The following is a 64,778-nucleotide window of genomic DNA, read 5'->3' as shown; positions in this document are numbered from 1 at the left end:
TTTTTTGGTTTTTCTCTGGTACCAGGAACCGAACTCACGACCTTGCGCTTGCCAGGCAGGCGCTTTTGCCGCTGAGCTAAATCCCCAGCCCCTTTAGTCCATTTTGAATTAATTTTTGTGAAGGGTGAAAGTTTCAATATTCTACACATGGATATATAGTTTTCCCAGTACCATTTGTCTTTTCTCTGACATGTATTTTTGGCTTCTTTGTCCAGAATCATGGACAAAGTCATAGTTACCTGGGCTTGATTCTGTGTTCTTTATTCTACCTCATTAGTGTGTCTGTTTTCAGGTCACAACTCTGCTGTTATTGTTTTCACAGCTTTGTAGTATAATTTGAAATCATGTACTTTGATGCCTTCTGCTTTGCTCTTTTTGCTCAAGATTGCTTTGGATATTCTGGGTCTTTTTTTGCTGCCATACAAATTTTGAGATTTGTAGAGAGTGGCTAAAGCTGGAAATCCATCACATGTGTGGGGCTAAGACAAGGCTGGCCCAAGAACACAGGAAACTCCTATCCATGTAAACAAGCTGTTTCAACTTGCAAACTGGTTGCTAGGCAGAGAGGCTGAAATTGACATCAACTTCCTGAGTGTATAAATAAATGCTGTACAATTCTTGGCCAGTTCCTTTTCTCCTACTGGAAGAGAGAGCTCCACCTGACCCCAGCTTTTGTCTCTTGTCTTTATTTCTCAATCCTCTCGTGGTTTTCCTCCAGGAACAACAAGAGCTGTGTGGGACACACCAACGATTATTTTTTCTAGATCTATAAAGAATGTCAGGGCTGGAAATATAGCTCAGTGGCATAAGCCCCTGCCTGGCAAGGGTGAGGTCATGAGTTTGATTCCCGGTACCAAAAAAAAAATGTCATTTGAATTCTGTTGAGGCTTGCATTGCATCTGAAAAGTGCTATTGGTAATGAGGTCATTTTTAACAATATTAATTCTGCTGGTCTGTGAGCATGAGATATCTTTCTATTTTCCAGTGTCTTCTTCAATTTTCTATAACTTCAGCATTCTATAATTTTCACTGTAAAGGTCTTTCATCTCTTTGGTTAGGCTAATATTGAAATATATTTTGAAGCTAGTACTGTGTGAATAGAATTATTTTCATGATTTCTTTCTCAGCTAATTAATCATTGTTATATAGAAAAGTTATTGGTTTTTGACATTGACTTTGTATCCTGCCACTTTGCTGATTTGGTTATCAAATCAAACAGTCTTCCAGTTGGGCTTTTAGGGTCTCTAAGTAAAGGATCATATTGTCTGAAAACAGATATGATCTGATTTCTTCTTTCCCTGATTCTAACCTTTTTATTTTTTTCTCTTACCTAGTTAGTCTGGCTGAAACTTCAAATACTATAGTGAACAGAAGTGGTGAGAATAGACACCCTGGTCTTGTTCCTGATTTAGAAGAAATACTTTCAGTTTTTCAATTTAGTGTGATTTTGACTGTGGATTGTCATAATACCATTAATTATATTGACATAAGATTCTTCTATACTTACTTTCTTTATGGCTTTTATTATGAAGAAATGTTGAATTTTTTTCAAAGACTTTTCTAAATTAAGTAATAATATGATTTTTATGCTTGATTTGTTTTTTGTGCTATATTGCATGTGTTGATTTATGTATATTGAACCATCCTTGCATCCTTATGATGAAAGTCACACAATCATGGTGAGTGATTTTCTAAATATGTTCTTGTATTCTGTTTTGAAGAATACAACAACTAAGAAATTTTGCATCTATGTTTATTAAAGATACTGGTCTGTAGTGTTGTTGTTGATGATGTATCTAGTCTTGATGATGTATGTAGTATTGGCTTCATAAAATGAATTCAGAAGTGTTCATTCCCTTTGTAATTCGTAGAATAGACTGAGAAGCATTGGTGTTACTTCTTTAATGGTCTGGATATAATACATCAGTACTCCTTCTAGTCCTGCTTAGCTAAGTTTAGAGTAGAAGGTTTGAGTGAACAGTCCTAATAGAAGAAACTGTACATTAAGTAGATCTGTAAAATCTAGTGATAATTTGGCATCATTAATTTGAATATATTTGTGGTGGTTAGATCTAACACGTCCCACAAAAGCCTCATGTGTTTGGAAGGTGATTGGATTGTGAGTGTACAATACTCCTCAGTGATTCACCCATTGATGAGTTGTGTAGCTGAGTGTACCATAAGCAGGGAGAGCCTGGTTGGAGGTGGGTCCTGGGAATGTGACCTGTAAGAGTGTTTTCTGTCCCTGGTTCCTCCCTCCTCTGTCTCTGTCTCTGCCACTGTCTCTCTTTCTCTCTCTCAATCTCTCTCTCTCTCTCTCTCTCTCTCTCTCTCTCTCTCTCTCTCTCTCTGTCTCACACCTTACTGATTGCCATGTGTTGAACACCTTCTCCTCCACCATCCTATTTCTGCCTTGGAGCCAGCTGACTATGGAATGAAACTATGAGCCAAAATAAATCTCTTTTCCTTTGAATGTGTCAGGTATTTTGTTCCAGCGATGAGAAAATGACTAAAACAATAGTCAACATAGATTTTAAGATAAATAAAATCCATACTGACATTAACATTTTGAGAATCAAGTGGAATGAACATGTGTCTCAAATCACTGAGGGAGGCAGTCCCAGTATCTAGAACTTTTAGGATAATTGGATCATGTCAAAGAACACAAGAGCCAAATAGAAAACTTTAATTATCAAAAATATAATGATTGTTCTGTAATAAATTACAAATCTTGCCCAAAGAAAGATTTGGTTCTTTTCTTTAGGTCCTTGAAGACAACCTGTAAATCCATGGAATGTCCTGCCTTATAAAAGTGACTGTTTGCCTGGATGCCTTGGGCCATGTCAGATAGTCCATGCTAATAAGGGGATTTGTGATGCCTTTGATTATATGATATAAGCTTGACTTATGGAAGGATTAAAGAAAAAGATCCACAAAGTAGGTTGTTATGTATATCTGCATGATAGGCCTAAAATAAAATTTCTGCATATCAAGTCTCTGGTGGTCTTCCCTGGTCAGTACCACTCCATGCATATCATCATACTTTGCTTCTGGGACACATGAGCACTACAACAAAAATTCTGGGAGAGGGTGATTGAAAGCTTTGTGCCTGCTCCCTTCTGAACCCTGCCCTACATGTCTTTTCCTGTGGCTAATTTTAATCTGTGTCCTGTTGCAGAAAACCATACGCAGGGGGATAACATCTCTGAATTCTGCAAGACCTTACAGCTAATTATTGAACCTGAAGGTATTTTAGAGACCCCTGAACTGCATATATATAAAGCCTAAATGTTTCTCAGTGTATGAAAGAAGATGGAAAGCCCCTCTACCCAAATAAAAAGAAGCTATCTGCCACGATAGTGAATAATTAAATATTAATTCTTACTCTGAAAATAGGAAATTAAAAAAGAATTAATATTCTGCTTTCCCTGAGTGAATTATACTTCACTGTAATAATATAATATTATTTGATTAAGATATTTTCTACTCACATGTGTAAACATCATATTGCCTCCCTAGTATAAGAACCTGAAAGAGTAAATAAAATCTGAAAGGTACAATAGAATTTGTGAATGGGAAAGAAACTGCTCAAATAGGAAAGAACAACTGGGATGAGGGAAAAGAGAAAAAAAGAAAGAAGGGAAAAAAATATATATATACACAAGATAGCTAAGATAATTTCTCTTAGTTTATTGAAAGGAACAGTTAATGTGTAATTGTTTGATCAATCTTACATGCCTGGTTATCTGAGGTTATCTGAGTAACCATTTTGAAGATAACAATATGCAATATAAAAACCATTGTTAATTTTGTATCACCTTGTTTTGAAATTTGGTATCATTTTTATTGTTTTTATGTTGTATTGTTTATGTCTTTGTTTTTGTTATTTTACTTTTGTTCTTTTCTCTTTAAAATAAAAAAGAAAGAAATATATATGTATATACAAGGATAGCTGGGATAAATGTATTGCTGATGTCTATTGGTTTACTGAAAGGAACAGTTAATGCTTAAATTTTCTTCTTGACCAATTTTGCATGCTTATATCTGGTAATCAGAACAACTGATTTGAAGACAATAATATGCAATATAACAACCATTGTTGAATTCCTATCATCTTGCTTAATGAAGCTCTGCATCGTTTCTAATGTTTTTTTATTATTTGTTATCATCTTTAATTGTTTGATCAATCTTGCATTCTTACATCTGGTAAACTGAGCAACTTCTTTGAAGATAACAATATGTAATATAACAACCATTGTTAATTCTTATTATCTTGTTTTGAAATCCTGTATTGTTTTATGTATTGTTTTTGTGTTGTTTTGTTTTTGTCTTTATTGTTATTGTTTTGTTATTGGTTTTTTCTCTTTAAAATAGAAAAAGAAATTTTCTATAAAATTCCATATAATAAATATAAGTGGGATAATAGATTATGAAAGTAACCATTTTGTTATATATAATGAAGTAAATGATTAAGGCAAAACATGACAATAGGTGAAAAGTTAAGGTAAAACTTTCACAATGACTTTTATAAAACAGTTTTCAGCTCCTGAATCCACTCTATTGTTTAAGAGTAGAACACTTAGACATTCAACACCTACTAATTTGATGCAACAGAAACATACAACACAACTATGAAGCATACTTTCAAAAGAAGTTCAACCTGAACCTCTTTCTAACTCATTTCCAGTTTACAGGAAGACAGCAGGAATAGAGAATACATCATGAGGAAGAAGACAAATCCAAAATGTGGTGTATTTCTGTGCTATTTAGCCTGTTTTTTCATAAATCATAGAAACTGAATCAGAGGGGCTAAACCCGTACATCTTCAGGAAGCCCGGTGAGTCTGGGCTCTGCCTCCCTGACCAGCGTGCAAGGCAGGCGAAAACACAGGCACCCTCTGGGGCCTCGGTGGCTACCTGCCACACCCATAGTGTGTGGGTTTGGGCTGGGCCGAACCCCAGACATGTTCAGGAAGCCTAGTGAGTCGCAGGCAAAACCGCGGGCACCCTCTGAGGCCTAGGAGGCTCCCTGCCACAGCCATAGTGTGTCTTCCGGGACTGGGCTGAATGTCAGACACCTTTAGGAACCTGGTGAGCTACTCAGGGGCCTCTCCCACTAGGGTGTGAGGCACATGGATCTCTGGACAACTTCTGGGGCCCTGGTGGTCACTGCCAAAACAACACACATCCCCATGGTAGCTCAGCTGAAACCTGAACATAGTCAGCGGCCTCGGGGAGCTCACCCTCAGCTCTCCCCTTCCAGTGTGGGAAGCAGGTTCTGTCCTGGGCAATATCTGAAGCCTCAGTGAACTCGCCCTGCATCCTCCGCCCCTCTTGTGGAAGCTGGGCCAAACCCCAGACAGTCTCAGGAACACCGGTGAGCCTCCCCCACCCTTTGCACACACTCCTGGGAGCCAACTGAATGCAAGAAAGGTCAGGAGCATCTAGGACCTCACCTTGCCACCACCACTCACCAGCACAGGAGCTACACTGAGTACTGGGGATCTTCAGACTCTCGCCCTACCAGTCACACAAGACCAGAACAGTGAGACTGCACTACAGGAAGTCTCTGGTTCTTCAAAAATGACAAAATGAAGGAGAAAAATGCAATACCAGAACTCCACACCACCCAAAACAAGTCCAGGAGGCATCAACACAGAAGAGCCTGCAAATCACACACCTGAAATTTCTGAAATGACAGCAACTGAAGTAAAGAAACAACTCCATCAAGCCATAGAAGACATCAGATCAGAAATAATGTCTCAGGTGAGAAAAGAGATGACAACAATAATGAAAGACATGTTCAGCATATTCAAAGAAGACATAGACAAGAAAATAGAAAAGCATAGACAACTCAATGAAACCTTCAGTAAACAATATAGAAAAGAACTAGAAGGTATGAAACAGATGCAAACAGATATCCAGGAACTTAAAAATTTCATTGAAAGCTTGTAAAACTGCCTGAATGAAGCTGAAGATAGACTTTCAGACCTTGAGGACAGCATTGCCACTAATGAACGTGAAAGCAGGGATCTCTTAAAAACAACAAGGAACCAGGAAATAACAATTCAACAGTTGCAGGACAAAGCAGAGAAACAATGTCAGATTAATAGGTATTAATGAAACAGCAGGTGCCAATCAATGCAAATGACATAAAAAGACTATTTGCAGAAATAATAGCAGAAAATTTCCCAGGCATGGTAAGAGAATTGGACATCCAGATAAGTGAAGCATATAGAACTCCAGTTAATCATAACCAAAATAAATCTACCCCCAGACATATAGTGATCAAGATCCTGGAAACTCAACAAAAGCTCAGAATATAAAAAGCTGTTAGAGAAAAGAAACAGATCACCTGTAAAGGAAACCTTATCAGAATCACGGCAGACTTCTCAACACAAACCATCAAGGCAAGAAGAGCTTGGAGTGAAGTATTTCAGGTACTGAAAGAAAACAACTTCCAACCCAGATTGATGTACCCTACAAAGCTATCTTTTAAATTTAATGGAGAAATAAAATATTTTCATGATAAAGAACAACTGAAGAAATTCATGAGCACCAAACAAATCCTACAAAGAGTACTGAAAGACATACTAGGCAGAGGTAAAACAGACTGCATCTTCAAGAACAACAACAGAAAGGAACCACCAAGCAGAGCAAGCAATTAAACAGAGGGAAAAAGGAGGATCCAACAGCAGGAGAATATCATGACAAAGATAAGCCAGTATGTATCAGTTATAACCGTCAATGTAAATGGTCCCAATGCACCAACCAACACAAGTAGACTTGCAGAGTGGATTAGGAAACAAAACCCAACTATATGCTGTATACAAGAAACACATTTAACTCAAAAGGAAATTCAAAGACTGAAAATTAAAGGATGGAAAACAATACTCCATGTGACTGGAACCCAGAAAAAAGCGGGTGTAGCAGGTGTAGTCTGTTTGCAGGCAATGTGAACTTCAAACCAAGAACAATCCAAAGAGATAAAGGTCACTACATACTTGTGAGGGGAAAGCTTCAAGAGGAAGAGATAACAATCACAAACATCTATGCACCAAATAAAGGAGCACCCACCTTTATAAGACAAATTCTAACAGACATAAAAAATGAGATAAGTAGAAACACAACCATAACAGGGGACTTTAACACATCATTGTCACAAAGAGATAGATCAACTAGACAAAAAATTGGGAAAGAAATAACAGAACTTAACCAAACATGTGAACATATGGACTTAGTAGACCTTTACAGAGTCTTCCACCCAACAGCATCAGAATACACATTCTTCTCAGCTGCACATGGGATGGTCTCTAAAATAGACCATACACTAGTACATAGAACAAGTTTAAGTAAATGCAAAGGAATTGAAATTATCCCATGTATACTATAAGACCATAGTGCAATGAAATTGGAAATTAATGACAAAAGAAAACAGAAAAACTCCATAAACAGTTGGAAATTAAAACATCCTCCTGAACAAGCAATGGGTCAGAGATGAAATCAAAGTAGAGATTAAACTCTATTTACAATCAAATGAAAATGGAGATACAACCTACAGGAACCTGTGGGATATAATGAAAGCAGTCCTCTGAGGGAAATTTACAGCAGTGAACACGCACCTTAGGAAAACAGAACAAGCACAAATAAACGATCTTATGCTGTACCACAAGTTCCTAGAAAAAGTAGAGCAAGTCAAACCCAGAGCCCAAAGAAGGCAGGAAATTACAAAGCTCAGAGCAGAAATTAAAGCAATGGAGACTAAAAAAAAAAATACAAAGAATTAATGAATCCAAGAGTTGGTTCATTGAAAGAATAAATAAAATAGATAAACCTCTAGCCAACCTTATAAAAAAAAAAAAGGAAAGAAAAAACTGAAATGAACTCAATAAGGAATGAAAGGGGTGAAATCACTACAGATTTAGAAGAAATTCAGAAGATCGTCAATACCTGCTTTGAAAATCTTTCCTCTCATAGGATGGAAAACACAGAGGAAATGGACAGATTTCTAGATACATATGAATTGCCAAAGCTGAATAAAGAAGATATAAAAATCCTGAATAACTCAATGTCAGCCAGTGAAATTGAGAATGTAATTAAAAACTTGCTAATGAAGAAAAGCCCAGGTCCTGGTGGATTCGCAGCTGAATTCCACAAGCTATTTAGGGAAGATTTAACATGAATTCTTCTCAAACTCTTTAATGAAATTGAAAGGGAAGGAATTCCCCCCAACTTATTCCTGGAGGCAAGTATTATTCTGATACCAAAACCAGAGAAAGACCCAACCAAGAAAGAGAACTACAGGCCAATCTCCCTATTGAATATAGATGCAAAAATTCTCAATAAAATACTAGTAAACAGAATACAACAAGTCATCGAGAAGATTATACACAACGACCAAGTGGGATTCATACCAGGAATGCAGGAATGGTTCAATATATGCACATCAGTCAATGTAATTCACCATGTCAATAGAGCCAAGGACAAAAATCACATGATCATCTCCACTGATGCAGAAGAAGCCTTCAATAGAGTCCAACACTCATTCATATTGAAAACCCTACAGAAAATAGGAATAGATGGACTTTATCTCAAGCTGATCAAAGCCATCTATGATAAACCAACAGCTAACATCATACTAAATGGTCAAAAATTGAAAGCTTTTACTTTAAAATCAAGAACAAGACAAGGGTGTCCACTGTCACCACTTCTATTCAATACAGTTCTGGAAATATTGACTAGAACAATTAGACAAGAGAGAGAAATAAAAGGAATAGGGATAGGAAAGGAAGAAGAGAAATTGTCATTATTTGCAGATGACATGATACTCTACAGAGAAGACCCCAAAAACTCCACCGAAAGGCTCATGGATTTAATAACCAAATTCAGTAGCATAGCTGGATACAAAGTTAATACTCAAAAGTCAATAGCATTTCTGTACACAAATAACAAACAGATTGAGAGGGAAATTAGGGAAACCACACCTTTCACAATAGCATCTAAGAAGAGTAAATACTTAGGAATCAATCAAACAAAAAAGCAAAAGATCTATACAGTGAAAATTATAGTACTCTGAAAAAAGAGATCAAAGAGGATATCAGAAAATGGAAAGATATTCCTTGCTCATGGATAGAAAGAACCAGCATTGTGAAAATGGCCATATTCCCAAAATTGTTGTATAGATTCAATGCAATCCCAATTAAAATACCATTAGTATACTTCACAAATGTAGAGAAAACACTCCTAAAGTTCATCTACAACCAGAAGAGGCCTAGAATAGCAAAAGCAATCTTGCAAAACAAAGCAAAGGCAGGAGGCATCACAATTCCTGACTTGAAATTATATTACAAAGCTACTGTCATAAAATCAGCATGGTACTAGTACAAAAACAGATCTGGAGATCAATGGAACAGATTAGAAGATACAGATACAACTACAAACACACTCAGTCACCTTATCTTCGACAAAAAGGCCAAACATGTTCAATGGAAGGAAGATAGCCTCTTTAATAAATGGTGCTGGAAAAACTGGCATTCCACATGCCAAAGACTAAAACTAGACCCATGTCTTTCACCATGCACTAAATTAAAGTCAAAGATCTAAATATTAAAACAGAAACACTAAATTTATTGGAAGAGATAGTAGGTAAAAATCTTGATGACATTGGGGTAGGCAGAGAGTTCATGAACAAAAACCAAACTGCATGGAAATACTTCAAAGAATCAACAACTGGGATCTCATCTTATTGAAAAGTTTTTGCACATCTAAAGAAATCACCAATAAAGTAAAAAGAAAACCCATGAATTGGGAAAAGATTTTAGCCAACTTCCCCTCAGACAAAGGACTTCTATCTAGGACATATAAAGAATTTTAAAAAAATCAGGCCTCTCAAATTCAAAGACCCAATCCAAAAATGGGCATCTGAGATGAATACACACTTCGCTAATGAAGAATTACTAAAGGTGAATAAATACATGACAAAATGTTCAACATAATTGGTCATTTGAGAAATGCAAATTAAAACAACACTGAGATTCCATCTCACCCCAGAAAGAATGGCTATCATGAAGAAATTAACCAATAACAAATGCTGGAGAGGCTGTGGGGAGAAAGGAACCCTACTTCACTGCCGGTGGGAGTGTAGATTGGTGAAATCACTGTGGAAATCAATTTGGAGATTCCTCACAAAACTAGGATTAGAAGTCTCATTTAACCCAGCTATTCCCCTTCTGGGTATTTTCCCAGAAGAATTAAAGACATCATACCACAGTGATATATGTGCACCCATGTTTATAGCAGCACAATTTGTTATAGCTAAATCTTGGAAACAACCCAGATGTCCATCCACTGAGGAATGGATAAAAAAGTTGTATTTTTATCCAATGGAGTATTACTCAGCTATTAAAAAAGATAAACTCGAGGCTTTTGTAGGTAAATGGATGCAACTAGAGACCATACTCATAAGTGAAATAAATAGGACCTACATGTGTAAACATCATATTGTCTCCTTGGTGTAGGGACCTGAAAGAACAGGTAAAACTCAGAACGTACAATAGATGATAGGAAAGGGGAAGAAATTGCTCAAAGGAAGGAATGACTGGGGTGAGGGAAAGAGGAAAAAAGAAAGAAGGAAGGCAAAACATAAATATATATACGAATAGCTGCGATGACTGTATTGCTGTTATCTGATGGTGTATTGAAATGAACAGCTAATGCTCACAACTTTTTACGTTCTGATTGACTTTGCATGCTTGTGTTTGGTGGTCTGAGCAACTGATCTGAAGGTAACAATATGTAATGGAATTACAACCGTGAACTGCTACCATCTTGTCTAGTGAAACTCTGTACTTTTTCTAATATTTTATTGAAGAATTATTTTCTTATTCTCTTTAATGGTTTGAGAAATCTTTCATTCTTACGTCTGATAATCTGAGCAATGTAGTTGAGGATAGCGATATGCAATGTAACAACCACTGTTGCTTTGTATTAATTTGTCTTGAGACCCTGTATCACTTTGAATGTTCTTGCTTTGATTTATTTATGTTTGAGATACTGGTATGTTGATACTGTTCTATTTTTTGTTTGTTTGTGTCTCATGTTCTACTTTCTTTAAAATAAAAAACAATTTAAAAAAAGAAATTGAATCAGAGAGTGGGGTGAGGACTGTTCTCAGTTAGGAAAGATCTATGAAACATGAAACAAATACAACATGCATTTCCTTTGATAAAATTAAGTGCAAGAATTCCCAGCCATTGGGGAGATTTAAATATTGATTGAATATTAGGTAATACTGAGGTGTGATTAAAAATAGAGATAAGAAGGAGAATAGAAGAATGTAGTTCCAAGGAAACTATGGCATAATCAAAGCAACCCAAGATTTTACTTACCTCTGCTCCCTAGAGTTGTTTTACTGCCAGCTTCAACATTCCTAAATTCCTAAAGTTGTTAAAAGTACAATAAGTTCATAAATTCCAAAGTTACAGCTCAGACTTCCATTTTCAGATAAAAACAGTATATAAATAAAACTAATAAGTGGGTACAGGCACATATAATTGGTTTGCATTTTAGCCTAACCAGTAGAGTCAGTTTTTGTTTTAATGCACTAATAGGCAACCTGACTTAAGGCAACAAGACACCAGGTGAATGATAAAAGGTTCAAAGAAAAGCAGAATTTAGAGAAAAAACAGTTTCTGTCTCTCAGCCTTGAGCAGTTTCCCCTCGGACTCTCCTCTTTGTAACCAATGACCACTGCTGCAGATAGGGATAATGGCCACAATCCTATAAATGGAGTCCTGTGATGTCCCAGTTTCTCAGGAATCTCCCCACCTTCCCAGAAGAATTAAAGACATCATACCACAGGATGATGATAAAGATGACAATTGTGTTTCTGTAATCAGAGCCCTGTGCCATCTCAGAGTTTTCTTTCTTCAAGAGATACAGATAAAGTTAACAACGATGTTTCTGTAGACTGAGTCCTATGACATCCTAGAATTCCTAAAATCTGCCTAAGTTCAAGGCTAAGTTATAAATCTGTCACTGAGTAAATGATTGCCTTTGTCTTGCCTCTGTAACATTGCTTGTATCCCTTTCCAGTTTCACTCCAACCCACACTGTCCAAATGTATACAACAGGAGCTTCTTCCTTTGTTTGGCACTCAGTTTTCTGGACAGGAGTCTGCTGAACCAGATGTATGCCTAATAAATCCTCCTGATTCACCTGCAAGCTCTTCTGTCTTGTAAATTCTAAAACAGAAGAATAAACACCCCAAATTATCCATTTTAAGGATACCCTGAGACCACATATATACCATTATGGTTGATATCTGAATATCTCTCAAAAGTCTCATGGGCTCAGGGCTGGAGCTTCTTGATGGTGATTGGGTTATGGGGGCACCTATAGATAGCTTGGTGTTAAGAAGAGGGGTCTGGTCAACCTGGAAGGGTTTATCTACCACTCTGGCTTTGCCCTTTTCCTTCTGCTTTTTAGCTGCTGTGAAGTGAAAAGCTTTCCCTTCACCATCCCTCTGTACCATGTTGTTTCTACCTTGTGAGCCAGCTGACTATGGACTGATATGTGGGCCAAAATAAACCTCTACTCCTTTAGGATGTGAGTTTCAGGTACTGTGTATCATCAATGAGAAAATGACTAAGATACACCCCAGACTATCAGGAGCTGGTGAGTCTCCCAATTTTATGGACAAGTGTACAGTGAAGGATAAAAGACAATAGACAAAGTAGTATGTTATATGGGTCTCTGGGAAGGTCAGAGCTCTTATGGCTCAGACAAAGATGTCTCTGAATTTCCCATTATTTATTTGGGTACACAACCTCAGGGGATGTGCAGAAAAGTACGTGGAATGGCTGAGGTAAAAGGGAGCAAAACTGAGCAAGGCCTTGTGAAGATGGAATAAAGACATTCCAAACAGTGAATCTTTTCTTGATGAGAGAGCTGCTTGATCTCTAAAGTTGGCAGTTTTCACCCTTGAGCATCTGAGGGGAAGTCGGCACTTCAGCTGCATTGTTATCTTGCTTTCAGAGATGTCACAGTGTCACAGGCCACTCCAGGCCTCTACCATGACCTTTGGAATGTAGAGTTCTGTTTCTGCATGCCAGCCATTAGCTCATCTGGCAAGGTGCTTAGGCTTGGGACAGACTCATGAGTTAATACAAAAAGCCAGCTGATTAATTCTAAAGCCTGCTCAGCATTGCCTTCAGTGTGGTCTCCAGCAGTTCTCCCTTTCTATTTATTTGATTGCAGAAGTTGAATCACAGGATTAGAAGGCTGGAGAGCCTTTAAATGTCAGTATGTTTGAGTTCCTCTACAGCAGACTAATAATAAAATCAGAAGACATAAACAAAGTATTGCAAACACACTTACAGAAAACTAAAACTGGGATATTTTGTTATCTCTTGAGAAATTTCCATGGGTTAAATTGATGAAGCATATCAGAAAACTTGTCTCTCTGGAAGGGTTTATTTAGCTAAAGCATTAACTTGATTTGATGGTACATCATGTCATTTTGAATTATTATCTCTTCTTTCTTCTATTTTTTTCTCAGGGACTCCAGTCAATTAATTCAAATAGATCCACAGACATCTTTTGGCCTCATTAACCTTTACAAATGGCCCACAGGGGGATTTAATATAATCGGTCCAATGAGTAGGTGTTATACAAGGAGACAGATATATATGGAGGGGGGCTGAAGAATTTGTATATGCTCCAGATATATTAACTGAGCCCAATCCCCCCAAAAATGAATTATTTCTTATCATGTGCCATCCAAAATTGTACATGGGCTGGAAGACAATAATTGGATTATAAGGTTCCATATTCAACACACAGGTGTGGATATATAAACTGAGAGGTATAATTTATTTATTTATTTATTTATTTTGGTTTTTCTCCGGTACCGGGAACCGAACTCACGACCTTGCACTTGCCAGGCAGGCACTTTGCCGCTGAGCTAAATCCCCAGCCCCGAGAGGTATAATTTAAAGTGGCTTTAGAACTCAGATTTTCAGAGGCCCTAAAAGGATGAGTGCCCAATCCAACTGATCGTGATTAATCTCTGCTGGGAAATCTGCCCATTTGATTGGTCTGGGTAAAGGAACATTGGATACATAAGCCCAGTATTCATTTCCTGCAACTGGTATTATGCATATGATACAGGATTTGATGGTAACCATAGCAACAAACGGAGGTTTGTGGGTGGCCCTGTCATTTCACCTGCCTGAAGTGAGCCTCTTGTATTGTCTTCTTAAGTTGTCCCCATGTCATGGGTTTATGTGGTTCTCGATGGCTGTGTTGTTCCATTGTCTGTTAAAACAGAAGTATATCCTTGTCCCCATGTTGTTAGCTGCACTGGACCATCCTATTTTCCTGTTTGGATTTTTTGTTACAGGACTTGGAACCTAGGCATGCTTGTCAACTTGTCTTTTTGCCAACAAAGTTCTGGCAGAGTATATTTATTTTTTGTAAGCAGGTTTAAAAATTTAATAGTGAAAGTAGCAAGGTCTAGTTGTGTTTGTGGGGGCAACTGTACTCCCCCTTTCTGTTTATTTAATCAAATCTTAAGAGATGTGCTTTCTCTTTTTCTCAAAGCATGACCTTTAGTGAATGTGCCTCTGGCCACAATTTTCTTTTGTGGCAAAAGCCCAACCCTGTCTAACTGCCTATAATATTTACAACTAACTTAGATGTCTACAATATCCCACGGCTTCGAAAAGCTACCCCTAACTGCAGTTAAGAAAGAAAGGGCATCATTTCTGTCTAGCTGCTTTGAGCTGAGAAGGGTCAATACAGGGGAGACTGCAGTAAGGGGTCTTCTCCAGAAAGCTAATCTAATGGGCTCCAGATAGAAGTCATCTTGTGGTTTAGCAGTTTTGAATTCTCTGTATGAGATCAGTCTGGTGGATCCTGGTAGCAGGACTCTAACACATTTATCATTGGTTTCATATGCATGATCACTTGGAGTTCGGCGGTCTCTAGGCAAGAATAATCAAATTTTTTTGAAAAATTAGGACATGTATAATTAAGGCATGAGCACTAGAACAAAAGGCATGTTGAAGAAAGAGCAAAGTATAGAAGCTGTTCTTCTGGGACTAGACTAGCGATTATAACCCACTGGCTTCCTAAACACCTCTACTGATAGAGTCTGATATTTTATTATAAGTTTTAGCTGTAAGAAGATGGAAAGTTTGGTGGTCTTGAAAGACAATTTTAGCTAAAGAATTTAAGCTTTTATAGATTGTACTGTAGTTTTTTCTTAATGTCCCATAATAGTGGTCAGCTACTGATGTAGCTGAAAACTGTCAGAAGTGGTCAGCAATTGGGGCACCTTTTCATATCTAGCTTATTACTATGGCATTGTTTTTATGCATCTTTTGGTTATAATTTTCTGTTTGGTTATAATTTTCTGTCTGCTCAAGACCAAGTTAAAGTGAGACCTGTGTTAATTAAAATTAACCTCTCATCTATCAAGGTCAGATAAATTTCCTCAGACATTACTTTGGAACCATGTATGGAGCCTCTCAGCTTCTTCATCAGTGTCATCTGTCAGGATGGGTATTAGTTTTTCTTGGCCATGTGGCTTTCTGTGAAAGCTTGGGGGATTAGTCCCTCTTGGTAACCTTTCTTTAGCACACCACACATTTGTTGATTCTTGTCCTCTGGGATCCAGCAACCTCTTTGCTCAGGAGGTTAGATGATTTACTAAAGTTGTAGGATCTTTAGAAAAGGTTCCCTCATGTCCTGGGTTCTCATTGACCTTGGAGGGCAAGAACTATATATTGGCTGTAATCTTAGACCAGTTGTGTTTTAATTCTGGTCTCTGAACTTTAGTTGTTGAACACCCAAAAGAGAAGATTAGTGATGTGAGTATTGCAATGGGAGCAGTGAGTTTAACTATTATACTTTTATCTGAATATCGAGCATCTTGAAATATAAAGTACAGCCAGAGGACTGTTATTCCTTATCACCCACTATTGTTTTAGTAGTTGAATCCCTGCAACATGTTAACAGAAAATAGTTATACAGTTTTACAAAGAAGTCTTGAGATCAAAAGCCACACATAGTATTTTAGCATGATAATCATTATGACATTATTTTTGTAACACACTTAAATGTCCAGCTTAGTGTAGATTAGCCTTTTTAGTCAAGAGTCTCTTTCTGATCACTAAACATTAAATCACACGAAGAAACTACACCTCATTTCTTATCCTTTAAAGAGATTGAAGAAGAAATTGGTGTATTTGAGAGGGGATCCTCTGTCTCCACAGAGTGCAATAATTTCTGTCCCCAACGAACACATTCCCGCTCCCTCCTCCAACCTGGGCCACATTTTGATATGCTAATAGGTGGGTTTCATAGTTCTCTAAACTTGCAAGTGCTGTTCTTTCCTTTCCTATACCACCCCCCAATTTGTGGGGCCTGTCCCCACTCCCTTGTTTTAGGTTAGATTCCCTACCTGAGTGAGGCAGGTCAGATGGTTAAACTTATAAACCTGTCATTTTTAAAATAATTGCCTTTGTTTAAGCTCATTTTTCCTACCACAATTTTAATAAAAACCTTTGTGATACTATCTTTGGGGCTCAGAAGTTATGAAGTGTGAGCTTCTCTGAGCCAGACTAGCCAAGTAAAAATCTTTTTTTCCCTTTCCAGACTGCATTCTTGGTTCTTTAACCATCTGAAAAAGTCTGCTGTCTTGTTTTCCACAACAGCATGTCATCAAAGAAGTTTATGACATTGAACTGCTCAGTGTCTAAGCATTTCCAGGTATAGTGACATATATAACATATACATCACAGAAGCCTTAAAAATTTTATTTAACAGGTGGTCTCATGCTGGTTTGACATACTTCTTATTACAAGTACCTGGAGTACAAGAGAAAGTCAGATATCTGAGTCTGGAAAAAGTTACTACCATAAACAATCCAAGTTTTACATCTTAGAAGACCTGTATATTTTGAAGACATAACTATATTTTAGTATACCATGAGATTAGCAGTAATGAATGTTATAGCTATATGGAAATCTTTGTCTCTTAATTTAGTTCTGTACCAAGAATATCTTTCAATGAAACCTGATTGTTTTACCTACAGAAATCTTCACCTTTTGATAACGACCAATATAGACATATTACAATAATATGTTTAGCAACATTTATTGGGGTGAGTCTCCCATAAGGCTATGGAAATTATTGGTGCCCTATTAATGAGCGAAGCCTGGAATAAGATATTTCCAGAAAGCTTCCCTTTTATTTACCAAGGGGAGTCCTGTCCAACAGTTTTCCTAAACCTAAGGGACCCCCATTTAATCTTTTTAACAAATTTTTGATGACCTAAGGGAAAGAGATCCCAACAACTGACACATTATTTCTGACCAATGAAAGACTCTCAAATTAAATACACAGACAACAATATATATTATATTTGCAAAAACAATCTCAACATCATTTTGATCAGCTGGCAACCTGGGTGGAAGCGTGACTTTAGTTTTAATGACATTTACTTTCAGTCAACTTAAATTATAGACAAATATTTTAAAAATCTAAAAGGAAAAAAGGAAGAAAAATTGTTAAGCTCAAACAAAACTGTTGTAAGTATGCTAACTAGTTACAAATTGACAAAGAAACACACATAAGACAGTTTGTTTATAAAACCAATGTGCACTCAGATGTATTTGGCCAAGTTAAATTATCATAACTCTTTTATATAAGACTAGTCAACACTTTTATAGGTCATTTAACAGAGATCTCATAATAAATAGAAGGAATAAAAACCTTTTACTTTTAATCAATATGTTTTCTGTATTTTATTTTGTCTTAAGAATTTTGGGTCTTCCGAACCACCTCTGACCCTCGTTATCTCTGGGCATCGCCCGGCCAGCAGGGATCCGCAGGTGAAGGATGCACCAAAGACCAGGTCCATGGACTTGGGAGGGGCGGGTGGGCTGCTGCATGTCCCCGGGAGCTTCACACAAGGACTGCATGTCGCTGCTGCTCAGGCTGTTCCTCCAGCCACCTGCCAGGAGCCCTGGAGGTCTTTGCTTTTGCACTGAGCAAGTGGCTGAGAGCACAGACAAAACAACAACGCTTAGAATATAATTCGATGATTGATGCAAATGAAGAAAAAACTCCAGAACAAATCATACAAGAAAAACAAATGGAAGCTAAAGTTGAAGACTTGGAAAATGAAATTGAAGAGGTGAAAGTTGCATTTGAAATGAAGAGTCTTGCACTGAGCAGGATGCAACTTTCAGCTGCACTTAAAAATGACCTGGAAAAAGTTAACACCCAGAGCAGTGTGCTCATGGATACGATGAAAGAAGTGTTGAAGCTAAATAAAACAATAATGACACTACAGCAGGAATCTTGAGAATTAGAAGAAAAACTACTTGATGTTAGAAAGAGATTGCAATTAAAACACGCTTCAGAAAGTAAGCTTTTAGAAATACAAACTGAGAAGAAACAGAAAGAGGAGTTGGACAGTATGAAAATTCAGACAAGATAAAGACCATGCAACAAAGGCTACAGATGGAGATGCAGATTACTACAGTTATTCAACGTGTGTTCCAGAACCTCATTTTGGGGAGTAAAGTCAACTGGGCAGCAGATCCAGCCCTCAAGGAAACTGTTCTGCAGCTTGAAAAAGATCTCATCACAATCTAATAAGAGTGCTGCTTTGGGCCAGGTGTGGTGGCATGTACCTGCGATCCCAGTATTCCCAGAGGCTGATGCAGGAGGATCACTACAAGTTCAAAACTATCAAAGAACTGTATTTCAGCAAAAAAAAAAAAAAAAAAAAAAAAAGAGAGAGAGAATTTTGGCAGCTCCATGCTCTCTTCCTTCATTTAGTCTCTGGCTCTGTCCCCTCTATACTTTCTGTCACTACTCAGACCTTCTTTTCTTCTAACACCATTTGTGGGATCCTTCTCTGTAAGACTTAAAATAGTATGGGGTAACATTGAACTTGTATAAGATTTGGGTTTTATATTTTCACAAACTTTTAGATGATTTTTGTTAAAGATTTTTTTGTGGCCCTGGCTGTTCTGAAGACCTATTTATAATTTTTTATTTATATTTTTAAAAGCCAATTGAAGCACAATAATCTTGGCCACTTGTGAATGGGGAATCTGTCTGTGGATTGTATCCTGTGTAGCTAGGACTTCAGACACATGCCAGCAGCCTGGCTTGGTCAAGAGAAGCAGATAGGAGAAAGCTGTTTTCTGCTACATGGCTCTGCGGCTGGCCTGCTGGTGTTGCCATTATTAATGATAGGGTTGTGGAAAATAGGATACCAGACTTTCAGATGGCTGTGGAATGAAGCGTGCACTCTGGACAGGTGGAGAAAGATTTTTATTTGGCTAGCCTGGCTCAGAGAAGCTCATGCTTTATAACTTCTGAGCCCTGAAGACGGCACTACAAAGGTTTTTACTGAGTTTGTGGTGGGAAAAATGAGCCCAGGAAAAGACAGCTATTCAAAAATGACAGGTTTATAACTCTAGCCATCAGGCCTATCTCACTCAGGTAGAGAATCTAACCTAAGACAAGGGGGGTAGGGATGGTGCCATAAATTAGAGTGGAGTCCTGGTAGGTCCTGATAGGAGAGGGAAGTCCCGGTAGAAGGGGGAAGGAGAAGGAGCAGCACTTGCAGATTTAGAGAATTGTGAACCCTCCCTATTAGCATTTCAAAGTGTAGCTGAAGTGGGAGGAGGGAGCAGGGAATGTGCTCACCTGCACACAGGAACTACTGAGATCCATGGAGGTAGAGGATCACCCTTTAAAGTAGACCAATTTCTTTCTCATTCCCCCCTTTGATGCCCTGTAAGAGTAGCTCTATAAGACATCACTAGTAGACCCTGGACTGTAATGCACATGGGTTTTTACCAATAGCTGACTAACTGATGTTGGGTCAGCTCTCAAATTCTATCTTGGAGAAAGTCTGTTAAGCACTGGAGTAGGCAAGGACCAAAAAGCAGTAAGAGAAAAATAAAGATTAACAGACAAGGAAGGGCATAAGCCATGGGGTCCTGTTTCTCCAGGAGAAGATCCTCCACCAACCTTTAGATTGGTATGATTCCTAAAGCCTGTCAGCATGGTCTCAGAGGCTTTGTATTGTTTGATAGAGAACTCTCAATCCGTTAACATAGAAACAGCACTCTTCTTGTAGGAATGCAAAGGTACCCCCTTTTCTGTATTAAACAGATCTAATGCTCAGTGGTTTTGAAGGGCTATGCCACTAAAGAATCTACTTCTTTTTGTGAGTGAGTGAGTTAGAGTTGGATTCTAGGCTGCCAGATATTTCTTTAGATAGCTTTTCAAATGTCAGGACATGTGTAATTAAGTTTACTGTTCCTCCTATAAGTCCCCCAGTGGGGCCCAAACCATTCCAGAGAGGAACTAAGTTGGCACCTCATTTGCTTCTAGTGCAGAGTGGTAGGTTAATGAGAAAGTCTACATCCCTAGGAGTATGTCTATCTTTGGGATGAGATAGACAAAAGTGCAAGTTCCAGTCCAATTTGCCAGGAAAGAGGTAAGCATTTTTACCTCAGAGCCAGAATAACCCAGGGGACAGGCAGAAACAGTTATCTACCCAATAGATGTAACTGAATTTTCCTTTCTGTTGTTCTTTCCACGCAGTGATGGTGAAGGCTAGGGCTTCTCCAGTTGAGGGTGTGGGGCTAGCCCAGTGCACTTTGTCTGGGTGGCCCCTCTAGTCTTGCTTCCCCAGTGTAGGAGAAACATGTTAGTATCAATTACTATTAACTCATTTGAACCGCATTAGTTAGGAAAGAGGAGGCAGGTAGAAGAGGTGGGGGCCATCATGGTCCCCCAGAAGGAATCTCCTATTTAAGGGTGTTCTCAACCAAACAGTAAGGGGACTGTACATTGAACAGCCTGGAGGTAGCTACTCTGGGGAGGCTGGTGATAAGCTTTACTCATTTATCTTCATCTACTTTCTTAAAGTGTTCTCTGGGAAGGAGCAAAGTCGGGGTGTAGTTGCAGTCAGAAGTGGGGAGGTGTCCCATAGTGGGATTGGAAATGAGTTAAGCATTGGGAGAGTCTGGCCAGTGAATACAGAGGGAAGCTTGGAGATTAGGTTTAACATCAGTGGCGATAAGCTCAAGTATGGGTTTTCAGGTGGTAGCTCTAGTTTCCTTATAAAACATGTTTATGATGTTGGTAGCCACCTTAGTTGAGACAGGATCCTTAAGGTCCACAGAGGGGTGACAGCTGGAGTTGGAGAGTGCCCAGGTCTGGAGTGGTACTGGGGTAGCCTCAGTGGAGGTCAGGAAGGTTGACATACAGAGGACAATAGTCTTTAGTCAGGTGGGGGTATACCTGACTCAGCAGCGGGTGTATTTGTCCCAAGGTAATAGCACATAAGAGGGAAGGGGATCTGGGTTTGTCAGTTTTAAGATCATTATTAAAGGGACCAGTAACAGCATCAGGTTATTAGAGGCAGCCATCTGTATGGCCTGTGTGGCAATTTATCAGGTTATCTTACAAGAAACAGTTTAGATAAATAAAATACATTACAATGGCAACAAAAGTGAAGACTAATAGAACCCTATGGGGGAGGGTCCATTCTTTACAGGCTGCTGTGGCCAGACCAATAGCAAAGACTAGAGCAAGCAGTCCAAAGAGGCTTAAAAATCAAGGGTAGCAATGCATTTGGCTGTGGAGCTGTTCCATGAATGGCATCCTCAAGCTTCAGCCTTCTGTAGACTGGTCAGTGTCTGAGTGACCAGAACAGAGTGGTTGTCCTGGGAATTGAGCTTCTGATGAGCCTGTTGGAGATGAGTCTTGAGCAGGTTTTGGAGCTCTGGACAGGTTGGTGGGTCCTCAGGGTAAGCCTCCTGGACTCTAGTGTGATGGCTCCATGTACAACTCCTGTAACTTTAATAGTGATGAGGGTGGCAAACACAACAACAAAAGGCCCCAGCCAAACAGGCTGGAGGGGTGTCTTTTTCTGATTCTTAATCCAGACTGAATCACCCGGCTGGAAGCAATGGGCAAGATTACCCATGGGAGTAGGAGTCCTGTCTAATACAGTTTTATTTGTGACACGACCTTTCTTAAGATCTGTAATTCCAGAGTTACATAATTATCTCCTAACTAGCTGATATCTCCCTTGAAATGTCTGGTAATTGGGGTGGGTAGCATACATTATCTTGTAAGATGAATAGTCTGAGGGTCCTGAGGTGTACCTGAGCAGGGCCAGGGGCAACATATCTAATCAAATTGCCCCTGTTTCTTGGCAGAATTTAGCTAGAATTGAATTCAGAGCTCTATTCATGCATCCTACTTTCCTTGAGCTCTGTGGTTAGTAAGACATGCTAAGATTCTATTTAATGTTTAACATGTTAGAAAGTCCGTGGTCAGCTCTGGCCACAAAACAGGCCCACTCTCACTTCTCATGGTCACTGGGAGCCCATATCAGGGGGCTATTTCTCTGAGGAGAAGTTGAACAACTTCTTGGGCCTTTTCAGTCGTGGTCAGTTTGGCTTCCATCCACCCAGAGTAAGTACAGACTATGACCAACAAGTACTTTTGTGTAAAATCAGGTTTCATTTTAGTAAAGTCTATCTGTAAGTCTTCAAATGGTGATATCCCTTAGTGCTAGATTCCCCTAGTGGCTGTGGGTTTTGGAGAAGATTGTTTGAACACAAGTTTGGCATCTTTGGCAGACTGAGGCACAGAGAAGGGGAGCCTTGCAATCTAGTAATAGCTCTGCAGGAGGTCTGTTAGTTTTGTTTTCTCTAAGTGGGTCTTTTTATGGATTTCCAGCATGAAGGGGTAAGTGCTGTGGGAGGGGATGAATACACTGGTATCAGGCAGAGTGTAAAAGCTTGACCTATCCCTGAAAGCTTTTTGTTCTTAGGTCCAGAGGTTTTCTTTAGAGGAGTGGCACTCAGGGTTGCTTTTTGCATCAGGGTGCTTTGCTAGTGGTCATTGGCAGTCTTTAAGTAGTACCCAGTAGGATTTCATGAAAGCTTCATCTGTTCTATATAGTTGTTAGTCTGTTGGCATGGCTTCAGGGGATCCAATCCAACCATCTCTGAGAACTTGTAGAGGCATCAGGATGTTAGATCTAATCTGTCTGGCTGCCTTTATGGCTGTTTGATCTGCCAATGAGTTTCCTTTTGTGATGAGGGTCCTGTCCCTTTTGGTTTCCCCAACAGTGCATGATGGCCACTTTCTTGGGTTCCCAGATTGCCTTCTAGGAGCTATAGTATTTCCTTTTTATTTTTAATTTCTTTCCCCCCTGCTGTCATGAGTCCTCTCTCCTTATATATTGCTCCATGCACATGAATGGTAGCAAAGGCAAACTTCAAATCAGTGTAAATGTTGACAGTCTTTCCACAGGCCCACTGGAGGACTCAAATGAGGGCCCAGAGTTCTGCCCTTTGGGTTGATCAGCCTTTAGGGGAGGGTCCTGGACAGTGGTAGTGACAGCATGTCCTGCTAATTGCTCTCCAACCTGTATGAAGCTGCTGTTGTCAGTGAACAAGGCAGCATCCGGTTGAGGCAAAGGCTTCTCAATGAGATCAGTTCTATGGGAAAACAACTCATCAGTAACTTCCTCACAGTAGCCCTTCTCCACAGGTAGAAAGGTATCTGGATTTAAAGTTCTGACAGTATCTAAGGTGGCTCTGTGTTTCTCATACAGTAGCCCCTGGTATTGAGCTATTCTGGTGTTTGATAGAAATTTATGGTGTCATTATTTATCATAGTGACAACAGAATGGAGTGCTCTTACTTGCAGGTTTTGTCCTACTGTTAACTTGTCTGCCTCCTTGATGAGGGTGACAGTTACTGCCACAGCATGGAGGCAGGGTGGCCACCCTGATGCCACAGTATCTAATTGTTTTAGAGAGGTAGGCCACCAATCTGTGCCAGGTCCCCAACTCCCTGAGCCATGTGATCTTTCTCATGAACAAAGAGGTTAAATTTTCCACTCACATCAGGCAGCCCTAGGGTGGGGGTGCTGTCAAGTAGTTGTTTGATTTCCTTAAATGCAAGTTGCTGTTTATCCCCTGCATTCCAAGGGTGTATTTTCTGGTCTGGAGAAGACAGCAGACCTGGTTTGACCTTTCCTGCAAAACCTGGGATCCAAATTCTACAGAACCCAGATGCTCCCAGGAATTCACGGAGTTGTCTTCTGGAGTTTTGTCTGGGAGATTGAACAAATGACTTGTTTTCTTTCCAGTCTGAGAGATCAATGCCCCTCAGCGATGGCAAATCCTAATACAGAAGAGGTCTGGCATATCTGGGCTTTCTTCCAGAATAGTTGTAGTCTGTGTCCATGAGCAGCTGTAGGAGGGCCTGTGTTTCCCTCCAACAGTCTTGTTTAGTCTTGTTTGCCAGTAAGGGGTCATTAACATTGGAGCAGTGTGCAGTTTAGTTTGTCTGCTGAAAAGGCAGTCAGATTGGCAGCTCAGGCCTCCCTGAACAGAGTAGGGGAGTTCTTAAACCCTTGTGGTAGCCATGTCCAGGTAAGTTGTGTTTTTTTGTCCAGTATTGGTTTCTTCTCATTAGAACAGTGGCTGTGGGGAGCCAACCTCAGGCAAAAGAAGGCCTCTTTGAGATCTAGGCAGGTGAGCCAGGTTGCTCTCAGTGGGAGCAGGCTCAGCAGAGTGTAGGGATAGGGTACAGCAGGATGCAGAGTGACTATAGCATTGTTGACAGCTTGCAGGTCCTGAACTGGTCAGTATGTTTCCTCCTGGCTTCTTAACAGGTAACAGGAGTGTGTTCCAGGGGGACTGACACTCTCTGAGAATCCCTGACTCCTGTAGCAGATTGATGTTTTCTTGGATCCCAACTCATGCCTCCCTGTGGATGGCATACTGTTTTATTCTAACAGGGGTTGCCCCTGGCTTGAGATCTACTATCATTGGGGCCTGGTTTTTGCCAATCTTGGTGGGATTCTTCAATCCAGACTTTAGGAAGTAGCTTAAATAGGTTGGGAGAGGGGTTGGTCTCTTTCAGATGTGGGACATGCAGTCTCCATTCTTCCTCACGAGGAATGGTTATGGACAGGACTAGGTGTTCAGGACTGTTGAGAGTGAGACTGGCACACCCATGACCCCAGCCATGTGAAGGTGATCTGGCTCCAAGTTTGATTGGCAGGTCTCTCCTCAGGAGGAATATGGGCCAGTCAGGCAGGTAGAGGAACTCATGGATCACTTCATGTCCTCCCAGGTGACACAAGCATGCCTGAAAGGAATGATGGGCTGTCTGAGATCCAGCAGCCCCCACAATGTTGACCTTTTTGTTTGTGAAGGTGACTAGCAGGGGAGATCACTACTGAATGGTCGGCACCCATGTCAAACATGAAAGCCATTGGTTGGCCCCCTACTGTCCCACACAGCATAGACTCCCAGAGGCCAAGATTGAGGAAGCCCAGTCTGTCTAGTCTGAGTCCATTTTGCAAGCCAGATCAGCTTAGGTGTGCCAGGTTTGGGATGGTACTATCTTGGAAATCCAGTTGAGATCTCTGAGCCAGGGGACATTCATTTTTCCAGTGTCCAATCTTTTTGTAGCAGGTGCACTGGTCCAGATGTATGTCCTTCTGACATGGGCTTCCCCCTTGGCATTGGCCTGGGAGGGAGTTAGTTCTTGCCCCACATGAATTTCTCTCCCATATCAGTAGTTTGGGTTTCTGTGTAATTGGGTCTGGCTAAGTGCTGCCATGAGGAAGGAGATTTTTTGTTTCATTTTCTTTTCTGCCTCTCATTGAGCCTCGCCATTGCAATTGTTGAAGACTTTAGTGACTGTCTCGAGCCATTCAGTCCCATTTTGCCCAAAGAACCCTTCCAGCTTCTGGAGTTTGTGTCAGATGTCAGGAGCAGATGGGGCCACAAGGGGTGTATTGATCATGCACTGGTTCTTGGCAGCCTCAGGATCAATGGGTGTGTAGATTCAGAATGCCTCACATAGTCTCTCATAGAAATCACCAGGGGATTCATCAGGTTTCTGGAGTACTGATGCAGGCTTTGGCATATTGGTGGGTTTCTTGGAATCCACCCTGATCCCTTGGAGGAATGCTGCCTGATAGTGAGGGACTGTTGTCCATTGGGGGTTTGGAAGTCCCAATCTGGTTTGGGAATGCTCTATATGCCCAAGCCTCTGGATCTGCATGGTCTTGGGGAGCTAGAATCTGGATGGATTTCCTGGCCTCTGTAATGATTCTCCATCTCTCTTCAATGCTGAACAGAGTATATAGGTGTTTCAGACAGTCCTTCCAGGTAGGCTGATGGGTCTGGATAACAAAGCCTATGAGATCAATGAAGGCTTGTGGGTTTTTGAGTAGGAAGGTGTGTGGTTTTACCAGTTAAGGAGGTCAGCTGTAGTGAAGGGCTAGTAGTAGTAGGTGGCTGGTCTAGGCTGGATATATAGTCTGTCAAGGTGGTAGGTGGAGGTCAGACCTTGCAGATGGGGAGTTGGATGGCTGCAGGTCGGGTAGACCAGAGACATCTGGCCAGGGGCACCTTGGAGGTGGCTGGCAGTGGGGTTGCAGAAAGGTAGAAGCAGGTAGATTACTGCAGCCAAGGGAGAGCCAGTTGGGGGCAAGGAGATCTGGAGCAGGCTGAGTGGAGGTGTCAGTGGCTCTGAGGATAAAGGAAGTGAGGATCCTGACACAGGAGAACTTAGCAAGGGTGCCTGGGCTGGTGGTGGCTGAATTGATGATGGTAGAGTGTCAGAGAGCATAGCAGTAGGGGTCTGGGGAGCTTATGGCCGAGGCAGAGGGTCTTCCTCAGGTGAGGCTTGGCAAATAGGCTTCTTTAAGGTCTAGAGGCTTTGGTCAGTTTTCTGGGCCACAAAGGCTTGACTTTGTCCCTGCCTATCAACACAGAATTGAACCCAGGGTAGAAGGATCTGGGTTATCTCTAACCAAGAATCAATATAGGGGAATTGATCAAGGTGTCCAGGTTTGCTGGCCACCACATACCAGATAGTTCACACTGTGGGGACATCTGGGGTTCCCTCTGGTGGCCAGCCAGTGTTAAAGCTAGGCTAGTCAACCTCACAGAAGCACCTGAGTTTTGCAAGCTTCATTTTGATACTGTAATCTCCATAATAGTTTTTCTTGAAGTTTCTCAACATACAATCAAGGACAGTGGGCTTACTCTGTATATTTCTCATAATTTGCATTGTATATGTGGTGCCCTTGAATGATGCTGCAACAGGCAAAGGGTATGGGCCGCCTGAAGGAGACCGCTCAGATGCTCCCTTGCAGGCACCCCTTTCAGGAACTTAGGAGTGTCTTAGCTAAGGTGCCATGGGCTGAGCCCAGATTCTTACCATTATGCCTTATGATGTCTCCACAGAACCACAGGTGAGACCCCAATCAGACTCTGCAGTCCAGGATTATCTCGCCTTGGAGTCCTACAGACTGGCTACTGAGGACAATCGTCAGTTCTATTCATTCACGCATTCCAACAGCCATTCAGAGGTTACAGCGTTCCTCCCCACTTTGCGAAGTTCCCTCTCTGGAGTCTGATCCTGAGACTGAGAGGTGATTAGGCTCTCCTCCTGTCCAATGGGACAGGCCTAGCTGGGTTACATATGGGCTCCTGGGCCTTACCTTGTCCTGAAGTCCCAGTGAAATTTTGTTGGCCTCCTTGCCCCACAAGTCCAGTCGGGATGTGCAGTAGGGTGGTTGGTTACCCCTACCTGGAGAAGAAGGAACTACCAATCCAAACTGGAGTGGTAGCTCTCTTGGAAGGCACCTGGCAGTCTCCCTGATTCTCATCTGAGCTGGAGGCTAAAAAAGCCAGCATGGCTGGTTCCCAGCTGATGCACCAGTTGTTGTGGAAAACAGGATACCAGACTTTTTCAGATGGCTAAGGAATGAAGTGTGCACTCCGGAGAGGCAGAGAAAGATTGTTATTTGCCTACCCTGGCTCAGAAAACCTCATGCTTCATAAATTCTGAGCCACAAAGATAGTGTCATAGAGTTTTTTTTTTTTTTATTGAGTTTGTGGTGGGAAAAATGAGCTCAAACAAAGACAGTTATTAACAACAGGTCTGTATCAGCCATCTGACCTGCCTCACTCAGGGAATCTAACCTAAGATGAGGGAGGTGGGGACAGGTGCTACAAGTCAGGGAGTGGAGCCACAGTCAGAGAGGGAAGGAGAAGGAGCAGCCTCTGCAGATTAGAGAACTGTGAAGCCCCCATTAGTACATCAAAGTGTAGCTGGGGCAGGAGGAGGGAGTAGGGAATGTGCTGGCAGAGGACAGAAACCATAGAGACACAGGGTCGCACTTTAATATACACCAATAGGAGCAGCAAGGTCACCATATACACGTGTGAGAGGGCAGGCATTGGGGTGCTGGGTGTATGCAGGGGCATACAAAGCAGCGAGACTGGTGGAGAGAGTGGGATGCGGTGGCCCGGGAGCTGCTGATAACTGCTGGAAAAAAGGCATGGCTAGCTGGTGCCCCATCAGCCTGAGTCAGGTTGTGCAGCTGGGCCACAGCCCTCACCCTCCACTGATGTTTTCACAAAGCAGGCATCTAGGCTCCTCATGTGTCCTCCAGCAGTTTAAACTCACAACCTTGGCATTGCTAGCACACGTACCATCCTCTCAAAATTCTGGAGGTTGCAGGACAGGAGTTCTTCGAGCTTCATCCAACTCTGGGTCTGTGCCAGCGGCGCAGTGGGCAGGTTTTTCTGCCTTGAGGGTGGAAGCCCCCACGGTGTTTGATTTTATTTTCTCTGTCTGAGGCAGAAGCCTTCAGCAGCAAGCTCTGTAATGGACTCAAGACTGATCAAACTAAGTTCCAAGTTAAAAAGATCTCAGGGGAAACTTCTTCTTCTGTCATGTGTGCATTTAAGATTTTCTCCAACTAGTTCCCAATTGTTTTTATGTGAAGCACCTGCCTGAGGAAACAATATATTATACTTGGTTACCTTTTGTAGCATTTTTGATACATTTTTGTTGGCACAGGACCCCTGAGTGTTTTAATAAGCTTTGGAGTAGCTGAATATATTTTTACTTCTCACATGGCCTGTTCCACCCCATGTTTTATTCTCAGGTAAAAACAACTAGTCACAGAAGTGAGTGTATCAGGATCTTGGCCTAGACCCAGTCTCCTAAATAAGTGGACAGCGAAGGGCTTAAATAAAAGGGACAAGTACTGTGATTTTAGGGCTTCAGGAGGGTCAAAACCCTGTAATGGAATTCGTGATTTCCTGGGCGTTGAAAGAAAGAACTTTTCCAGGTGGTCCAGTCCATATTTTTTTGGTTTTCAAACAAAGGAAGGGGATCCTGAGGCAAGCATGGGAACTGAGAAGATCTTGGGAGTCAGTTCAAAGACTTCTCCATGTAGTAAATTTTGCCTATTAAGAATACTGTCTTATCTCTAAGCTTGGCAGGTTTATTGCTCTGGAATAGGGGGTTCAGCAGCCCATGTTCTTGGCTGCCTTAGCTGTGGTTATCTTGACTTCAGAGCACCATTCATATGCTCTTTGCTGACACAGTCAGAAGTCCTTGTGTTCAGCAACTTAATCCTATACAGTTCAGTCTCCAACATGAGCGCTTACCTTTTCCTGTCCCTCTCAGATGTCTCTGTAACTCATTCTTCAAAGTCCTTCTCTGTCTCTCAGTCTCTCAGCTTCATGCCACTCTGGGTAGTCCTTACTTGTCTAGGTTTTAGTGCCCTGTTCAGAGTGCTAGTTTTCAGGAGCTGGCCAGTTTCCCAGTCTTTTGGACAAGTGTACAGCAAAGGGTAAAAGACAATAGACAAAGTAGTCTGTTATAAGGGGGAGGGGTCCCGGAAATTCAGAGCTCTTGTGGCTAAGACAAAGACTTGACTGAATTGTCCACTATTTTTCTGGGTACACAACATTAGGGGGTATGCAGTAAAGTGCACAGAATAGCTTTAGTAAAAGGGCGGAGAGTGAGCAAGGCCTTGTGAAGATGGAACAAAGACACTCCAAGCAATGAATCTTTGCTTGATGAGAGAGCTGTTTGATGTTTACAGTTGGCAGTTTTTGCCTTTGAAAATCTGAGGGACAGTTGGCACTTTCAGCTGCATTGTTACCTTGACTTCAGAGATGTCACAATGTCACAGGCCACTACAGGCCTCTACCATGACTGCTGGCATGGAGAGTTCTGTTTCTGCATGCCAGCCACTGGCTCATCTGGCAAGTCACTTAGGCCTGGGACAGACTCATGAGTTAATATAGAAAGCCAAGTGACTAATTCTAAAAACTGCTCAGACCATGGTGTGACTCACCCATGAGCACCCACACGCTATTTTCCTTTGACTGTGCACTGTCTTAACTGGTAATAAATCTGTCCATGCCTCTCATTGATGCATCCTAAAATTATTTTTCATGAGGAATGTCAAGAGCCTGTTTAGACCAAGTTGAGGTCCCCATCTCTTCTTTTGAAGGACCTCCTTGGACTCTACCTGGTGATGATACCAAAGAATTATTATTGGTTCATGTGTGTGTATAATGATACAATTATGCTTATGTGAGTTAATCCTTAATTTTTGGAGATGGACACATATTGAAGTATTATGTCTGAGTCTGAGTACTAGGTTTGGGGTCATTATATCAATGTCTCTATTTTTGTGTGTGTTGAAGTACTTTCATAACAAAATATCCTTCCATTCTGATATTATTCTGATTCAATATCACTTTTGAGAATAGCTGTACAGCACACCACAGCATCCTTCAATTTCTCACCTGGGGTCCTTTTCTCCCATCTGTGGAAATAAAAGTCTAATGCCATGTTTTTAGAATTTCATCATGCCCCTCTCTGTCCACATTTGATTGGACCAGAGCTATTCTCTGACCCAAGATAGGTTAATGAGAAACTTTTTACTCAGGATATTGGAAGACAGAAGAAAAATGAGAGAGAGAAAGAAGAGGAGGGAGACAAAGGGAAGCAAGGGAAATGAGAATGGAAATGAGTTCGCTAGGAATGGTTATATAACAGGTGTACTGGTAGCCATGGCCCAATATGCGGCCAGGAGAAAAGCAGTGGTCCATAAAATGAAAAATGAAATAAACACATAGAGATAAGCCAAGTTGAGGAAGCCCTACTTTTGTTTCTCATGAAACCCATTTCCTGGATCCAGTGATTTCTAGCTATACTTTTGTCCTTGGCTTTCTTGTCATATTAATACGTTTTCTGTTTGTTATACTCTGTTTGACATTTATTTTTGCTATTATCTACTAAACATGTAAAACAAATATAGTTTTACAGAAAAAAATCTGTTACTAAGACGAAAGAAGTATGAAGCCAAGTATGAGTCACATATTTCCAAGAGCATGAGGTCATGTAGAAACCAGACAGGGTAGATACCAATACCAGAAGGTCCAAGATGGTCGCTGATCATGGCACTATAGTAAATGCTTGTGTTGTATCTGTTAACAGATGTTTCATGGGGAAAAAAGCGTACATTACTTTATTTATTTCCTACTGTCTTATTTTCAGAGATAGCACTTTGTCTCCTTGAAGAGCTAACCCATCACAACACCATCATTCACTGAACATACTCTAAGAGGGGCGTAGGGAGGGAATAGGGTGATACCTCTGGACTCTACAAGTCTCTAGTGGCAGACCTGACTACATGAGAGCCAGTGTGACACAGTGGCTTAGCATCAGGCCTTGCAGTCAGATTACCTGGGGTTGAATTCTGATTCTACCACTTAGTAAATAAAGCAAATTGCTTAACTTTTAGTTCCTCTGTTTTCTAGGAAATAGAAACGATGATGATTATTATAATGGTCACACAACATTGTTAAGAAGATTAAATGAGGTTTTATATATATATAATGCAGCTGGCTCACAGTTTGGGCCAAGTTTACCATTATTGTTTGTATATGAGAGATTCCATGCAGAATGGTCTCTTCCCATATGTGATATGTATGTCTGACTGGAATAGCTGGACCTTGGGCAATCATACTGTGATGACAACAATGTTGGCCTGAGGGTAGATAACCTGCTAAAACATAGTACAGAAAGACATAAAGGGAACAGAGATTAAAAGACATGATGGATATAGTGGTCAGGATACAGATGCTTTGGAGGAGTTTCAGCTGGCAGGAAAGTAAAACTGAGACAAAGGTAATATTAAAAGGAATAATGATGAAGAATGTTCATGATTGAGAAAGGCATCAACCCATAGAACAAGAATGCAATGAATTCCAAGAAAAACAAGAAAATCCACATTAAAGTACACTTCAGTAGAACTGTAAAATTTCAAAGACAATGAGAAAATGTAAAAGATAAAGAAAAAGAGAAAGTTTTCTTTACTAGGAACAATAGATTTCTGACATTTTATCTATAACAGTGGAAGTTATAAGACAGTGTTATAGTATTTGATAGTTTGAATTTTAGGTTTTTGAGAAACCTATGCACTGATTTCCTTAGTGGCTATACTAATTTACCTTCCAATACCATAAAAATAATTCTTGGTCCCATCTCTGCATCTTTGCATTCATTATATTTAAAATTTCTTTTATAATTTTAACAAATTTTATTGGTACATTTTAGATATACATAATGATAACATTCATTATTGAGAATTTCTACCTGTGCATCATGTACCTTGCTTCTTCTTTTTTCCCATTCTCCTCCCCTCCCTTCAACACTTCTTCCCTCCTATTTACAAAAGCTTTATTTCCATTTTCCTTCTATTCTTTTTTCTCATCCCTTCTTTCCTTCCCCTCTCCCTCCCTTTTTTCCCTTCTAATTTGAACAATTTCTTCCCATTTCCCAATATCTATTATACTTTTTGGCCCTTATTTACACTTTCAGCTTCTCACTCTAGAGAAACAATGCAGTATTTAAATATGCGTGTCCAATTTATTTCAGTTAAGAGTATGGTCTCAATGTATGGTATTATGGTTTGGATTATGGTATTCATTACCTAGAACTGTCTCAGGCTTACCATCTATTGTATTAAAAAATCCACATATTACTTATCCATTCATCAATTGATGGGGATTTGGGCTGCTTCCAAGATTTAGGTATTATAAACTGTGACAGTATGAATATGGGTGTACATACATTGTTGTGGTATGATGCTTTTAATTCTATTGGGAAGAGACCAAGAAGAAGGATAATTGGGTCAAATGGAACCTCTCATCCTAACTTTTTGGGGAATCTCCACACTTATTTCCACGATGATTGCTCCAGTCTAAACTCCCACCAAAAGTGGAGAAGGGTTCCTTTCCTCACACATCTCCACCAGCATTTGTTATTGGCTGATTTCTTGATAATAACCATTCTTTTGGGAGTGAGAGGGAATCTCAGTATTGTTCTAATTTGCATTTCTCAAATGACCAGTACAGGATAGATAACATGGTTGTTCTTCTATCTGCTGTTTCTATGCTGAAAGAAACTGTCAATGAGTCTTTGGTTGACCAGTATTGCATGTCTATATCTGTTTTCATGAGAAGCCACTTTGAAGATATCAATATGTAATACAACCACCATTGTTAATTCCCTACCACTTTGTTTGGAACTCTGTATTGTCTGTATTGTGCTTGTGATATGTTGTAAAATGTTGTATGTCTGTTAATGTTTCCCTCCTTTTATCCTTAAAATAAAAAAAAAAAAAACTAGAGTCACATTAAAAAAAAAAAATTTATTTGTCATTTGTTCTTCTTCGTCTCAGAAGTGTCTGTTCATTTCAGATAATCATTTTTGTTCTTTAAATGTGAGGGGTATCATTTTTTTTAGTTTTTTGTATATTCCAGTAGTAGTACTTTGTCTAAGGAACAGATAGCAAAAGTTTTTCCCCACACTTTGGCTTGTCTCTTCACTCTGTTGGTAGTTTCTTTTGCTGTGCAAAAGCTTTATAATAAGATAAGATACCAGTTGTTAACTCTTTATGAAATTTCCTGTGTGATCCATGTTTTGTTAATAAAGTCTGGCTGTACTATTGTCTTCAAGAGTTCTACCTATTCTGTCTTCCAGAAGATTTAGTCATTCTCTTTTTAATAGTTAGATCTTTGATCCATTTTGATTTTAGTTTAGTGCATGGTGAAAGATGTGGCCTAGTTTTAATATTTGACATGAAAAGCCAGTTTTCCCAGGACCATTTATTAAAGAGTCTATCTTTCTTCCAGTGATGGTGTTTGGCCCCTTTGTCAAAGATAAGGTTACTGGGTATGTTTGAAATTGTTTCTGCATCTTCTAGTCTGTTCCTTTGATCCTTGGATCTGCTTTTTTTTTTCCCTTACCATGCTGTTTCATTCACAGTAGCTTTGTAATACAGTTTCAGATCAGGGTTTGTGATACCCTCTACCTTGTCTTTGTTGTCTAGAATTGCTTTTGCTATTCTAGGTCTCTTCTGGTTCCAAATGAATTTTAGGATTGTTTTCTCTAATTCTGTGAGATATGCTGTAGGTACTTTGATTGAGATTGCATTAAATCTACATAACAATTTTAGAAAAATGGACATTTTCACATTTTCAATATATTGGTTCTTCCTAGCCAAGAACAAGGGATATCTTTCCATTTTCTTATATTCACTTCTACCTTTTCAGAGTAGTGTAGTTTTCAACATAAAGGTGTTTTACTTCCTTTATTAGATTGATTCCTAGGTATTTCTTTCTTTTCTTTTCTTTTTTTTTTTTTGGATGCTATTGTGAAAAGTGTTGTTTCCCTAATTTCTATCTCAGTGAGTTTTTTATTTGTGTATAGGTTTGCTATTGATTTTTGAGTACTATTTGACTTTGTATCCAGATACACTATCTTTTGGCAGAGTTTTTGGGGTCTTCTATGTAGAGTATCATGTCACCTGCAAAGAATGATAATTTAACTTCTTCCTTCCCTATCCTTATTCCTTTTCTTTCTTTCTCTTGTCTAATTGCCCTGGCAAATATTTCCAGAACTATATTGAATAAGAATGGTGATGGTGGACATCTTTGTCTTGTTCTTGATTTTAGAGTGAAAACTTTCACTCTAAAATGTGGGCTGTTGGTTTGTCATAGGTGGCTTTCATATGTCATGTGTCATTATAATATTTTAAATAATACATTTATATATCCTGTATTTAATATTAAAACTATGTGGACAGAACTCTTTTTGTTTCTTGCTATAATATAAATCAAATAAACTGAGTTTATATATTGCATCTTTTCTTTGTGAGTCTTTTTAGTCCTTAAGCCTTCAGTAGGTATTGGTCAGACCTCAGTTGAGGACAACTCTGGATGTGACAATCTCCAGAGATCTGTACCTTCATTCAAGAATGAATTTCCTACAGAGTTCACCACCCATCTGTCAATTATTGTACTGAAATTTTCAGTTGCACCTGAAAGGCCAGCCTCTAGCCCTGATTTTCACTCTTTATTAGACTGCTAAACTCTGGCAAATTTTGGACTTGTAAGTACATAGTAAGAGTCTAACACTATTATTCTTGCTGTATAACTGCTGACAACTTAAGCCTCTCTCTTCACTCTTTCCTTTCTTCCCAATTGGTGAAGCTGATTGAGCTGAAAAGAAAGTTTAGGTATCCCCTCTTTGTTACTGGCAAAAAATTCAAAACACACAAGCCTCTGCCTGAACACAGGAACACTCACATCAACCCTTCTCTGATTTACTATCAGATCCCCGGGCCAGTCTCCTTTTGCTGTTCTCTAAAGCCCTTATTAGTCCAGTTTAGATCTGTCCTACTTTACTTGGAGAATCTCATGTAGTGAACAATAACCCCTTTCATATGCTCTTGGTTTGTGTGTGTGGCATCATTAAACGACATGTGAATCAAATTTGGAGTGAAGTTCCATCCTCTTCCTCTAAAATGACCACAACAAAACCAGCAAATTTAGGTGCTGTACATGTTTTTCTGAGCTTATAAATGTAGATGATCAACATCTTAGGGAAAACCTTCTGCTTTGATGTTCATAATGGAGTTTTTATTTTCACTTAAACAAACTTTAAAAGACTATTTGGAGGAAATATGATTGAATGTGTGTATGTATAATATTATTTATGAAGTCTATGTTTATCCATAACATAATACAACACAGATTGGCATCCCCAAACATTAAAAATTACGTAGCCAGTAAACTGGTACAATATTTGGAAAACACTATAATTTTGTAAATACATGTAAAACTGGAATGTGCAGACATCTGACAAAAAATGTGTTTTTAATATAAAGAAAGCATGGGTAAATTTTCACATAAGTATAAAAATTATTATTGTTACATCATTGAGAAAAAGATACAATACAGTTTTACATAAATTGCTATATTGAATCAATAGTCTGTGAAATCATGTAAAGATTATGAATATATACTATCATGAATGCAGAAAGATGCCCATGATGTATTTTGAGCCTAAAAAGATTAGATATCAGCAATTCAGATGGTTCTATTTATACATGTGTATTTATGAGTATGTATGCACAGGGAAAAATCCAGAAAGAATTTTGTCAAAATAACAATTTTTGAGTTGTGAGATTTTAGAGAGTTTCTATTTTATTCTACATGCCATTGTATTATTTGATTTTCACACAATGAACTGGCATAAATGAGAGACTTCAGTTCTAGTATCTAGAGATTTTACAACAGAATCTGAAAGCTGGAAGTCACTCTCATCACCTCTCCCACTGGTTCCCTCATTTGCCCTTATCTTCCCAGTGAGAAAAAGCATGAGGTTCGGACTCTAGCTCCTCTCACCTGCAGACTTCTAGAAGTTGCAAAAAGTCCCTCCTTTCCTTTGATAGCCATATATGGATCCTTTCCATCTACTCCATTTTGAATCTACTGTCGACAAAGGCAGATTTAGTTTCTATTTCCCAACCCTAACAAAGTCACACTACCCAGGTGCATTTCACACATTGGGGTTTTTTAGATGCGCCATCCTGTGAGATCAGACACCATTTCCTGTCCTCACTTACAATATAGTTGCTTGGTTAGTGAAATGAGCCACTAAACTAAACCTGTGACTCCCTTCCTTTATTTCTAAATATCTTCCATTGTTTATGGCCATACCACCCTAAACATGCCCAATCTTGTCTAAATATCCTCTATTGTATCCTCATTTAAATCTGTGAAAAGTATAGAAGTTACTGTATTGACATTCATTCTAACAGCTCATCTCTAGCAAGTAGAATGACAGATTCTGTATATCAGGGTCCACTGCTAAGACCCCAGGTTCCTTGGCTGGGCACTTTACAACATGGTTCCAAAGTGGCCATTTTGAATTTGGGAGGGAGGGGAGAAAGAAAAGGAGAGGGAGGAAGAGGAGGAGGAAGAAGAAAAAGAGAAGGAGAAGACAGAGTGCAAATGGACTGACTTCTATCAGAAAATGATTATGAGGTTTAATAATCAAATCAGCATAAGGATATTGATGCTTATTAAAACAAAACTATGAAGTATTTTCTACCCACTGAGCATGGTAGTGCAGGCCTGTAATTCCAGCACTCTGGGAAGCTGAGGAGGATGGATTGAAAGTTCAAACCCAGATTGAGCAATTTAGTAAATTACTGAGATACTATCTAAAAAAAAAGCAGCTAAGGGACTGGGACTGGGGTTGAAGGTCAGTGTAAAGGCCATGGGTTCAACCTTCAGTACCAAAAAAGAGGTTTTAACTATGGAGAAATTTTGAATGTAAACCAGTGAATATCAGTGAATTAATTTTATACTTTTAGTATGTGATACTGGTTTTGAGGTTATGTAAGAAAAATATGCACATATGCTCACACACATATTGCAGTACAAGCATATACTGACAAGTGGAGTCATGGTGACATGATATTTAGGATTTGCTTTAAATACTTGAACAAAAATAAAGAAAGAAAAATGCAGGTGAAATTAGAGTAGCAAAAGCAGTGATTATTATTGAATCTGGGTGGTAGACATTTTGGGAATTCATGTATTATTATATCAACTTCAGTTGAAAAAATCTTTTAAAAAAGGCTTATGGTAGACTGCTTCTCTTGAAGTTAATTGTTAAGAGGGACTGTTCACTTTGCAAGAATACCCTTGATTTCTCACAATTTGGGAAGTAGAAACGAAGTAGCCAAATATACACAACATAACTTTGTTGCCCTAACTAGTCTCTTGGCATGAATTTGCACAGCAAAACGGGAGGGATGAGGGAGAGAACAAAGAGCAGGAGGAGGTGGAGGAGGAGAAGGGGAAGGGCTGAGGGAGCGGGAGAAGGAGAAGGAGGAGAGAAGGAGGGGATGAGTGGAAGGGAAGGAAAAGGAGAGAGGCGAAGGGAAGGGAAGGGAAGGGAAGGGAAGGGAAGGGAAGGGAAGGGAAAGGAAGGGAAGGGAAAGGGAGAAGGGGAATGGAGAGAAAAGAGGACAGAAGGGGAGACGGGGAGGGGGAGGGAGAAGGGCAGTGGGGAGGGAGGGGAAGGGAAGGGAAGGGAGAGGGAGAGGAGCTGAGCTGAGCTGAGCGAAAGGAGATGAGTTGAAACAAGGGAAATGAGCCTTTGGACAGTGTTGGCCCTGTAAATGGTTGTGTACTACAGCCCATACTGTACTGGTTAGGAGATAGAGCTGATCCAGAAAGAGAAGAATGCATGACCTGGAGAACAGAGTCAAAAGCCAGAGTCCTACTTATTTTCTCCTTAGTGTTCATTTTCTAGATGCAGTGCTTTCTGAGTCCCGGTTGCACTCCTGCCCTTGGCTGTTTATTCTTCCAGCACATCTCCACATTCCCATCCCAAGTTAGGTTTCATTGGTTTTTGTTAAATAGTATCTGGGATAATTCATGAAGCAAAGTCTGCTGACAGGTGCAAAGAAGCACTGGGCCAAACATAGATTGCATATTCAGACAGTCGGAAGTCACGTAGATATTAGACGGTGTGGAGTCAAAGTCAGATAACACAAGGTCATCATTGTCAACTCTGCTGACAGAATTTTCTTGCTGAGGTCATGTACTGCACTTCTTCAAAAAGTGCATTGTTGGGAAAACTCTAAGAGAGCAGTCTACTTAATTCCTAGCACTTACTGGAGATAGCAGTACTGTGGTAGTTTTGTTCTTTATTCTTTGTAAACCATTCAGGTGTGCTTTGTGTTATAAATAGGAGGATCTAAATTGTTTTTTTAAAAAACAGCTAACCAATTGTATCAGAACCATTTGTTAAGCACATAATGTTTTAAACTATTTATGTCTTTAAGGACGGAAACTGAAGTAAGTGTCTGAGTCAATGGGAAAAAACTAATAAGAAGTGATTAACAAACGTGTACTAACAGAGATTCAGCTGTTAGCTGTCTGCACTGTAGAACAGGGCTCACGCTCTCTTCCACCTCACTCTGAACTCCTCGAAATCTTAACAGCAAACCCAGTAGGCTGTGACATCTGTGGTCTTTTGCCTCAGTTTCTTCTCGTCTTCCTGTTTCTCCAGTCATAGAAAGTGAGTGAGCCAAGTTCTCTCTTATGGCTTGAACTGGGTGGTGATACCATGTGGGCATTGCCCAATAAGACCTTTCCCAGAAGTGTGACCACCGTGCTAGAGAGATTGGGGGACAAACAGAAAGAAGAAACTGACAAATTCTAGGACATGAGAGAAAAGGATTAGAGGGTGAAGAAGGAAGAAGAGAAAAAGAAAAATCTAAGATATATTTTATGTTTCTCCAAAAATAAGATCTAGCTAGAAAAAAAAAATGCCAGCCCTAATCAGCCTTCCCTGCCATTACAGAGGAGCCACTGAGCAAGAGAATAGTGAGGCATAATCTTCTACATAACACTGGCCATCACATGGCAATGAGCAGCTAAGGCTGATTCCAGTTAGGTCAGTCTGATTAGGTCTTATTTTCAGGAAAACATGGTAGAACAATGACATTGTGAATGCTAATGTTGAAAGAAATAGGAAAGTTTTTGCATTTTTGCTCCTTAAAAAAGAAAAAGAAGAACCTGGAGAAATCAACAAGCTTCTCCAAGGTGCACATCTCAGTAGAATAGGATCAGGAGTAAGAAGCAAGTATCCTGTCACCTTATACCAGTGATGGTAAAACTCTTAGAGACCGAGTGCCCAAAATACAACCTCAAACCCACTTATTTATTGCAAAGTGCCAACAGTGCAATTAAATCTGAATACTGACCAACTGTGCCAAAGCTCTGACAAGTCTTGGCTAATGAGTTGTGGATCATGATGTCATCACTTGGTGCCTTTCTGAGCATTCACGTGGCCCCTGTATGTGCTCTTATCTCATACTCAGGTGCTGGGGTGATGATAGGGCAACTTGGCCTACAGGGAGAGTTCTGTGTGCTCACCTCAGCATTCAGGCCATGGGTTCACCACCACTGCCCTATACCATTGAGACACCTGAACTGTAAAACACCAGTTATAGAGAGAAGCAATAAGGAAATAAGAACTCATGAGTTTTCTTTTGTTTTATCTTTGTGGTGCTGGAGATCGAACCTGGGGCCTTGTGCATGCAAGGCAAGAACTCTACCACTAAGCCACATCCCCATCCCCAAATGAGTTTTAAAATCTAGGGCTATGGATAAAGAGGGGTCAGGTAGGCCAGGGCTGAGATCTGTCTTACCTAGGGTTTCCATACAAGGCACTCAAATCCTGGGAAGGGGCAGAGTTTCACAAAGCAGCTCGACCTCATTGGTAGTGAGTAGGATTCTGCAGGAATCAGTAATTCTAAAGTTGCCTGCAGGAGAAAAGTTCAAAGTTGTGATCTGGCATTACAGTGACATACTTAGCACCTTCATGCCACTAACTGAACTTGGAAGCCCATGATTCCTGAGACCAAATCCCAAATGGAGAGAGCAAGTGAGCTTCACCTGGTCCTACTCCGTGGATCTCAGCAATCTGATGATGGCAGAGTCGGGCTCTTGCATATCCATGACAAATACAGAGTCCTCTCGGGTGCTTTCCAGTTACACCCTGAAGATCTTCGGTGAGTAATGGTGTAGGAAACCAGGTGCCTACCTCTAAGGGAAGGGTGGGAAGGGTGAGAAAGGTGGGAAGAGTGACCAATGAGCCTCAAGGGCCAGATGACCTTTGGTGAACGTAGTCCCTTAGTTTCACTCTTTTGGCCAGTGCAGAACCCTTCTGAGGTGAATACTTCTTTTTGGCCTTTTGTCCTTCTCCAGTCTCTGGCCAATCTTGGCTGATGGGTGTGGTTGTAGCTGTTTGAAAAACACACATATACACAAGAAATGCAAATGAATGAACAGAGATCATTTTTCTAAAGTGGTTGGATGTTTTGCTGTGTTGTTTTCTGTGGACTTAAATCTAAGTCCTCTACTCCCAGTGTGGCCTAGAAAGACCCTTTACTCTTGTTTGTGTTTTTTAAAACAATTTTTTCAAGCAAAGCAGCCTCAAGTGCAGGTGGATTCCATCATCTCTGAAAATAGAATCTGTAGTGACACCCTGAGGTGTCTTGTGTAGGGAGTAGGAAGGACCATCACATGCAGGTGGACACTGATGGAACCGTCCTCAGTAACTCTTGGAGCCTTCCTGATCTGGATCAGGCCTACACCTGCACAGCAGGGAACACTATTAGCAGTGCAGCTCCATTCCCATCCTTGCTGGGTCCTTATGGTTTCTCCAGCACCCCTAGGAAATGCTTTCAGAAGCTTTAGAAAGAGCTGAGAGGAGTGAACAGCTGCTCACTACACCTGCCCCAAGCTCCTTCCACTGACATACACATGTTCTGTCCTGTAGTTCTACTTCCCCTCTTTTGGGTGCAGAGACAGCTGAAGGCACCTATTGTCTGGTGAGGTGGATTTCTTGGGAAGGGCCTTTTTTCCTTCTGTTTGTGGAGGTTTTAGGAACTTGGCATATCCAAACACAGGAGCTCAACAAACCACTTAGGGCTAACTCAGGGCAGTAAGAGGCCACCAGAGTCCCCTGGAAAGCCAGGCTCTGTCCACATGAGGTCACTACTTTTCAGTGGCTCAGGGGAGTTATATTTATTGAATTATACTTTTTTTTCAAGGTGTGGTGCTATGGATTGTCAAAGGGCACTGGAACAAAATATTGTATCTTTTCATTTATGAGCTCATGTGCATATACTTATATAAGAATGAGGCGGTTTGGGCAAAAAGAGCTAAAATAACCTTATAACACCATATGTTATCTAGTCTAAAAATATCTTTCTCTACGTAATTGATGGTTTCTGAGATCAAAATAAGATATATTAGTGCTCACAGCTAACAGGAATACATAGTGTACTTTTCCTACAATATTATTATAAAAAGATATGGCTTTTAAAATTAAGTGGTGTCTTCTGTTGGCAGGAAAGTAAATTAGTACATCCATTTTGGAAACCAGTATGGTGATTCTTCAAAAAAGTAAAAATAAAATTACCATATGCTTCAGAAATCCCACTTCTGGGTATATATCTAAAGAAAATGAAATAAGCATGTTGAAGAGACATCTACACTCTTATGTTTATTGTAGCACTATTCATAATAGCCAAGATATGGAGTCAACCTAAGTGTCCACCAGTTAGGATGAATGGATAAAGAAAATATAGTATATATACCCAATATAATCCCATCCACAATAGCATCAAGAAAAATTCCACCAAAAGACTCCTAGAATTAATAATCAAATTTAGTAGTGTAGCAGGATACAAAATCAATACACAAAACTCAATAGCATTTCTGCAGGCCAATAATGAACTCACTGAGAAAGAAGTTAGGAAAATAATACCATTAGCAATAGCGTCAAGTAAAAATTGAATGCTTAGGAATTAACCTAACCAAGGAAGTGAAAGACCTCTACAAAAAAATTACATCATTCTGGTGTGGAAATCAAACGAATAAGCAAATAATCCAATATAAGCAAAGATTCAAGCTAAAGAAAGAATGCTAAAACAGTATAAATTTAATCATGCATCGAGTATAGTGCAGTGGCATACAATGAAAATTTGAATTATTAAAAGTAAAAAGGGTGATATACAATATAGGAACATCTATTGGTATACAAAATTTAAAATGCAACTCAACATCTGAAAATATTTACAAAAACTGAAAAATTAAAAAATGGTAGATAAGGGGACAGAAGAGATGGAGGGAGGGAGAGGGAGGAATAGAAGCAAAGAGGAATGAGAAAAAGAATTAAGATGTGCATCAACTTCCCATGAGGAGTATAATCATTATATACTGCAAACATGTACCAATAAAAATTAGAAAATAAATAAAAAATGGTAGAGGGTAGAATTGTAAACCATATTCATGCTGTCACTATATGGTAAAACTCATAAATAAAAGTGTCTGTCATTCTTTCTCAATAGGACTTGTTACCATGTGGAAACCATATTGTCTATGGAATTTTTTGTCATTGTGGAATATGCTATTTTTAGTTGCCTCTTCACCAGGTATTAATTTCTTTATCTCTTGATTTTATTCTGGTAAGCAATGTACCACTTAGGGTGGCAACCCAGTTAAGAACACAGACAGTCTGAATTTGGGGTTTGCAGACAGGACCTCTTGGAGTTTCCAGAAGGGACCTTCTGGAGTAACTGCAGTGGAGTCTGAGTCCAGTCTCTTGAGTTGGGTTTTTTATGGATAGTGTAGCGGGGATGGGCTTAGGTGGGTTGAGATGAAGTGAGGGCATGAGACTGGGAGAGAAAGAACGGCTGAGTATGTGACTAAAGGGCCCTGTGACCTAGCAGGTAGGGTGGGTGTGTCTGTCCTAGCAGAATAGGCAGGCAGACTGTCTTCACTTCCTGGAATTGCTGGCCCTTTTGACTAAGAAACGTTCTTCAAAATCAACCTGAAATATCTTCTCCCACATGAAGCCTTCCTTGGTTTCTGTCCACTGGCCTCTCTGGGCATTTCTGAACATACCAGGCATGCCTCTCAACTGAAGCGTCACCCTTGCTCTTCTGCTTGAAGGCTCCCTTCTTAGGTTCATGGAATTCTTGCACCATTTCAAATGTTTGTTCAAATGTCAGCTCAAGAAAGCCCACCCCAACTTCTCTTTTTATAATCATAGCCTCCCTTTATCCCACTTTCAGATACTCTTTCTTGATTCCCCTTATTCTAATTATGTATTTAATTTTTCTTTACTTTTGCATTTATAACCTTGACACATACTGTATAGTTTACTAATCTATTATTTATTTTTCTTATTTGACTTCTCTGGGTAGAATATAGTTGATCAAACTCAGAGAGGCTTATTGTGTTTATATATGCTGAGTGCCTAGAGCAGGATTTGTTCTATGAGGACACCATCACCATCTGTGGAATTAATGAATAAATGAATGAATAAAGTATTTAGGCAGCTTTACAGATGCAGGTTGTTCTCCTGAGGACAAAAGACTATGGATGGTCAGGCGTGGTGGCACACTAGAGGCTGAAGCAAGAGGATCACTTTGAGTATGAGGCCTGTCTGTGCTACATAGTGAGTTCAATGCCAGCCTGAGCTACATAGCAAGACCCTGTCTCCACAAAAAAAAGATATGGATTTGCATAATGCAAAGACAAGGTACAATTCGATACTGACGATGGAGAAATATGTTTGCAGAAAATGCTAAAAAAAACCTATATTCTTACCCAATCTTACCACAAACTTAAGAAATGTAACTTCTGAGTAGTGCTGAAAAGTATACATATGTTGTAATGACAGCTGCTAATTATAAAGTTTCTGAAATTGAGAAGGAACATTCTGCCAAACTGCTTAGACATATTCTGTACTCAATATATCCTTTTTCTTTAATACTTTACAATTCAGCTTCTATTTTTAAACTGCCTTTTAATTACTATACTTATTCTTTAGTTAGAGTTGATCTGGTTCTATACATTCATTTATTTATTCATTTACCTTCCATAGGCATGTGATAAGAACTTCCAGTTTAAGGATCACTTTTTCAGCCAGATGTTGGTGGCTCAAGCCCATAATTCCAGGGTGAAGGATCACAAGCTTATCTGTGTCTAGCCTGATCAACATAGTAAGACTATAAACTCAAAAAAAAAAATATTAAAGGGCTAAAGATGTAGCTAAGTGCTTGAGTACCCCTCATTCAATTCCTGCTACTGCAATCAATCCATCACTTTTTGAAGGGAAAAGCTCTATCTTACCACATTTTTTGTTCCTAGCACCTAACACTGAATATTGCACAGAATCTGTCTAGTAAAAACATCATTGAAGGCATATGTAGAATCTCATTCTCCTTGAGCACATTTTCCATATTATACCTTGTGTATTCTTGCTTCAGCACTCTTCGGTGATCAAGTCCAAAGACATATTACTGTGAAACCTGAATCCCTATAGTACATTTCCATCCTCCCTAAAATGAACTTGTGTCCAATTGTAATCAGTTCCTACCCCGACACCCACCAGAGTCAAGCACTGTTCTGGTTTTCACTGTAGATTAGTTCTGAACAAAATTTTCCGATAAGTGGGATCATAAGGTAAGTAATCTTTTGTGTAAGTCTTCTTCCACTCATTATAAATTTGCCAGTGTCTTGGTTAGGATACTTGAAATTATGCTTCTGAGCGAGACAGGCTTATAAATTTCCTGTCTTGAACTGTCCTTCTAAATTGGTATGAAGATTATTGATTTTCCAGGCTAGGGGTATAGCTCAGTGGTAGAGCATCTGATTACCATAGAGGAGAGCCTGGGTTCAATACTCAGTATCACCACTACCACCAAAAAAAAAAAAAAAAAGAAAAGAAAAAAGAAAGAAAGAAAGCAAAAAGAAAAGATTACTATTTTTCTGCACACTTGGGGCTCTTTTCATCCAATAGCTAGTACAATGACATTCATACAGTAATTATGAAAGGAATATGAATAAGTGAATAAATAGAGCTATAATAATTTCATAGTATTTTGGCCTGTGAGCTCATAGTCTTTGTCAAACTCGATGACTGTCCAAATAAGGACAGCAATGCCATCAAAACTAACACTGGAAAGTTAATCTTGTCCAAATGCTAATGGTGAATTTGTTAATTATAATAATGTTATAAAATTGTCATAATAATAAAGAGATACTTTTTAAAGAAACTTATTGTGACTTCACTGTGAGTTACCACCCAATACCCATCTGTTATGGTTTCTATCTAGCTGTCTTCCCAAAGCCTCATGCACTCATAGATGGGTCTTTAAGGTGAGTGGATCATGGGGGTGTGATACTCATCAGTGGGTAACTCCACTGATGAGTTTATAGATACATACTATATTGGGAGGGGAAGCCTGGTCAGACAGCTGAAGCACTGAGTGCATAGCCTGGAAGGGTTTAACTCCCTCCTCCTCCCTTGATCTCCTCCTGTTTCCATGTCATGAACAAGCCTCCTCTGCCCTCCTCCTCTCTGCCATGCCACTCTGACTTGGAACCAGCTAACTAAGGACTGTGACTGTAAATTGTAGGTGTCAGGTATTATGTCTCAGTGAAAAGTAACTAAGACACCATCAATACTTTCCTTTTTAATAAAAATTTTGATTTTACTTAGGACAATGATGTGTATAGGAGAAAAAAAATTATAGACCTAGACTCCCTTATAGCTAAGAATGGCCAGAAAATACAGGCCTAGTCAACTTTATGCATAACCTACAAGGGTATGTGGAAAGCTCTTGACTCACATAGGCATTGTGTCTTCTCCCTGTCACTTCTTTTTCTATGTGGACAACAAACACAAAACTGTAGGCAAATCATACATCCTGTGCCTCTAAAGCGACTGGCAGTGTGAAAGCCAAGTGCTAATATATTAATTTGGTCTAGGCTGATTGACTGTGACAAAGAGACCCAAAGTATTGTGTCTTTCTTGAGACAACAGTTCAGCTCTCATATTCTCAACATGGCTTTAGTCTTTGGGACCAAAGGATTTGTTCCACTTTTCACTATTTATTGGCTTTTGGGAAGGGGAAAAAGGTAGGGAAGCACATAGCATAAAACCCAGCATGGTGCACATTGCTTCCATTCTTATCCCACCAGCCAGTACTTAGTCATTTGACCTCACCTTTGAGACAGAGGCGAAATCCAGTAAAATCTTGTTACTAATGCAAGAAGAAGAAAATGAATATTGAGGGACAAAGCCAGTTATATCTTGCTCATGTTAGCACAGCACAAAGACAGAAGGCTTCTGAGTCCATGCTAGCATTGGAGAAGTCCATTCTGCTTTCTGTCAGAATTCCCTTTTTTCTTGAGGCCGGATAGTATTCCATTGTATGTAAAGACCACAACTTGTGTATCAGGGGACACTTGGGTTGATTTTATCTCTCGGATATTGTGAATAATGGTACCATGAATATCAGTGTACGAACAATGCTTGGAACCCTGCTTTAAATCCTTTGGAGTTCATAACCAGAAGTGGACTGTTGAGTCATGTTTTCCACAGCAGTTACACATTTTACATCCTTACCAACAATGAACTGAATCTGTCATCAGATTCTGGGGTGCTGGAGTTTCCCTTTAGGGGTGATTTTGAGGTCCTTTCTGTCCTGAACAAAGAGTCAAGCAAAACAAGCATACAGTGTAGCAAAGTTTCACCTTAATTAGAGGTAGGAAAAATAAAAAGGGTAGGGGAAAAATGGGCTCTGATGAGTGAGTTTGGGCCAGGAGGTGGAGAGGAATATACCCTACAGTGGTATGGGGGGATTACCATGTGGAGACACGATAGCAAGCTCTTAATGGCAAATCTCTCCTTTCCAGGTGTCGCACTTACATCACATTCAGGCCATTCTATCAAAAACTTGCTCGAGTTCATGATAAGAAGGCCAGATGCAGAGTTCTGAGAGCTGTTGTGCACATGTGTAACTGGATCTTGTCAGCCTCTTTCCCAGCCAGCCCTAGATAGGACCTAACTTCCTATCACAGTTCCGATTGCTCACAGTGCTTGTGATTCTTCTCCTCCCTATGGTTATCTTAATGGATTTGAGGTGCTTAAGTCTCTGTTAAGTGGATAATACTTTATGGCATGCAGCCAGATTCAGTTTCTGAGTCACATGCTATGTACAATGCTGTACAGACATTATCAGATTTAATCTTCAAAAGCCCAGGACAGTATCTCTACCTGTTACTTCCATTTTACAAAGAAATGGGATTCTGTGACTTGCCTAGGGTCTCACAGATAATGCAAGAACTAGGAACTGAAAATACATTTGAGTAATTTTTAGAGGCTCAGTTTTTTTATTTTATGGAAAAAATAAAACAAAATTTCATAACAAAATAATAGGAAAATAAAATAGTTAATACCACATGTATCATTATCTTCAAAGTAATTACTCGGAGTACACGTTATGGGTATAAAAATTTCCCCAAGCGATATTAGTACAAATCTTTCTTTTCCATGAACTAAGAGACAATAATAGTGTAGCTATCCCAAATGTCCATCCACCGAGGATTGGATAAGAAAATTATGGTACTTTTATATAATGGAATATTACTCAGCTGTAAAGAAAGATAAACTCGAGGCCTTTATATTTAAATGGTCACAACTAGAGACCATACTCATAAGTGAAATAAATCAAACATACATGTGCAAGCACCGCATTGTGTCACTAGTGTAAAACTTGAAAGAGTTAAGTTAAACTCGGAGGTATGATAGACACTGTGAAATGATAGGAAACCAGCGAAGAGTAAAGGGCTTCTGGGATGTGGGAAAAGAGAAGGGAAAGAAGGAGAAATTTTGTATGTATGTATATACAGGATAGATAACATGGTTGTTCTTCTATCTGCTGTTTCTATGCTGAAAGAAACTGTCAATGAGTCTTTGGTTGACCAGTATTGCATGTCTATATCTGTTTTCATGAGAAGCCACTTTGAAGATATCAATATGTAATACAACCACCATTGTTAATTCCCTACCACTTTGTTTGGAACTCTGTATTGTCTGTATTGTGCTTGTGATATGTTGTAAAATGTTGTATGTCTGTTAATGTTTCCCTCCTTTTATCCTTAAAATAAAAAAAAAAAAAAAAAAAAAAATAGTGTAGCTATCTTGTATTTTGTTTCTTTGTTTTTTTTTTTTTTTCCTTTTCCCATCCTTCTTTCCCTCTTTCCCCATCCTTCTTTCCCTCTTTCCCCATCCTAGTTCCTCTTTCCTTTTGAAAAATCTCTTCCCATTTCAAAACATCTGTTGTACATTTTGGTACTTATGTATTCTTTCAGGATCTCACACCAGGGACACAATTTGATGTTTACAGATATGAGTCAGATTTATTTCACTTAAGAGTATGGTCTCAAGTTGTATCCATTTCCCCATAAGTGTCTCAAGTTTATCCTTCTTTATGGCTGAGTAGTACTCCATTGTATAAGAAGATCACATCTTTTAAATCCATTCCTAGGTTAATGGGCATTGGCTTGTTTCCAAGATTTGGCTATTACAAATTGTGCTGCTATAAACATAGGTGCACATATATCACTGTGGTATGATCTTTTCAATTCTTGTGGAAAGATACCTAGAAGGGGAATAGCTGAGTCGAATGGGACCTCTAATCCTAGTTTTTTGAGGAATCACCACACTGATTTCCACAGTGGTTGCACCAGCCTACACTTCCACCAACAGTGGAAAAAGATCTTATCTCCACACAGTACCATGAGCATTTGTTATCGGTTGATTTCTTGATGACAGGTATTCTTTCTGGAGTGAGATGGGATCTCATTGTTGTTTTAATTTGCATCTCTGGAATAATCAATGATGTTGAATGTTTTCTCATATATTTATTTGTGGAGGCTCAATTTTAATCAGTTCTAATGACTGGCCTATTTTTTGTCTGGATTACTTACTGATTATTTAATACCCAAAGTTATGATAGTCAGCCCCTCCATATCCCTAGGTTTTGTGTCCAAGAATCCAAACCACCATCCAAGAAAAAGATTTGGAGGAAAACTGCTTCCATTTTGACTATGTACAGAGTTTTTCTTAGCATTATATAATAAAACAGCAATTTACATGGCACTTACTTTGTATTAGCTATTATACATAATCTAGTGGTGGCATAAGGCATATGAAAGGATGTGGCTAGATTGTATGCAAAAATTTTGCCATTTTATGTAAGAGACTCGAACTTCTGTGGATTTTGATGTACTTGGGATATTGGCCCCTACAGATACTGAAGACAACTATGTTTAGTTTACTATTCTGTTTCTTGCTGCAATGAAAAGACTTATCATTTAGATCTAAAACATGCCCCCAAAGTCTTGTGTGCCTGACGTGGGGCATGGTCAGTGGAGGCAGATCACTGAGGTGTGACCTGGAAGGATATATTTTTCTCTGGAGCCTTCTTTCTCCCTCTCTGCTTTGTAGGTTGAACAGCTTACCGCCTCCACGCCTCTCTGCTATGCTGTTGCTGCCTTGGAGCCAACAAACTACAGACTGAATCCTCTGAAATATGAGTCAAAATTCTATCTTATTCTTAAATTATATCTGTCAGATATCTTGTCCCAGCAATGGGAAAGTGACTAATTCAGAGCTGGTGACTAGAGCCATGGAGGATGGGACAGAAATGGTTTGTAGTCTTGGTTCTGCCTCTAACTGGGCTGCACTTGTTCTTCTTCTCCTTGCCTGCAAATGAGGGGGGTGGATTAAAAGATTTCTGTGGTTCTCTCCAGGTTAATGTCACTGTTGGTTTGAAGCTAAAGAGACTGGGAGTGCTAATGCTACCAAAGCTAAAATATAAGCATCTGACTGGGGTTAATCTCTGGGGTTGTGGGAGGGGGAGGAAGCAAAAGTAGAAGTCACAGAACTCACTGGATAAAGCAATGCCTGGTAAAAGGGATAAAGCCAAGCTTGGGGAAATGATCTACACATGTGAAAGTAATGGGGATCCCTTACTCCATAATAAGAGTGCTTGAAATTTAAAAAAAAACCAAAACTCTCAATATCACACATTGATTGGCTCCAAATAGTCTAGAATAAAGTCTGATTTTTCAAATTAGGGTCCTCTATATGCTTAGTTTGGCACTCTTAGTTCTATTAAATTTAGTTTTCATTTCATTAGTTCTGTTAGCTTGACATTTTAACTGTTTGCCTACTATTTAAAGTAAGGTATCTTAATTATTCTTCTACATTACTGGGTTTTAATTGAACAAATGCATCAAGATAGGCATGCATTTGTGCTATCCTATGACACTAAATGTCCACATCTCTTGTACTAAGAAAAACCTGTTGTTCATCCTCCTTGAGCTATTATTCTCTGTAGTGCTATGGTGAGCAACTTCTCCTATCATAAGACAGAAGAGGTTTTACTGCCCAGCTTATCGACAGAGACATGATCTGGAACATTTGGGATAAAGAGTGTAGGATTTGGGTACTCATCAGTGGTATGACTGTATGTTAGTGAACTACTCTTAGCCTGTTTCTACTGTCTAACAGGAGTAATTAACAGGAGTAATACTACATACTTTTCAAGAAGGAAGGAGTAAATGAAATAGCATTCACAGAGTACTTGGTACAAATGGGACTTCCATTAACCTGGCATTACTGTTATTTTCTTGCTAGCATAAATTACTTTCTTGACTGTGCATATCACCTCAAAGGAGATGACGATTACACAATCTTCAAAATAGTATCTTCTATGAAATGTTTCTTAATCAGGACAAAACCTACAGATACAGACACTGGTTAAAGAAATGTCCTGATTTATTGATTTGCCTCAAGACAAGTTCTGGATTTTGGTAAATTGAGATAATAGTGCCCTTCTTAGAAAAACAAAAACATTTTGCTGTAGTTTTCAACTATTTATTTGGGTGAGAATGGTTTTCATGTATAGCAAACATCCATAGTAATGTTTGTCCTATTTCATTTGAAAATGAAATCCATGCATGTGTAAGTTCAGCCCAATTAATTTTTTTGCAGCAATAAGGAAACATAGGTTTCATATTAAAAGAATGTTATTCAATTTTAGTTTCAAAAATATTTTATGTAAGAAATCAATACATGTATATAACAATCTTGTAATTGCTATGCTTGTGTTTGATCCTTATCACTCAGTAAGAAAATCCTTAATACTGTGTAAAATTTATAAAATCTTGAACTAGATTTTTATTTATATTGCTTTAATCATCCTGATAGCTTAACCACTCACTAAATGTTAAAATTTAAAGTACCCAGAATATCACGCTGTGAATATATAGTCTTTAATTAAATCAACCAAGCCCATCTTTAAAAAAACAGACATTTGTAGTCTGTCTTACAGATTTTCTAAATTTATGAAAAGAGAACTTAAAAAAAAGAGACCTTAACTTTAAAAATGTAACTAAACTTGAGTACCTCATTATTTTTAGGGTACTCATCACATAACACTGACAATCAGCACAGCGCCTGCCTGGCAAGCGCAAGGTCATCAGTTCGATTCCCGGTACCTGAGAACAAACAAATAAACAAATAAAAAAAAAAAAAACCACTTGTGGTAAAACACCGAGAATCAGATCTTGTTGTAGAGAGAGGCTGTATTCCAGCCTATTGGATGACAGAAAGTGTGCTGGGGTCTTGGTGAGCTAGAGTTTTTCCTCAAGAAACTGCTTACTGGGGTGCTAGCAAAACTCATTAAAGAGTGAACTTTGTAAGTTCTCCCTCATGTCACTGGAAGCCATACTTTAGGTGGAAGATCAACCACTCTAAGACCAGGGAGAGAAGCCCCATTGTCTGACAGTTCTCTCCAGTGCCCCCCATTAAACAAGGATAACTGGCAATAAAGAAATGTTTACACAGTCCTGCTCCTCTATGCCAAAGTAGCTATGGGAAGGGCAGATTTGGATCTGAGAGGTAATAAACTGATAATTTCCATGTCTTATTTGTGTCTTCATACATTTTGCTAAGACCTGGTCCTCTAAATCAGTCATCTAGTATTTCTATTTACATACCGTGCAGAATATTTCCAAACATGTATACCTGAGACAGGCTCTTGCTATTACTTCAGGCTGATCTTGAACTCACTATATAGCCGAGCAGGTCTCATACTCACAGTGATCTTCCTCCTTCAGGTATATTTTTATTTTGATAAACAATAACCAGCAGTTATTAAGTTATATAAAGTTTAAGTAGGAGGTTTTATAAAAGTTTAATCTTTAAGCTTTAAAAAAGCTATGTGACTTTTCAAATGGTAAGAGATAAAGCTTAAAATTTTCAACTTTCTTTTTCCTCTCAAGTCACAAGATGATATTATGACTTGATATCTTTATGAGAAAAAAAAGAGGTAGGGAGCACTGACTTCTCAGAGAATCAAGCTTTGTCTGCACTGAACATCAGTTCCCTACAGTTCGCTGTTATTCTGTATAGTTTTGCAGCTGTGCTCCTTGCAATATCTTACTACAATGTTAGCTTCTAGTTCACATTATTCTCCAGCTTTTACATAATATTTGCTCTTCATATCTGATTCATTAAAATATTTTTCTCACCCCTTTTTGGATTTCCAATATCTTTTCCCCAAATTACTGTACATGTAAGGTGCCTTATATCATTAGTTTCTATTACCAGATGATATTTACATGCAGAAAGTATCTTGCTCTAGTCTTGCAAAATTTCTTATACAGTACAGAAGACCAATGAGGGAAATATTTATGGTTTATAGAAAAACATAATAAAATTTATATTCAAAAATCATGTCTAAAAATATAATGTGAAGTAAAAATAAAAATGTGTAACGTTATCATAACTGTCAATGATAGCCCACACTGTATTTTCCAGATGCAGCAAGTACTTGTATCTTTTTACCCTCTCTATTTACTTGGCCCAAGCTTGCTCTGCAGAGCCAGTTTCTCTCCTACTCTTCAGTTTTTGCTTTCTTGAATAAATTTTGCCCCTGATTTTTCCTCATTTTAATATTTGCTCATTTCAATTCTTTGTTTGAGGCAAGAATTTGGAATCCAACTCCAGAAGGAGAGGCCAGCTATCCAGAACCCAGTAACGTTGAGTTGGTGAGCCACTTTCTAGAAACAAGCTATTTATCAACATTTTTTGATGATCGCAGCCAGGAGAGTACATTGTGGTATGGCCAGGGATGAGAAAAATCTCAGGTATTGGAGACAAAGGTCCCAAGACAAGCAGATGAAAAATCTATTGGGTTTCATGACCATGCAGATTTCATCAACATTGCCAGTAGGCCATATTTTCAAAGGGTGAAAAAGATCATCTACGGAAATACCTAGCGACAGCCAAGGAAAGAGTTCCTGTTTCAAGTGCAAGAACACTGGACACAGTGCATGAGATTGTACCAAGCCTCTGCCTAGGCCCTGCTTCCCATGTAAGCGAGCTAATGGGCCCGACTCATTGGAGGTCTCACTGTCCCTGTTCCCAGAGCGGGGCAAGGCAATCCAGAACCCTCATTGCCTGCTCTGACCACTGAAGAGGCCCAGGGGACCCTCCAATGTACTTGCCCGTGAGACAACGCCATTTCCTCTGAGGAACCTTGGGTAAACATTGAAACCCCTAGAATGGCCAAAAGTAACTGACAGTGCCTTTAGGAAAATAAAGCATGCCCATTCCGGCTCCAGCACTGGACTACCTGACTTAAAACAAAACAAAACAAAACAAAAAAAACAACTTTTATTTCTCTATGTATCAGAAAATGGAGGAATTGCTTTAGGGATTTTGATCCAAAGACTGGGGCAAGAACTCCACCCAGTGGCACACTTTTCAAAGAAATTAGATGGTGTGGCCACTGGATGGCCAGCTGCCTGAGAGGAATAGCAGCTATAGCTCATACTGACAGAAGAAACTACAAAGTTAACTTTGGGACAAAGACTAGAAGTCCTGGCTTCCCATCAAGTCAGAGCTATTATGGTTAATGGGGAAACAGCTCAGTAAGCATCAGGCCATGCTCTTAGATATTCCTGAGGTTACTATCAAAACTTGTACTACTATTAACCCTGTTTGTTTGATGCCTACAAGTCCAGAAGTTAGCTATTCTTGTGAACAAGTCATCTCTCAGAACTGCACAGTTAGGCAGGACATCAGTGATCTGCCCCTCCAAGACCCTGAAGGGGTGTGGTTCACTGATAGAAGGAGCTTTGTTCAACAAGGGTATCAAAAGGCAGGTTATGTAGCTGTCAGCTCCCAACTGGTTATTGAAGCTAGATCTCTTCCTCCAGGAATTTTTTCTAAAAACTTGGAGTGAGGGAATACCTGCTGACTAGTCAAACCCAAAATGGTAAGGCCCTTTTGCAGTAATCCTTGCCACACCCACTGCAGTAAAGGTGGCAGGGATAGACAATTGGACTCATCTTTCTAAAATAAAGACAGTCTCACCTGAACTGCCTGAGGAACAAGATCACGCGAAAGTGGAAAGATATTCCTATGAGCCTTTGGAAGACTTGAGATTCCTCTTCAAAAAGCAAGACTCTAGTGCTGCTACAAGAAGCATGGAAATCTGATATGTTCCTCATGTTTGTGCTAATAACAAAGGGCAATTGTCATGAACTCCTTTCTTGTTGTTTCTTGACAGGTTTTCCTTTCTTCAACCCAGCCAGTGAGCCGCAGCACCCTAAGGTAGTTGGAGAGCACATGATCCCCAGCAGGTAGGGTCTACAGCCTCATCCACCTTGAAGAAACTATACAAGATAGAGACCTCTACTCCCTCAGCACTCCATAAAGAATTATGGGGATTTGTGTCTGGGGAGGTGGGATGAGGTACAAAATTAGGGTGTGGCAAAAGCTTGCTGGGAAAGTGGGCATGACCTATTAATTGCAAGATCCTGGACAAATGTGCAGAATAGTTCCTAAAGCCCTGCACATGGACTTCTCACAAGAATTGGAATAGGTTTTCAATAGGATGGCCTAGACCTGATGTTAGCTTGAGGCAGGGGATCTCAGCATCATGTCTCAGGGCCCGTATGAAGTTCTCTCGGGTTTTCTTGAGATTTAGACAGCATAATTTAGACAGATTTAGACACATTGACACCATGAAGGCTTTGCTATCACAACTTTCTTTAATAGCCCACATTGTGTTTCCCAGAGGCAATGTGTACTTTTATCTTTGCTCTCTGCCTCTTTTTCTATTTACTTGGCTCACATTTGCTCTGAAGAGCCAATTGCTCCCCCATTTTTCATTTTTGCTTTCTTGGATAAACTTTGCTTCTGGCTTAAAAAAAAATTGTGTAGTGTATTGCCTCATTTGCCAGACACCAGTGTCTGTTTCAGAATCAGTATTATTTATTTATTTATTTTTGTTCACTGAAATCATACATCATTGCCTATTTTGAGATTTTTCTCTGAAACTCTGTGGTAGTAAGAACTAGAAGATCACACACACACACACACACACACACACACACACACACATACACACACATACCCACACATTTATATTTAGTAAGGGAGCAGAAGGTAACTGTGTTTCTTGCAGTCACATCTAGTAGGATTAAATGCTAGGCAGTCCAAATCCACAACCTATGCTCTTAACCACCACCACTGACATATTAATACATCATCTACAAAGAAATTCTATAACCTGAATTATCAATTCTGCTGAGGTCTACTAAATGTTTGGAGGGCAGATTTTAGATTATATTTTTAGAAAGTATGATAAACACTGAAAATGTTAAAGATATTTTTTGATAAATTTTATTTGCTAACTTAAGGATTGTTCTCATAAGACTTATTAGTTCCATTCTATCTCTAGCTCCACATCCCCAACTACGAGGTTAGTGTCTTTACTCATTACTTTCTGACTTCTAGGGGTAAGGTCTATTGACACACTATGCTAAAACCTGACAGCCAGACTGTGTAGTTGCCCTGGCACCACATGAGAGATGGTTGAAAGAAATGAACAAGAAAGAGGTGGCTAGTAAGAAAGGAATAAGACTTCTTTTAGGAAGTGCCCTTTGCTCAACCTTTATCACATTAAAGGATTAAAAAATATTGTTGGTTTTGTATATGGGAGATGGAAGGAAAATGGAAGGAGAGGAGGGAAAGGGGAAATAAAAAGTACTAAGATGCAACATGTATATGTACAAACTCCACACAATACTGTACTCACTATGAATTGCAAACACATACTAATAAAAAATGAAATGCTGTTATTCACTATTAGTATGCAAATTAGTAATTGAGCCAATTAGTTTGTGACATCATGTAAATAGTTACAAGTGATGGTTTAAAATAATGAGTTTATGTATCTCTTTTGTTGTTTCCATTATTCTGGATCAAGAACTAAACAATGCTTTTGAATCTCAAGATACTTCTCAGTTATGTATTACTAATCGTGCAATTTCTGAATTATCAAGGTCCTTGGATTTTTCTTGTTTTTCTCTGATTATCTTTTCATTGTTTATTAACACTTCCACCAGAAGGTGGAGAATAAGAGCAGAGAGACTGAGAAGTCCACATTACTCAAATGTCACCATCTGTGAAGGTAGCTTTTCCAGGGATGAGCTGATGCTAGGAGAGAAAAGGAGGAGGAAAGATTATTTTTCTTCTGCTGCTGGAGATCAAACTCAGAACCTCACACATGCTGAAGAAACATTCACCACTGAATGTATGTGTAAAATATATACTATGTGAAGTAAAAGTGCTGTGGAGAAAAATAAAAACAAAGTATGGAATGCAAAAGATGGATGAGAATGAGTGGCTTGCTAATTTATGAAAGTCTGATCAGAGCTAGATATGGTAGTACAAGCCTTTAATGTCAGCACTCTGGGAGACTGAGGCCAGAGGGTTGCAAATTCAAGCTCTACCTTGGGAATTTAGCAAGACTTTGTCTCAAAATATTTCAAAAAAAAAAAATCTTTTTTCAAAAAAAGCCTGGGACTCAGTGTGAAGATGCTGGGTTCAGTTTCCAGTACGAGGGCAGGAAGAAAAAATAAAAAGACTGTGGTCAGGGAAAGCTTTATAAATCAGTGACATTTGAACAGAAATTAGAAATAAAAAAAACCAAGCCATGTAAATGTCCGAGGAAAGAGTGTGCTAAGCAGAGGAAGCAGCAAGTTTCCTTCTTGAGGAAAGCAGTTGCTTGATGTATCTGGGAAACAAGCAGGAAGCCAGTGTCCCGGGGAGACAGTGGGAGGACATGAGGTTAAAGAGGTAAAAGACTCTGAGCCATGGACAGCTTTGTGAAGCATTTTATGGATTTTTACTTTAACTCTGGGTAAGCTGGAGGCTTTAGAGGGAAGGAATAACTTGGTCTGACTTCTCTAACTGGCTCTCCTTGGCCACAGTGGTGAGAGCAGACTGTAGGACGGCAGGAGTAGAGGCAAGGAACCCAGTTGGGAGGTTATTTCAGTCAACTAGGCAGGAGGTGATGGAGTCTTGGAACAGCCTAGTATCTGGGGAAGTGGTTAAAAAAATAGTTGGAGTCTGAGATTTGTGAAAATGCAGGAAAGAAGAGTTGATGATAACTTCAGGGCTTTTGGTGTGTACATCTAGAAGGGTAGTTTCTAATAACTAGGCTGGAGAAGAAAAATAAATTGGGAAGGGAGTTTCATTTGTATTTATATACAAACTTTGAGACACAAATAAAATGCTGATTTGAGGTTTCCCAGTCAAAATTCCCAGGACGAAGAGTTTGTGGAGCTGGCTGACAACAGTGACACAGAGATGTAACTCCAGCCCATGACCTCTCCCCTAATGGTGCTGAGCTGCTTGCTTCACATTATTTAAGAGCCAATCTCAAATCAAACTTCAGTACAAGCATATGCTGTTCAATTTAAACTCTCCTCTCCAATACCCTTCTCCTTGGAATTACTTTTATTTTTCGCCCTCCACTTTTTCCTTTGCCCCGGTATGAATGATGATATTCATGTTAATTGAAAAGCTGGGGTCATCTGGCACTTTTCAGTTTCATCTCCTCTCATAACTCTTTCCCATTCTTAAATGATGAACTTTGTCTTTTGCTCTAAGCAGTGTCCTTCACTTGTACATTTTTCCCCTTGTCCCTCATCAGACTGTACCTTTTTTTTGGCTTGGGAAGTTCTACTGGGCCTTTTAAAAATATTTATTGAAATAATGTACCAATGAGTGAACAAATAAATGACTGTTTAAACTACTCATCTTTTTGCATTTTTGAATTTGGGTCCCTATACTAATACTGTCAACTGAAATGACCTTCTCTCTAGAATCTTCAGTCTCTCGGCTAAAGAGATCTAGACCAGACTGATTTTCACTAGTGGCTTGTGGAAAAAGTCTTTATACTATTTATAACCACCTACATTACTGGTCACCTATTTTTCAGAAAAAAGATAGTAGGAGATCTACTTGATCTTCTGTTTGGTGACTTCACTTACATTGTCTTCATCTCTATAGGAAAACAGTAATAATAGTGATACCATGTTTTATTACTCTCAAATTAATTTCACACCTACTACTGTGTTTTATCCTGACAGAAACAAGAATTAGAAAAGACATAACTAACCACAGGCATATTTGCTTGCTTTCTTGGCTTTTTTATCTCTAAGAATAAAAGAATACTTATTCTTTTGGGCTTTTGATTCTAAAGTAGTTTTAAGGAAAACTTCCTTTGAGCTTTGTTGTGCTTCTCTCAGGAACATAATTCTGATGAATAATACAAGGTTGCAGATAGGGAACAATATTTTGTACTTTCTATAAAGAGATATTTTTAAATCACAGGGTCTTTAAGATGTAGAAGCTAGGAAATCGTCCTATAAATTCAGTTTTCTTCTTTTGCTCTAAGCATTGTGTCCTTTTTGATCACAGATAGTCATTTTATTCTCCAAGTCACTTGGTTCCTCTTTTGGCTTTGATGCCACAGCTCTTCCATGGACCTGCCCAAGTCTTATATTGTTTTGCCAAGGATAGAGATCCTGGGATCTGACCCGGCATCAGACCTAGCAGATAAGTCAACTGTTCCTCTCAGCCACCCTTTCTAGCCTGGAAAAATGCCTTCCTATCTCTGTTCTATATTCAAGTTAGCAGAGTATTTCTGCAATATGCTGTAACTGGTCACTAGGCCCTCAGACACTGCCATTACTCCAGTATAATAAAGGCAGAAACCAGTGCACTAAACTCTGAGGTCCTCCTATATCTCTTGAGTTACCAGTAGCCTCCAATCTATTGAGACATCAAATCTAAACATTCGGAGACGATCAAATTCTGTGTCATGAGTGGCCTGTACTATCTTTCTAACAGGTTCCACAGGAAGATTCTCTTATACCACATTTTATCCTCCTTCATATAAGATAAGTAAACCTGGACAGGAAAAGGGCGTATGATTCAAATCCCTTGGTTAACTCAAGCGGGGAGAACATCTGAAAGAAACACTTAAAAGCTAAGGCACCATCATTATCTGTAGCATCTCTGCAGTTCAGTAAGGAGGAATAATTTTAAGAAGCTTCTGTTCTGTTCTAATGCATAAAATTATACAAGTAAAAGGAGAAAGTTTTACTGAGAACCTATAGTAAGCCAACTACAGTATAAAATAACCTACTTTTGTTACTTATCTAACCATTACTAATATTAAATCCCGTCTTACAATCAGCCAAGGAAGCCAAGCACAGTGCAAGGCCATCAATCAGGAGGCTGAAGCAGGATTGCTGCAACTTTGAGTCCAGCCTAGGCTTCATAATGAATTCAAAGCCAACATGGACTGTATAGAGAGATCCTTCTCAAAAAGAAAAATTATCCAGGGAAGTGAGGCCCAGGAGAGTTTCATTAATTGGGTTATGGTCGCATGGACAGTAAGCAGTGAAGCTCAGAACTGAAATACTGTCAACTGAAATGACTCTGAACCAGAGCTTGAATTCTCAACTTACAGAGAAAATGGCCAAAATTGCTGCTGTCACCAAAGGGAATGTGTGAATTTAAAAGACGGGAAATATTGTGAAAGGTCACTGATGAATTTATCCACCTGAGGGTACAGCAGAAGGGAACAAAAACTTTGAAATATTTACTATGTTAGAAAGAAATGTATTCTATTATAACAATGGTCCCTAACCTTTTTGGGACCAGGGGCCAGCTTTGTGGAAGAGAAATTTTCCATGGACTGGATGGGGAGGATGATGGTTTTGGCAGGGGATGGATTAGAGAGTAGAAACAATTCTTTTCATTCAGAGACTGTATTTCAAGTTTTTGGTATTTTCTGGCCTTTAGCAGCCAGTGGAATGGAAAGGATCAAAGAAGAAAGGAGGAATGAGGGAAATTAAAGGGAAAAAGGAAATATACAGGGTGAACTTGCAAGAAAATAATATCTATCAAAATTATGAAGAAAGTATACTCTGCTAGCAATGAAAACTGAAAATTGTACCAAAATACATTTTTTGGCTGCGTGTGGTGGTGCACACCTGTAATCCCAGCACTTGGGAGGCTGAGACAGGAGGATTGTTGAGAGTTTGAGGCCAGCCTGGGATACAAAGTGAGCTCAAGGCAAGCCTGAACTGCATAGCGAAACTCTGTATCAAAAAGATATATATATATATATATATATATATATATATTTGCCTATAAAAAGATTAAATAATCTTTAAAAGACTAAGTTTTAAATAGCAATGCCTTATATTTGGTATGGATATGGCAAGTTGCCTATTTTTTGACTGCTGATTAAAGTAGATGTACACAACTGTTCTGTAAAGTAATTTGTGATAATGTCAAATTTTGAAGATATTAATTATTCATTTATAGTATAATTATTTATTGCTACATAACAAATTACTCCAAAACTTAGCAATTTAAAACAACACTAAGTTGGGCATGGTGGCACAGGTCTGTAATACCAGTAATTGGGAGGTTGAGGCAGAAGGATTGAGAGTTCAAGGCAAGCCTAGACTACCTTGTGAGAACTTTCCTCAAAAATAAACTAATGAACAAAAAAATAAAGCAATCAACATATTAGCACATATAATTTCAATAGCAGCGAGTTTAAAACTGGCTTACTTGGCTGTTTCTAGCTTAGGAGTCACTCAGAAATTTTCACAATACTTCAGCCAGAGCTGCAGTCATTTTGAATCTTGAGTGAGATCCAAAGATCCCCTTCCAAGATGGCTCACTAACATAAAGGGGGACCAGCTCAGCTGGCAGGAGGGCATTGTTGTTCACCATGCTAACTCCTTCACTGGGCCATTTGATGATCTTCATGACAAGGCAGTTAGATTTTCCCAAGGTTAAGTTACCAAAGAGATACCAAAAGTGGAAGGTATACAGTTTTATGATCTAGGAAGTCACATACCTCATTTCCACAATATCCTCTACTGTGAGAGGGGACTACCAAAGGGTATAAATGTCAGAAGAAAGGATCATTCGGGACCATTTTGGCGAATGGTTACCACACAGAGTGCTTACTTTCATGTTTAAAGGATCTGAATCTTTAAGAGCTTAACAATGACCACATAGTGCCCAGTCTATCTATTAATGTTATTTCACTTTACATATGTTTTGAATTATTCTTGGTACCATACTTCCTTATGGCACAATTCCCCATGTTGGCTTCCATATCTTGTTTGTTAACAAGCAGAGCAATGAGAAGACATCGCTGCTTAAAACAAGCTGGGAAAACAGAAACAAATAAAGCTTTACTGAGGAATATTTTCAGGCTGATAATTTTTAATTCTAATGTTTGGGAAAAGCACTTATAGCTAACCATGATATGAATTACAACAATGGATTTTTTGCAAGAGTTAAACAGACAGACATTAATAGGCCTAAAGGGCAAATGGGGCAATCTAAAATAGCATGTCTTAACACTTATAGTTAAGTAAAGAAACAAAGACTTAAATGTATAATACATTTATAATACTTTGTTAGGTCTCAGACCTAAAGCAGTCCCCAGAGCACAATGACATCTTAAGGTTACACATTGTGTACAGTCCCTCTGATATCTTGGCCACCTGACTGTTTATTTCCAAAATAAGGCATGCAGTATTCCTGGATGCCACTGCTTACACCCAATGATATCAGAAAAGGGGGCATTCTTTAATGATCCTTCCTCATTGGTCTGAGGCTTGATTTAGATTCTTACTTTATTAAGGAACTTGAAGGAGTAATGACCACCTGAGAGGAATAAGGAAGATGTTTTTGAGATGTCCACATTCCAAAGTAAACCCAAAGAAAAAATGTTGCTAATCACATTCATTGTGTGAATGTCAGAGAAACAATGATAATCATCACAGATCACTGAACCCCAGGAGTAACTTCCGTGTGCATAAAAAGATCCCCAAACTCACCATTCAAGCTGATGCCTTTGTGGCACTGCCCATCTTCTCTCCAGTAGGCATAACTCTCTATAGCTCTACTTTTTAATAAATTCTGCCTATACTTGTGAATGGCTGCCTATGTGTTGTAACTGAATTCTTTCATCAAAGGTATAAAGAACCGAAGAGTGAGGGGCTACTGCATCAGGATTCACCATCCCAGTGACACACGGAGGACATACTCAACCTCCAGAAGTTTAGAATTTACTTTCTGTGATTATAATGTACTCTATTTCATTAAGCAGACAGGAATAAAATGATTCTCTTTAACTCACACCTTTCTAATGAATGAGTTCCTCAGAGGATCTCTAGAATTTCTTTCACAGAATGTTTACCTTTGTATTTTGCAGCATAATGTTATACATGTCTATTTCATTGTACCAAGTCCCTTAAAATTAGGGTTCATTTCTATTTCACATTTTCCCTCAACTCAAGACTTAATGCCTGTGTATTCTCTACTTCCTTACCCAGTTTTTCCATTTTACCTTTTCTTTGTATAAGTAGATAGATGGCAGGACCATGCACCTGCGAAATCACAAAGGCCTGTGACTGTTTACTTGATTTTTGTATTTCAAAAACCCATGCCCTCAAAACATTGATGTGGACTTCTGACTTAAGAGAAAATGGATTAGAAAAAGCAAGAGAGTGCACCGTGCTCCCCTTATTCCATTCCCTGAAGGGGCCATCCAGACAGGAGTCAGGCACATTTCAGTGGCAACCAGGCACATAGCTCCTCAACCTCTCCACTTTATACAACCCACCCAACCTGGCTGGGGACTTAGAGAAAACCTCAGGGAAAGGAGATGGGGGAAAATTGTATCTTAGCTACTTTCTTGTCACTGGGACACAAAGCCCAACACCCACAACTTACAGGAGGAAAGGTTTATTTTGGCTCACAGTTTTAGAGATTTCAGTCCATAGTTGGCTGGCCCAAAGGCAGGACAACATGCCAGAGAGGCACTGCAGAGGAGAATGAGCTCAAGGCATGGCAGCAGGAAGCAGGAAGAGATGAAAGGAGGAAGTGATAGATACAGGCCACGCACCCACGTACCCACCTGCTCTAACCAGGCTTCAACTTCCCAACATCACATTTAGCTATAAACGCATCAGTGGATTAGGCAAGCCCCATGATCCAATCACCTTTCCCAAACCTCACCTATGAGAGCATGAGGCTTTGTGGGGACATCCAGGTAATAAACGTTAACACTGTCTGACCCTAAGTTTTTGCCACTCCATCAGAAGGGAGCTTGAAATACAAAAGTTGAATTATTGAAAAGTGAAGAATTTATTACTTTTATTACAGATCTAGTTTGTAGAATGACACTCCTAATTGCTGTGTTTGTTACTCAGTAAACGTCTGTTAAATGAATAATAGAATAAAAATAAAAAACCATCAAAGATTCAAGTCTGCCCAGGGTGGATGCTCTTTGATGAAGCAGAACCAGGCAAGATGGAAAAAGAGAAAGACAAGGACTGCTGGGCATGGGAGCACACAACTGTAATCTCAGAATTCTGGAGGCTAAGGTAGGAAAATCATCAATTCAAACTCATCCTGGGCAATTGAGTGACTTGGCAAGACCCTGTCTCAAAATAAAAAAAATAAAAAGGGCTGGGGATGTAGCTGAGTGCAAAGACCCTGGGTTCCTGTGTTCAATCCGCATTACTGGAATTACCACCAGCAGGTGGTGGTAAGCCGACGCCACTAGTATGGTTTTCTTTAAGAAATGTGGGCAGGGTGTTCCTTCGATCCCCAGTGGAGAGGTGGGTTGTTTAGCTTCAGGTAACGTATGTGAAAGTACTTAGCA

The 64,778-nt window shown here is 39.4% G+C and overlaps 1 long non-coding RNA gene and 1 pseudogene across 1 annotated transcript; one reads left to right on the top strand and one right to left on the bottom strand.

Annotated features, from left to right (window-relative positions):
* Positions 1-12,640: 12,640 nt before the first annotated feature.
* LOC102005120 lies at positions 12,641-18,687 on the top strand (annotated as a pseudogene).
* A 9,405-nt stretch (positions 18,688-28,092) lies between these two features.
* On the bottom strand, positions 28,093-40,969 carry LOC102013262. Its single transcript, XR_001236609.1, has 4 exons — positions 40,729-40,969; positions 40,482-40,595; positions 29,551-29,710; positions 28,093-28,887 (listed from the first exon to the last, which is right to left on the bottom strand). It is a non-coding gene; the product is annotated as an uncharacterized LOC102013262 (long non-coding RNA).
* Between the last annotated feature and the right edge of the window lie 23,809 nt (positions 40,970-64,778).

This window comes from Chinchilla lanigera, unplaced genomic scaffold, assembly GCF_000276665.1.
Source record: "Chinchilla lanigera isolate Chin_1 unplaced genomic scaffold, ChiLan1.0 scaffold00061, whole genome shotgun sequence".
Classification (NCBI taxonomy): Eukaryota; Metazoa; Chordata; class Mammalia; order Rodentia; family Chinchillidae; genus Chinchilla; species Chinchilla lanigera.
The sequence above is the reverse complement of the archived record's forward strand: the minus strand, read 5'-3'. Positions and strand labels throughout refer to the sequence as shown.